The following is a 60,888-nucleotide window of genomic DNA, read 5'->3' on the forward strand; positions in this document are numbered from 1 at the left end:
TCCAAAGCCTTGCCTTAAACTACCTCTTTCTTCACAAGTAGTGTAGAGCTGGAAGGATCAGCAAATTGAACAGAAAATGATCTATAGAGGTTATCTAGCTCATCCTTTGCAGTTCCTTTGTCAAAATTCAGAGAGTAAGTGTATGGATTATAAGGGAGTTGTAGGGGTGATGCAGACTCAAACAACTTCTTCTTCTCTTTCTTGAGCTTCATCCACAACACTTTCCACCTCAGTTTACTTGATATACAATTCACATGCTCAATCTCATTGCAACAACATCTTCCTGATTGGATGATGTTTCTCTTGCATGAATGACAACAATTTCTCAAATCCATGGATTTACTAGAACTAATAGTTCAAGTGTTCTCAACACTGTATGCACATAAGTTCAGTTAGAAGTGAGGGGACTTTGAACATAATTATAAGCACATGGTTTTTGAATTTGAGACAAGGGAATTGGCCACTGTCTAGGACACTACTTTTTTTCCTTTTTAGGTTTCCTAGAATGTTGTTGTTCACCGACCAAGTATTAAAAACTACTCATAGAACCTCAAGTGAGCAAAAAATATAACATCTATAATCAAAACCACCCTACCCCAGAACCTAAGCCACCAAATGTTTCTTCCTAGATTATGTGGATCAGAATATCTTATCATACTTTGTAATGTGTAACTTGGCACATGATGCACATGACATACTGCATCCTATTGCCTTGTGGAGCTGCTTATGGAGCAACTTGCCATGTGAACTTATGTTCTTTTTCTTCTTTTGGAGCATCATTGGTATATTTTTTTATTCTATGGTTAGGGTGCTTAATGATTTGTTTAATAGTGCTTTCTCAGAGAAGTACTCTTACGCAGAGAAATTCACAGAAACTCCCAATTTTTGATAAATTGAAACTTTCTTACCTCCAATTTAACTTGCATTTTAACAGTCTTGGTTATAGTATTTTCTATTGAAACTATAATTTCAAGTCATTGATAATGTGACTATGTAAGCATATTTATAATAGTAAGTTCTGAGAAAAGTGAAGCATTTTTGTTCCTATATTTAGTAGCAGCATTGTCACTAGCACTATTAAGATTGTTGGAAAATAAAACACTGCTTACATTAATGGAGCAAGAGAAAACATAAGCAAGCCATGTATAAAATTTTAGTATTCTAGACATTTTGGGACAAACAAACATCTCAATCTCAAATGAAGATGTATTGTCACAATTCAAATTACCATTTATAATATTATTAGTTAACTAACATTGTAGACAATTTCTTGATTGTTGGAAAAGAGGGTGGAGGTAGACTACTTAAGTTGGGATGGTCAAATTAAAAATGTCCTTTAAAAATCCTTCTATTTTTTTATTATTTTAAATGTTTTGTATTAAATAATGATAAGTTTATAAATTCTTAATTCTATTAATATACTAATATGTAAGTTCCCATTAACTAAAAATAAATAAATAAATTTATTTTTTAGTAACTAATCCATCAAATAAACGCATAGATTATATTTTATAAACATAATATGGTTAAAGTTACGTCCATCCTTTTAAATTTTTATTATACTTTCATGTCCTATTTTACATTTGATTTTTCTTTTAAACAACTTCAATTGATTCGTATTTATGTAGTTTGCAGAGTCTGAAGTATGTTTGTAGGTTATGTATTGTGTAGGTTGGCCTTAACTACTTTTTGTATAGGTTGAGACACTCCTAAAGTGTCTATATAAGGATTGGGACACCCCGAAATGTCTCATTTTATTTTATTTATTCTTTGCTGATAAAAAAAAACTTCCACCATATATAATTATGTACTTATGTTTTATGGTTTTCATCAAATCTTTTCACCTCTCTCGTATTTAGCAACCAAGATTTGAACTCACAAAACTTTCTTTTGATGAAACAAGTTTCATTTCCATTTTTCTAGAAGTGTCCCATTAAATATCATAATTTTCTTTATTTCTTAGTCTTCTATGATTTCTTGATAAATAACTATCTTTCCAACTCACTCATACCATACGCCCGTTTTTTTTCTTTTTACCCATAAAGATAACCCTTTCCCTTTTGTGCTTTGTAACTTTCTCGCAACACGAACCATGAAGAAGGATAAAATGAGAAAGGGTAAGGAGGATAGATCCTAATTAATCAAACAAATTTTATTTGCAAAAAAATAGATATTTCCCTGGGCATGAGCATAAATCTTTCCAGTTTTTTTCTACAATAGGTCTCTATGAAGTTTTCTTTCTTGGATTCTTCACAATTTGGACACTTAAGTAGACAAAAATGTATCTCCATATTAGATCCAAGTTCAACAGATCCTTTATTTGGTTTTGATGGTGTACTTAAACAATTAAAGTAAAACACAATTTTATGTGTGTCAAATCATGTTAGACACAAATTGTGTGACTGGACAAATATTGACACTGTTTGAAATGTACTTCGTTCAACAGATGCAAGTGTTGTACACATGTATCGTCTGGTAAGTCTTTACTTGAACATATAATAAGTATATTTCGTCAAATAAACATAATTATGAAGCATTTCATAATACACATCAAACTCAAAAAAACATTTATTTCTTGTTAGTAGTTCATTCTTCCAAGAGGAGCATGCAACCTTAACAATAGCTATAAAGGACGTGCAATGACTCTTTTGCTTCTCAACCTCTATATATAGAAAATCTATATGAAAAGGGAAGGCTGACAAAAGTCTTGCAACAAGAACAAATTCAAGTTCTCAAGCTAAAAGACTGAACTTATCTTGTATTTGCCGTAAGACGTTACCTCTCTTTCAATGAGCAATTTAGTGATCTTTTATATCATTTTCTTAGTAAACCTTTTTTATTTTAGCTAGAAGTGATTGTATTTCAAATAATACTCAGTGTTTTTTAGCCAAGAGTGGTAGCATAAATAATACTTGAGTTGTTTTGAGGTCCAAACAATACTCACTTGTATCTTTGAAACATTAGTTTGTTTAGTGAAATTCAATTAGTTGATTGAAAATTGAATGTAGTGTGATGTTTATAAATAAACCAATATGAAAACATTTAGAGTAAATATTTTTTCTCTCTAATATTTTCATATTGCATATTATTTAATTGTAACTAATTTAAAAGGAAAAAATTAGAAAAAAATAAGGTTTAAAAAACGTATTTAAATAGTTCATTTATCAAAGTTGAAGTTGCATAAGATGTTTCTTGTCAGACACAAACTCTCAAGAGAACTACTTGATTATATTTTTATTGAATATACACTTCGTTTCGTTTGTTCATGTTTATTAGAAGATGTTAATTTTATGGAGTTAAGTTAGGCTTAAAACACACTTCTTAACAATATGACTTGTAAAAATATAAAAAAAAGGTTTTAAACACAATATAATCCTATCTTCTTATTTTTTTTTTAATGTATTCAACACATTTATCATTTGTTCTATTTTTATGGTTTCCACCCCCAATTCTCATGCCCCTTTTCTTAGAAAAATTCACCTTAAACCTTGAATATAATTCTAATATCATAATACTTTTAATAACAAACACATTATTAAAAACATTTATTTCGAACTATTGAATCATTCAGAATAAGTTATTTTTACTTTTCCATTTATCATAAAAAGTTCTCTATATATCTTCTTTCAAGATATTTCCCTCATCAACACTAAATCTCTCACAACCATAAATAGAAAATGTGTCAATTAATCTCTTTGTCTCAATCTTTTTTTACTTTTGAATTTATTGGTTAGATTTTCATTCACCAGAATTAATGTGACAAAATTTTACCATTTCCTTTTATTTATGCCAACCAATTTTCGTGAATTCTCATCATCCATGTACAAAATAGACTCTCATGAGACAATTATATATTTTTACATAAACCACTTTATCTTTTTTTTTCCATCTATTTCTTCATTGACAAACTTTGAAGACAAATTCTACCTTTTAAAAATTATTTTAACTTTTATAAAAAACTTTTTGGCAAAATCTCATCACTCTCATCATATATAAAATAAACATTCTTTAAAATTGTATTTTTTTTCGATAATCCACTTTACACACCAAACATTATCTATTCATTATTTTTGTTTCATCTATTAGTTCATATAGTAACAAATTTTTAAAAAAGTTCCTACCTTCCCTAAAATTAATTTACCATTTATCAAAAACCTTTTAAAATATATCCTTTTATTCTATTGCCTTAAATTCTCGCAAATCCTGAAAGTTATCCATTTTAAAAAAATTGTAATAAAAGAATAAGTTGGTCTCTTTCTAAGGTAATAAATGTCATATGAGAGAAAAATATAATTATTGTTGTATGAGTGGCAATAAATAAATAAATAATGAGTTGAAATTCTTGAGTTGGTAACATTCAAAGTTACACGGCTTGACCAATTTGTATGCTCTATCAACATTATTTAATACTTTTTTTAAAGTCTTCCAACAACTCTCTTCTTTACGCATAAGAGTAGAATAATCCTATATTATTTTAATAAAAAGGTACAATTACGTTTTTTAATTAATAAAATACATAAAATTTTTAAAAAAATATATATATATATATATATATATCAACCTAACCAAATCTCAATGTATTTAAACTGAAATCATACAAAGATAACACGATATCAATATAATTGGTACTATCACTACAAGAAAATCATAAAATAGAAACTAATTTTAGAAATAAAAAATAATTAGTTGTTATAATGACTAAATTAGATATTATTTTAGAGATTAAATAAATTTTTTGTTTCTAAATTAATTTCTATTATTTTTAAATGGTTTCTAAATTGGTATCTAATTAACAACCAAAGTTTTTGCTAACAAATTTAGAATATAAATAATTGGTAGTTAAAACATTGGTTGCTAATTAGATACCAATTTAAAAACAATTTAACAATAATAGAATCTAATTTAGAAATCAATTTTTTTTTAATTTATAAAATAGTTTCTAATTTAGTTACTATTACAACTAATTATTTTGGTGTCTAAAAAATATTTTTATTTAATGATTTTTTTAGTATATATGTATTTAAACTGAAATCATATAAAGATAACATGATATCAATTATAATTAGTAATCAGTGTATTAGTAATGTAAAACTAACACGATGTGAATCTTGGTGTGATATTCATGTAATCAGATTTCAACTAAAATCATATCCATATAAAATAATAATTTTAAAAAAGTTTAATTATTTCATTAATTATATTTCATTAATAACATTGTGAAAATGGGAAAAATCTATCAATCATATCTCTATCATGAGTCCATTTATTCTAAGCGGCGTCATTTAAAAATGGAAGATTTTGAATAATGAAAAGATGGTTCAAAAAAGGAGGAAAATTGACCCAGAAAAGGAAGAAGAAAGATAATTTATGAGAAGGAATAATATTGAATTTCATGAAGAATAATTACAGCACAAAAATTGAGAAAATTTCTCTAATATGCCCATGATATATAATAAAAAATAAGAAGAAAAAGAAAAATCAATGAATCATATATGTGATGCCCAGAGCCACCACCATAAGAATGTAAGCAATTCCTTGATCAATTGCAGTGCCTGTCAGAATCAAAACAAACCCAGATTAACATATTGTAAGAAAAAACATAAAAAGGAGAAGTTTTATCACTTTATATAAATCTAAGTTGTAACCTATACATTCATAAAGAAACTAATATGTACACATAATATGAAATAATTCGAAATTTATTTTAAACTTAATCTATAAAATCGATAACTTTAAACCTAACTTCCTAACTCAACCCATAAAATCGACGACTTTAAACCTAATTTCCTAACTCAACTTATAAATTCGACTTTAAACTTAATTCAATCCATAAAATTCGACTTTAAACTTAACTTATATAATCCATAAACTTATATAATACATAAAATCGGTTCATCAGATTTGTATCTATTTATACCAGAAAAAAAACTCTAATTTCTAGAACAAACATAAAAATCTATATAATTTTATATAATCTCTAATTTCTAGTACAAACATAAAGACCATATAATTTTATATAATCTCTAAAATGTAAATAAGTTTTTTAGAATTATCATAAATTTAATAAATATTTTTTGAATTAACTGTTATACGTGTTCTATATGAATGTCAGTATCCGATAATACGGACACCTTCAATCTCATAAATACAAATTAAGGAAAAGTGAAAGAGAGAAAAAGTGAAGAAGAAAAAGGGAAGTTTTGAACTAACCATCACTGGTGGGAGAAAGTGCTGGAGAAAGAGGAAAATCCTGAGCATGAGCCAGATGAGAGATTGCCATGAACAACAAAGTGAGAAGAGGAAGGCCCAAAATATTCTTCACAGTTCTCATTTTTTCTGGGAAAATGAAGGAAGAAAATGGTGGAAAAGTTGAGGAAATGAAAGGGTATGTGAGAAAATGTGTTGGTTTTTGGAGAGAGAGAGAAGAGAGGTGTTATTTATAAGGAAGAAAAGCAGAAAGAAAGTGTGTTCACGCGTGGCGTCTACCAGAAACTTCAACGAAACAAATGAAGAGCGAGTTTCAAAACGCGTCAGCTGGTTTCGACTCGGTGAGCGACTCGGATCATTATTAAGATATTTACTATTAAAACACTCCTGCAAACAAAATCTTTTACCCCTTTAAATAAAAAAATTAATGTATACATTAATAGTAAGAAACTCTCCACATATCTTTATCATACTTTGATTTAATTTTTTTATAAAAAAATTTATATTAAACATTATTATGTAACTTCACATTTTAACTAAATATAATTTAATTTAATTTAATATAATATAACATAAAATAAACAATTTCATATAAGACGATTATAAACAGTTGAGATAATATTGGGTTAACTTTAATAATTCAAACGCAAAATAATAATTAATAATTATATATAGGAGTCAATTTCACTTTCTCGATAAAAAGATAATGAAAATATTATATATCGGTAAAAAAATTATTAAATAAAAATTATTTATTCCTATATACTAAATTAAATATTATTTTAAAAATTAAAAAAAATTATTAATATTTAAATTATTTTTTATTATTGATAAATTATTTTTAAATTGATATTTAATTAGTTACCAATTTTAGAATTTAAATATTTAGGTGTGAAATTTTTTATATCTAAATTAAATATTAATTTAAAAATTATGTATAATAATAAAAATTAATTTAAATATTAATATTTTTTATTTTGTAAAATAATATTTAATTTAGTTAATATATGTATAAAGTATAAAAAAAGTCTGAATTTTCTCTTCAATACTTTCCATTCTTAATGTTATATGTATTTGAATATTTTGTATTTAGATAATTTATTGAGCACAATTGATAAAAATTTAATTAAATGTTATATGAAAGTACTTATTGACGCATACTTTCATCTTTTTAATTTAAAAATTTGATAATATTGAATTATATGTCATATCAATTAATAGTTATTACCTAATTGTTTTTTGTCATCTTCATAAGTTTTTTAATGTGTTACATGTGTGTGTAACTGTAGTTTTGCCTTAGAAGTTTGGATTCTCAGAAAGAAGTACCCAAGTCTTCTAGAACATCTTTCTCTCTTTCTTTTTTTATAATATCTTCAATGTTTTGTTCCCAAGAAAAAAATATTCAACGTTTGAATAGTACTTATCACACTAACTCCCTGCAAATTACTTTATTAATTGTAGTTTAAGTGATTTAAAATATGAAACATTTTCAAATTAATGAAATAGTTTATTAAATTAAAATCAATTTATTTAAAATTTATCTTTCAAAATATTAAGAAGTGAACTTTAAACCTAACTTAATCTCACAAAACCGGTTTATAAATTGAGATTTGCATATAAAATATTTTAATTTTAATATTTAATTGATGTGAGATCTCTATCTAACGTTCAAAAATTAAAATAGAAGATAAGTCGTCATTAATTTTGATTAGTATGTGTCTAGGATTTAGGGTTTATATTTTTTTTTAGATAATCGTAGGGACTTAATTAGGAAATTTTTATTCATGTTGTTATATGTTGTAAATTATATTTTTTTAAAAAATTTATTTTATGGCACTTATATTTAAAATAGCTTTTAATTAGTTGATAACGTAAAAGAATGCATCAACCGTGAATGAAAATTAGACTATAATATTTTCATATAATAAAGTAAAAAAATTAACACGTTTTTCTCAGTTCAAGCTAAATAAACTTTAGACAGGTTTTGTAGTTATTTTATTTAATTTTGTTTTAATTCAATAAATCTTATTACGTGTCTTTAATTAGTATTTAAATATACGTGTTTGTTTGTGAATTTATTTATTACAAGCATGTTAAGTTTTAATTGTGTTGTTTACTATGTTTATTCGATACATTTATAATTTTTTAAAACAATAATAATAATAGTAGTAAAAAGAGAAATATTAATTGTATTAATTATTAGTGTAACATTTCTACTCATATCAATTCAATACTATATCATAATATCTAATTAAAATAGTATAAGTATATATACATTATCTCAAAATATATTTATTGAAATTTAATATTTATATATTTTTTTAAAAAATAAAAAAAATAAAACACTTCATCCACTTAAAATGAAGTTTTATTACCTCTAACATCGTATTTTTTTATCATTCTAATTATACCATTTTTATTCTAAAACTATTTTATAGATAGTTGTAATGAGTGTAAAAATTTAATAGTGTTTAAAAGTTATATATAAATTAAGTATTGTTTTAAAAATTATTTATGTTATTGAAAGAATAACATCTACTTAAATTAATTTGATGAACTACTATAATTAAAATAACTATATAATAAATAATGACATATTTGACATAAAAAATTACATTATTAATCCAAAACTTTAACATTAATGGTTGAGATAATTGTACACATGTTTTATATTTAGTAACTCTTGCATAAAACAATTAATTTTTTTCTTTTATAAATTTTAATTTTTTAGTGATTTATTTAAGGTTAATAAATTAAAACAAAAAACAATAAAATTAAATTTATTGTAATAAGACTTTAATATTTTTAATTATTAAAAAACATATTAACACTTTATTAAATTTGATTAATAAGATGTAACTTAAAATTATGGGTTTCATAGTTTTATCTACATTTTTATTATAAGAATTAGCACCTTTTTATATTATTGTTGAGGAAATAATTATTTGGTTGAAATATTTACAAACTAAATAATTACCTTTTGAAAGTAAACCAAATTTAAAATGCACTTAATATAACTATTTACTTGTTTTGAAAACACAATATGAAATTGCAATAGTCAAAGGTGATGTGCTAAAAGGCATGTCAAACTAAAACAGAAAAGTCAAAGCTCACTCAACTTTGACAATAAGAAGTTTCGAAAAAAAATCGTCAATTTAGTATGTAAACTATTATTCTCTTTTTAAATATAGTCTGTAAAATATATATGTAACTAGTTCATATAAAATTAAGAATTATATAGATATTCAGATTAAATTAATGAATTTTCAAATTTTTAATGACTATTTACATAATTATATCATTTTGAAAACCATTTTTAAAAAGAGAGTAATGTTTAAAAGACTATTGAGAACTTATATTTTTTAGGTTAAATAAATTTTTTATTTTTGTATTATAATAGAAAAATGATTTTCATTTCTATCTAAACTTTAGATTATTTGAATGCTTGTAATATGAAAATAATTGAAATAAATTAGATGTGAAATTGATTAAATTTAAAAGTTTTATTTTATGAATCTACTGAAAGTAATTACAGTAAAAATTAGTCTGTAATTAAAAAAAACAAAAAAATTAATTATTTTAATTATTTTCATACTATAGATAGTTAGATGATATAAAATTTGAACTGTTGACAAAAATCAATTTTGTATTACAATAGAGGGACCGAAAAACATATTTGACTTTTTTTTTAATAGTAAAATAGTTTTACATGACTTTCTATTTAATAATATATTTGAATATTTGATTCAGGTTTATTGTTTCTCAAACATGGGTTAGCTTTTTTTTTTACTGTTATGAGATTTTAATCCTAATAAAGGACAAAACCATTAATGAAAAGAGATTTCTGAAGAGTTTTTTTGTTTGGGTGAATTTTTTATACTGAATTGTATTACAAACTTGCTTTTAAATAACGTACAAATTATATAATATAATATTATGAATTATAATTAAAGATAAAATCTCTATAGTAAATTAACTTAAATCAATGTGATTACTCAAAGTTGAGAAATTACTACTAAAATTTTATTGACTGAGGAACTACGTAATGATAAATACAAAATCGATCTACCCACGAAAAATCGATTAAGAAAAATAGGATATTCAATACTACTACAAGTATAATTTTTTTTTTATCACAAACACTAAAATAAACAATTAATCTTGATCAAATCTACCACATAAATAAAATAAAGTAGTAATTTTGAGTAAAATTGTTACATAAATATAATAAACCCCAAAATAAACATGAAAATAAAAAAATAAATCTCTTATTTTTGAATTATTGTAACTCTTTTTAATCCAAATGTCCTAGTTGAAACATATTCCTATTCATCTATTACCTCTTTTTCTCTTCTTCTTCTTCTACTTTCTTCTTTCTTCTTTCTTCTTCTTCTTCTTTCTTCTTCTTCTTCTTTCTTCTTCTTCTTCTTTCTTATTCCTTCTACTGTTTTTTTCCATGGTTACGTATACACTCACATCACTACTATTAAAACAATATAAGAGGGTTACCATTTTAATTGATTTTATCATATCATGAATAGGTATGATTATGAGATGAATCATTTGTATAATTATTATTTTAGGCAAAATACGACACTTTTGATAATGAAATTAAATTTTGCAAATAAGTAAGATGAGATTTGTGTCTTATAAGAATAGTCAATGATTTTATGAGTTTTGACATGTCAATGTCACAAGCCTGGTTTTAAACATTTTATAACAAAAGTTTTATAAATAGGATTACGCAGCTAAATTGTAAAGAACATACAAAATAACAAATAAAATATTTAAGTTGAGAATTCGACAAGAAAAAGTAATATTCTCGATTTTTATAATCATTTCAGAACAAAATCATAAACATTAAACAACTTGAATATGTGAAATAAACACTTTCTCATAGTTAAAATGCATCTAAAGTATTCAAATTGAATAGAAAAATCAAGATGCTTTATTAACTCTATTTTTCATTCATTAAAATTGAATACAAATATGTAAAATATTTCCAATTTCTCTCACACGTGTAACCATTAACTGAGTTTCTTATTTATTTATTTTATTATTATTATTTGATTTTTTGTGTTCTTTTTACATGAAGTTAATATATGTTGAAAATTTTATATCGACTAAAATTAAGAATATTTTATAGTACATTTTATAATACATATTTATAGTATATAAATAAGTGTAAATTTTACTTTACAAACCAATTTCATAAAGTTGAGATAAGTTTAAAGTTCACTTCTTAATATAGTATCAGAGTTATTTAGAGTATATCCTATCAAGAATTTGTTGGACTTATCAAGTCACCTATTATTAAACTGTTATTGGATCATCTAGAATATATAGTCTACACACAAGTTGACAAGTCTCGACATGAGAAGATATTGAAAATTTCACATAGACTAAAGATAAAGACATTATAGTATATAAATAAGTACAAACCTCACCTTATAAGTCAGTTTTATAAGATTGAGTTTAAACTTAAAATTTACTATTTAATATGATATCAAAATCATTTAGGTTTATCCCAAAGTTTCGACTTATTAAATCATTCGTTATCCATAATATATAGTTTCACACACGAGTTTGTAGGTCTCAATACAAGAGGGTGTATTGGATATCTCACATCAACTAGAGATAAATACATTTTATAGTATATAAATAAATACAAACATCACCTTCAATTTTATAAAATTGAGTTAGAGTTGGTTTATTTAATAAAAAAATTAGGCTAATTTTTATTTTTATTTATTTATTTTTGCAATTTGATCACCTCCTTCTAATTTGGTTTTTTTTTTTTAAATATGGTACTTTCCTACTATTTTAATTATATATTTTTATATCATTTATTAATTGAATAAAGTAATGGGGTTATACATTCTAGAATTACACATTATGAAAACGATCCATATAGTAGAGTTTGTATTTGATCTCTTATATATGTAAAAACTCATTGAATCAATAATAATCACAATATCGTAAAAAAATATTACATAGTAACCCAATATAGTAAAAAAAAAACTAGTCATAAAAAAACAACTTTAAATTGTTAGAAATTCTGCATGAAGACTTAAGTATTAAATGAAAGTTATGTTTATAAATCTTCAAATTTGTTTAAATACCAAGATTTTAAAAATAAAAGATTTTAAAAATAAAAGCTTATATCCATTAATAATGTTGATGAAATATGACGTATGTTGAAATTATCAACATGTCTTACTTGAAAAGTCTCAATTTACATAACGAATTTGAGGACAAAAGTTGAGCAAGTCACATCAATATAAAATATGGTTCAAAAATATCAACTCAATAAATAAACCAAAATATTTTCATAAAATATAAAAAACAATCAAATTAAAAAATTAACAATAAATGTATGGGTAGGAGCGGACGAACCGGTAATATCCGGTATCAGAAGCCGCCAACCGACCAGACTAAATATAGTAAGAGTAAACAAAAAGATATGCTACAAATTAATTAATTTTATTTAAATTATGATACACATCAAATATAATATATATAATAAACACGATATAAAAAAAATACATTTTTATTATTACATTAATCTTACTGAATACTAACTTTAAAATCAAAATCAGATAACTTTGCATGATTGAGAACCGAAGTCTAAACATAAAATAAATAAAAAAGAAAAAGGAAAACAGGTAGAAAAAAAAAATCAATTATCAAGTTATTAGTAAGTAAAGTCTAGGCCCATACAACTACAATAAAGAAATCAAAATTACAACTAGACCTACATTTTGATGTAAAAGAAAAAAATAACACAACCTAGTGAATCTGCAGACAAAATACATATTCTATTTCATGTTAAATTTTCATAATCATATTGAAATAGCAGTCAACATGATTTTGAATGAATGTTTACATTAATTTTTCATGTTTTATTGACATTAAGTATAAGGGTTTGAGATAAGTAAATAAACAGTGTTAATTGAGTATAAGGGTGGAGACAAATACATGATATATTGGAAGTCAATATTTGGAAGCTTCACTGATATCACAGAAGAGGCAGATGCCACGCAAGATCTGTTATTGAGTTAGAGGCACTGAAGAGAGCCACGTGGAAGCAGCAAAGACAGATGCCAAAAGAGACACGCTTTCCAACTTTTGTAGATGCAGTGGGATTTGGTCCAACACAGCACACCACACAGCACAGGATGTGGTTACACAAAAACATCCTCAAAACCTCTCTCAGTGCTTCCTATGATGCCAAACCAAACCCTTTCCTTTCTTCTTCCACTATGTCCTATTCCCCCTCAGATTCTTTTCTTTTTCAACTCTAAACTTCACCAAGTAAGCCACATAATATATATAATGTATTGCACCCACTATTAGGAAAAGGTTGAAAGCACAGAGAAGAATCAATGTGTCACCCTGGAGTTTCTTTTCTCAACAGAGAAGCTTTCATGGTGCATAGAAGATGGGTTTTCCCAGCGGTGGCAAGCCAGGCTCATGATGGTGGCAGCTCCGGTGAGAGTGGTTCTGCAAAGCGATGCGTGTGCTCGCCGTCGCAGCATCCGGGGTCATTCCGTTGCCGGTTGCATCACGGCGAATATGTATGGCGTGGTAGAGCTATTAGGTAGTTGGATGTATCCAATAATAAGAGTGAGTTTATAAGCATGCATGTAAATAAATAATCCATCTTTCTTCTTTCATCATGAATGATCAAAGAATTTCAGATCACAGAGGTTGGAGCTGCTTGCATTTGTGTTAAATAATAAAACAAATTGTGCCTTTCTTTGTTTTTTCTGTGCCAGGCATGTTTTTTCATCACATAATTACAGGCTTGGATAAAAAATTAAAAAAATTGGTGCATTCACTCTTAATGTTAAGACACAAATGTTTCGTTTATATTAAACGAGACAAAATCTATAAAGGGTTGCAAATTTGCTGCTTTGAAGGTGACTCTACATCTACTCTATTCCTCCATTTTACATCCATAATCTCTGCATCATATTGTATCATCTTGAATAACAGAGTATTGGATAAATATCAGAGTAGACACCAAATTCAAAATTGACAAAGGTTTAGTTATACTCTAATCTGTCAGATATTGATTAAGGGGAATTGACACAATATCTATCTCAAATATACATACATATATATATAGATAGATAGATAGATGGTCGCACCATGTAATGCGTTTACAGATTACACAATATTTCAGAATGAGTTACAGAAGCATTTCATCTTTTTGATTGTGAATAATATATAATACCAGAAGGCATTACATGCTGCCTTTCATCGTCGGTGAGAATAAAAGAGAGATAAAAAGTACCCAATCTTTGAAGTACGATGGAAGAAAACAAGGATTTATACCCTTGTTCTAGGCTCCCTTGCAAACGGGTCATGTGTGCCACCACCTAAAATACTAGAACACGTTGAGAACAGAATATTTGTTAGAACAGAAACTGCTAGCAGAAATTTGATGCTGGATGACAACCCCCTAACCACTGATGACAACATTCCACCAAGAAATTGAAGTTGAAAATTCAATCTAGCTATTTTAATTGGATATCGTGGTAGGACCCCGTGCCTACGAACAAAGAGGGGCCTTATTTGCCCCACATTTGCTCCATACAATCAATAGGAGTTTGGAGTGTCAACATTTTTCACATAAATATTAAAACAGAAAAGAACACATGTCCAGGAATCTCAACAGCATCAACCGAGACTTATCAATGAAGTCTTATCTCACAGTAAAAATTGCTATAACTATATAAATCGGGCATGTGCACTACCGAATATCGGCTCAGTTAGAAACTAAGAACTATCATACTAAGGTAAGCTACATAATAGATTACGCACTCTATGCGACGAAAGCAAACCACATGGTTAAACCACTATTCCATTTTTTCAAAAGTATTTACCAAGATGTGGAATAAAAGAACTTTCAAAACAAAACTCAACAAAAATCCAGGGTGTGCACTGTGCACATATAAGCGCGGCATTTTAAAAAAAAAGTAAAATAACATTATGAGGGAAGATAGATTTTTATTTCCTGACAAACTCCCAGGTACCATTTTCATTAAATTAAATCATACGAGCGTTAAATACAAAATGCAGGTGGTCTCTATTTAACCGTTATTTACAAGGGTGTGGAACCATATACAAATTATACAGCACGCAGACAGCAAAATGTATTGAATACGAACACCACCACCACCAGAGCAGTACAGACAAAGGATGCTAAAGTTTAATACCGCATCATGTATCACCAGCTTCAATATCTGCGCTCTGATCCAGCGGATCACCCAATGACTGAAGCAAATGGAAAATGGATTAGCAAGTTCTATATATATTAAATTAAAACATGCATAGTTACAAGAATTTACAAATATGAAACAAAACCTAATGAGCCAGAAGGCCTGCATAGCTAAAAATTGAAAAATTGAAAGTACCAAAGGAGAAGCTCATACTATAATTTAGTTCAACCTTAAACTTTTGAAACTGCGTAAAAGCAGCAGTATATAAAGATGATTAGTACAGAGGGTAAATTCTATTAGAAACTCAATCCCCTAGTAGAGTACTCCAGGATTTAAGAAACATGGATGATGGTTAAGACCAAAACGCTCCTAGGCTGACAAATATTGACTCAAACTCTCGTTTAAAAATGATAAATACCAACTTCAGTCTGAAAAGCATAAAACGGGTATCCTTTGAAGTTTCAAGTATTATATTATGCAGGAATGCTTAGAGCCACAGGAAAAAAATAATTTTATGATACTGTTTCAGTAGTACAAACATGCAGCTAGAAAACGAATAGATTAGCCAGTGAAATAAAGGCAGAGAAATATGGTAACACAAGCGTTATATCAGGGGAAAAGAAAAAAAGTCCTATACTGCAACCCAATTGCAATTTATAAACAAAATGAGAATCCAAGGTTCTAATCTAAATGAAAATGAGGCCCTCAGTGATCACAGTTTTGCATACAGGAGAACACTGTAATCTCTGCGTCTAATATAGGTGGTTTGAACTTCTCTTTTAAAAACACTGCCATAAAATAATCGAAGCAGCCCTTCTATTGCAAAAACACATGATAATTTTAAGTTTAATTTGAGATGTTTCTCAAACATTCTGGTTTTTCTTTGCTGGGCATTAAAAAAAATAAGTAATGCATAACAGCTAAGCTACAAAAGATCTCTATGATAAGAATGTAAGATACGTGCTCTCAAGTCTTAAGTTAATAAACGTAGCCGCTATGTACATATATAAAATGACAACATTTGATGCCTTTGCTTGTTTGAATTTTCAGAATCTTAAAGGAGAAAGGCAATCAACAATTTAAAGAAAAATTACACTCCACGTGTCCACCCTTTTCTAAGTTGTGTTCCAGCAAACAAGCAAGAGCCTGTTGCTAGTTGGAATTTCTAATACATAAAAAATGCCTACCAAGTTTATGCAGCTGCAAATATAATATAGAAGAGGGACTGTGCAATATTGCCTCCCTTTCTCCACACTGACTTTGCGTTGGGTTTTAACTCTCTTGAGAAATAAGGGTGGCTAACGTAACCCCATCCCTCCAGGGTAGTAAGAGCAGACAGAGCCTTTGATAGTAAGCGAAACATAACTTAAATACTTGCCAAGTTACATAAAATATAAAAGAGACAAGTACATTGCCTTTGCACCTAAAAATTACTTGCTGAAGTATAAATTGGAATAAGCATGCAATTCAGTAAAATAATGGACAGGACCAACGGAACAATTTCTATCTATAGATGAAAAAGATCATTCCTGGGCCATGAATATGCAGACAAAAATTGTAAATGATAGACTGATAGGAGAAATAAAAAATCCTTACCTTAGGATAGCAGTCTTGACGTACAATTGTCTGCTGGTTTATATTCACATAAACTTCGCATGACACCGTCGCCTACATTAAGCATACAGTATTTTAGATATAATGGGATCAAATAGACAAAAGCATGCACATTACTGTGTCAAGTTCCAGTAAATACAACATCCAAATAGCAAGTTCCACCCATTAAATGCGAAATTTTAAGCTTTACATTTCCAGCAAAACAATAGTGGTAGTAACAGTATTTTACCATCATTTCTCTCGTACCCAATGCTAAAGTAAACAGAAAATGCTACCCACAAACAAATTACATGAGGTTCCGATTGAATTACATTCACAGAAAAAATTTCACCTTCATCCCCTGAAGCATCTTTCAAGTAAATTAAATGCAAAAGCTAACTAATCCACTCATGGGAAATTCTAAATAGTATGAAACAAAAATGCCAAGTAACTAATCCGGTTTACCTCAAAATATTTTAAAATCCCCCTACAACATTCTCCTGCGAGACGAAGAGTTATAAATGTTTTTTATGTTTCCAACTCATTAGACACAATTACTGTTTCATTTCATTGAATGCTTTCTTCATAGAACTCTAAGATTTTGTAGGGAAATACACTATTACATGTTCCATGTATAATTTCTATGCACCGACAGTGTAGTTTAGTTTATACATTGTAAACCAGTCATAAATAATCATTAATATCACTTTTAACTTATGTAATATACAAACTTATAATACTATAAAAAAAATGCATGTTAGTGCGTACTTTATTTAAGATTCCCCAAATCAAAGAGAGTGTTTGTGGAACACGTGTGAATTGTAAAACAACAAAACAGAGATTGAATTAAAAGACCACTGAAATTCATAAGAGAGGCACCTTCAAAGGAATAGTCAAGAAGAAAAGCCCCAATTTCCCTTCAACTCGCGAGTCAGTGTCAAACGGAATCACGCCCTTAGCGACATCTTCGAGCAGGTAGAACACATCGTAGAGAACCTCAAACCCGTCGACAGTGAGCGTGGCGTCCACGTAGGAGGAGGCGCGCGCCCTGATGCGTCCGCCGGCTCCGGGGGCGGAGACTAAGCCTATTTGGCGGCCACGGTAGCCAACGGAGACGGCGAGAGAATCGTAGGATAAGGAGAAGAAGTTTCGGTTGCGAACTTTGACTGTGAGGGAGAAGGAGAGGTCGAGAATGGGCCTCGGGTTGGCTCGGATTCCGATTCGGTTGAGCCGGATCCGGGCGAGGTGGACCTCTGGGTCGGAGGGGAAGAGGAGGAAGGCGGCGCCGGCGATGAGTAGGAAAAGGAAGAGCGCGGAGGAGTAGAGGATGCAGCGGCGGCGACGGCGATGCAAACGAGGGCGGTAGGTGGGGAGGAGAACGACAACGTTTTGGTTTTGGGGGTAATGATAAGCGTAAGAATTAGGGTTAGGGTTTGAGGGAAGGGGCGAGTAAGAGACGAACTCGTCCTTCCCAATCATCTTTGAATATCGACAATGGTATCTAATGGTTCTTTCAGGAGATAAACACATAAAACAAATTATACAAAACAAACACCATTATAAAATTTATTTTAATTTTTGCTTAACTTTGCACACAACATATAAAATTAAATTTAACTCAATGTACTCTTAGGAGTTTATTAATTCTAAAATAATTTTGAATTTATTATGGCCACTTATATTTTTCTTTATTATAAAACTATATAATTTGTGTTTTCAAAAATACAGTTATCTGGTACAGTCAACAAAGTCTCTAAATAAAACAACTCCCAAGTTGTATTTTCAATTTTTAGCTTAGTTTTTTAAAACAAATGTAAATAATAGATTTTTTATATATTTTTGATATATAATAAATAATCTTATTGGTAGACATATTTATTTATACAAGAAGCTAAACTTATGATTTAATGATTTATCATAAGAAAACACGTAATAATTTTCTATTTTTTAAGTTTTCAGGTAAATTATTAAGAAAATTATTAAGAAGTGTATTTTAAGTCTAATTCAAGTTCGAGGTATAAGGTGAGGTTCGCATATATTTATGAAATATTTTAATTTTTAATTGATGTGAAATCGTCAATATATTTCTCTCACGTCGAAACTAACAACTCGTGAAGCTAACAACTCGTGTGTGAGACTATATATTATGAATTGGATGATTTGATAACGGTTCTCAACAAATAATCGCTAAAATAAATTTGAAATAATTCTCGTATCATATTAAGAAATAAATAAATCTAACTCGGTCTCGTAAAATCGACTTATAATATAAGATTTATACATTTATATTATTTAAATGAATGTGGTAATATCTCCGACTTAAATTCATATATTTTACCTTCTAAATCATTTTAACCAAAGTGATATTATTCCTTTTTTATAATTATCAAACTTTTTAGGTTTTGCTTAAAAAAAAAGTATTTTTTAACTTGAATGATTTTGGATTGTAACCCTTTTGTTTCCTGTTATGTGGATAAGTTTAGTGGCCATTAACAATAATTAAAGTTCTTTAATAGATGTGAATCATCTGACAGTGACTGCTTTTTTACGGGGACATGACTGATCTTTTTAGGTACATGACAGTGACAATATTTTTATTAAGAAGTAATCTATCTAAATATCTTAAAGAATTGAAATAATCAAAGTGGTTTAGAATATCTAGGCCTGTGACAGTGACATCAATTCAACTTTTTTCAGGTCACTTTATTTTTTTTTAAAATCAGATTATAATTATCTAAATATCTAAGTAAAAATATAAATTATCTAATTATAAAATATTTAGATTTATTTTTATTTTTATTTTAAAAAATATTACTATATTGAGATCAATGTCTTATTGTTTAGATTAGTTTGGATTACATGTGCTAATATAAAATTTGTATATTAAATATTTTATTTTTTTATCAATAATAAAAAATAAATAAATATGAATTATTTGAAGGTGGTTCAACCTTATAAAAAAAAAAACCTCAAATCCTAAATCTCCTACACCTAAATTCAAACTGCTACATTATACTCCTAAATACAACTCACTTGACTGGACCTAGAGGACTCGCATACAAGATCAAATCCTTGAAAGAAACATCAATAAACCATCACCATACAAACCAGAGGGTCAAGACACCAGTCAGAAAAGGATAAAAAACACATAATGAGATTTGACAGTGACCCACGACCAAGCCTTTAATTGTACTAAGGCAAAAACTTCTGAAACATCGGTCATTCCCCTATTAAAAATTACATTGTTCTTATGCTTTCACAACTCGCTTACTACTGCAATTCAAACTGTTCCTCACACATCAATTGGAGCATTATTGAGCCTGAACTAAGAAAAATTCAGCAAAAGAACGTTGTGCTGTGAGAGGCGAACTGCACCCCGATCCATCCAAAGCAACGACTCCAAACTAACAAAACAAATCTATATTCGAAAAATAATATAGACCCACTATTTTTTTTTCCGTTTTTTTGCCTTCATCCATTGATTTTCTCTCATTCTTGTTTACACCTTAACCCTGCTTCTTACGTAATAAATTATCGTAATCGTAATAATTATTAAACTACTTAGAAGAATTAATACATATTTTATAATTTTCCACACATCTAACCCAACAAAAATCACTATAAATTATTAAGATTTCTGTCAAATTTTAACATATATTTGCGTTTTTAATATTTGAACTCAGGACTACGTAACTAAGGCAGAATAGTTTTTGCTAACTAATATACTTTATCCATATAGACGCACATTTAATGCTACATGTGAGCATTATGACGAATTAATATGACATTCTTTCATCCAAAAATCATTGTGTTTTAAAGCTAATTTTTTAATTAGCCAAAAATATGTTTATATTTTATAAAGATTAAATTATTAAAAAAATATAAAACTTTTAAATATTCAGTAAATCAATAACTAAAACATAATTAACTTTATATCTTATTTTCATATGTGGAAGAAAATACAGGGTGGTTAACAAATATTTCTTTGTTATCGTGATCCTTCTTAATTTGGTTCTTGTTGTTACTTACATGTCCCTGCCTCCGCAATTAATCCATTATTCTTGTTCATTGTTAAATAAACATAATTACATATGTTTCTTCAAATGTATTTTTACTTATTTTTTAAATAAAAAGATAGTTATTAAGAGTTGTATTTTAACCTTAACTTAGTCTTATCAAATCGAACTTATTTATAAATTGAATTTTACATTATTTATATACTATTATATACTATAAAATATTATTATATTTAGTTGACGTGAAATCTCAATATAAATAGGTTTTAAATGATTTTCATAACATATTGAAAAGAAGTTTTAAGTCTATACATTTTTCAATTAAGATCAATACATTCAAACCAATAATCAGTCATTTGATATAATATTTAAGGCACATAAATCAGACCATAAATCGGTGTTATAGGTTTTAGTTACTATTACAAAATCCATTTATATCTTATGATAACCATTAAATGTTTTTCTTAATGGTTTGAGTCCAACAAGACCTATAAATAAGTGATGACTTTTTCAATAAAAGGACACACTAAACTCTACTATATACTCTTACTTTTTAACTATCTTTGTTAAGAATTTATCATTGTCTTTGTATTCCTACTGACTTAAGCATCGAAGAGTTTTTTTGAAAGTGGACCTCCCTTACAGAGATAAACCTTCCTCTCTCATTAGAGATCAACTTAAAGATTGTTATTCAAGAAACATGCACTTCTCACAAAGGTATCATTTTAGTCTAATTTTGGTAATAACAAAGTGAAACTCAAATTTTATAAAAATATTATAAAATAAAATATACTTTCACTTATATATTATAAAATATTTTTATTTTAATACTTCAAGAAATGTAAAATTTATGAAGAATGGAATGTAAGTGTCTTTATCGACATTCAAGAGCCATTGGTTTTGTTTTGTGAGGGTGGGGTGGTTTTTCTGGTACTCCCAATTAGTTGACTTGAACAAGGACATCATTGTCGTCATTTTCAATGTTTTCATATGCAAAATTCTTAAAATCATTAGCCATTCAAAACCCATCTAAGTCATTTACTTGCTGTCCAGAAAAATCATATCATTCATCAAAATCACTCAACCAACCAAATCAATCATCCTATTTCTCCTAAATCTAAATCTAAATCTAAATCTCTACTAATCATTATTTTTTATACCTTCTCCATCACACAAAAAAAATCTTATTTTGTAGCAAAATCCACATTCAAAATACAAAACAAAAAGCTTTTTAATTCCACATCTCCAAAAATTTTCTGAAAAACATAGGCCTCTGCTTCTGCAACTTCATGATCATGTTCATGATCGGCTAAAACACACTCAAGATGAAAAAAAAAATCACACCCCATCAAAAAAAGTATAGTAGTATAATGCAAAGGATCTAAACCCATATAAAGATTAATATTTCCAAACCAAAGCTACTTCAAAAATGAAATCTTTCACTTGATTTGTTCCTTAGAGATCAAATATTGATGCGATTAGTTAAAAAAGTTAGAAAAATATCATGAGAAAACCAGTTTAGAGCTGCAACTCCATCATTCATGATCCACCCATGAATTAAGTTAATCATCTATGAATAATTAATTAATTGATTATCATATTAAGCATAGAGAAATTGAGGAGTGCATGGAAACTGAAGAATTTAAGCAAGTGAAGGATTCATGATATGATATATAAAAGAAGTTACACATGAACACATAATTATAACTCACAATAATATATAGGTTTAATCTGTGTTATGATGAGAAATTGAGCATGATGAAGATCAACAAGTGGAGTCAGAAACAGCATGCTTATTAGCAGGCATGGATTTGGAGCGTTTCATCCAATTGGTTGGTGATGCTGTGGGGCCACGATGCAGACGACACCGGAAGGACCCTTCGTGTGTCGTTGGTGAGCACAGACACGGCCCTTTGGGCAGTGATCCCGCCGCGCCGCCGCCGCGCCGCCGCCGCCTCCGCCGCCGCTGCCACTGTCACTCTTTGGTGATGTGGAAACAGTGAGCTTGTTGCCCTGAGCTTGAGATGCCATGGATGAAGGTGATGGAGCTTCTTCAAGTTGGTTGTGAAAATAGGAGGTTCCTTTGGATACAATAAAACACACCAAGGAAAAGATATATACCCTTTTATATATACTTATAATAATAACAATCATCATGATCATGGGTTTTCATATCTATATAAGATCTATCCTTCTTTATAGATAAGATAAAAACTATAATAACAAGGAATCCAAAGGTTAATTCATCAAAATAAACAATTTTTTTATTTTAAATTTAGTTTCGATTTTTTATTTCTGAGTGACATCGTTAGGGTTAATCATCACATTCAAAGTATTATTTATTTTAAAAGATGATGATCTATGTCAATTTTATCTTTAAAAAATATTTCGGTGAGTTGGAAAAGCAAGAAATATATAAGGTTTCGACTCCATTAATATGTGACTATATTGGTGATACAAGATCAAATCTCAATAACTAAATAATTATTAAATTGAGACATTTTCTTAATTTTTAAATACTTTAAAAGATAATTGACATACATTATTATACAGAGTATTTTTTATGACCAGATTATTTATTTATAAATATACAATAGGGACAAAATGTCAAGAACATATTAAAGTAGAAGAATGAATCCTAATCCAATCCATACGAAATATTTGTGTATAAAAATTATATTTATTTCATAGAAAATGAAATATGAGTAAGTTTTACTCCACACCTTAATATCTTTTGTGAAGAATATTCACTTTATTTATTTATTTAAATGTTTATCTTTTAACAAATTTTATCTGTTTTGAATATATTTCCTTGTTCCGAGCTAGTTGATGTCTAATCTTATACTTTGTAGATATTGACAGAAAATAATTAACTCTTTTAATAGTTTATAAATTTTGTGTAATTTAAAATTGATTAAGATATACTTTAGTGGATTTTTTATTAAATTGAATTATAGATTTTTAATTAAAAAATGAAATAGGGAACTAATTGAGGGATAAAGTAATAATTATTGTGTTGGGGACCCAATTAATATGGAATCAAAAGGAGAGAGAGGGTGAGCACGTGGGAAGTTCGTGCTTTCATATGGCAGATTGCACACGTGGCACTTTTACGCTCACGCACTCAGTAGTGTGTAGAAGTAGCTAAATATAACCCTGAAAATAAATAAAAAATTGTGGTGGCTATGTTGTGAATAAAACGACACCGTATTAGCATATATGGACTATCTTTTTCTATTCTCACTTACTCCAAAGCATAATCTTCTGCCATTTCATTCATTTTCCTTTACATTTTCCAATGTCAGGTTGCCACGTCAGAATCGAATTTTAACGTTTAAGAACATTAATTATAATTTTAAATATAATAATAAATGTTGGATCCAATAATACATATTCGAAATTAAAGTCGTATATTTAATTTCAACATGGCAATTATCTAACTAGAAATATTATTTCAAATTCAACATCCAAATTATCTAAAAATATAGAAATAATTAAATAAATCATTAAATAAAATAATTATTATTATATAAATTAAATTATATATTATTTTATAAACTAATAAATTATTGATATTTTAAGTAAGATTTATTATTTTAAAAACTTATAAACTTGTTAAAATTAAAAATTTAAAAACTAATTTATAATTTAAAAAAATAGAAATATTTTTTTATTAAAAATAAAAAACTACTTTAAATATTAATATTTTTATAATTTGATAATATCTAATTTAATTAATACAATAACTAATTATTTTTTACTTTTAAAAATATTTTTTATTTAAGTATTTTTTTAGTAACTGTTCTAACCCGAATAAAATACCGTAAACATTTTCTATCTTATGCACAAATTAATAATTTTTATCATTATTGTTATTATTAAAAATAAAAGCAAAACTTCATTCTTTACAATTTTTAAATATAATAAATATTATTTATTATAAATTATTACAAAATCAATACAGATATTGTAATACTCTTTATTTTAAACATTTCACAACTTATTATAATACTAAATAGATGTTTGAAATAATAGAATAAGTTTTAAATATTATATAAGATAAGGTTATACACGAACGTTTTTTTCTTCAAAATGTCATTTTTCTTATCTAACCACATTTTTTTTAGTGGAAACTCGGAAGAAACAATTTGTGTATGTGCATTTTTTTTTTATAAAATGAGTTTATTCGAATATGATTTTTTATTTTTTTTTATAAATGAGGTTTAGTCTATCATCTAATTATTTTATAACACACATAAACTTATGATGTTTATACATGCTTCCCTTTTATATTAAAATTTATCTTAGTAGTTTGTATTGTTTAAGAAACATTTAACCCACTATTTAACATTCTTTGCTAGTTATATACGAGTCAAAATAACCTCCTTTGAGTATGATCTGTAAAAAGCAAAATAAGAAGAAGAAGAAAGCAAATATATTCTTTTATGATAAAAAATAACAAATGAAAATACCATAAGTTATTAGAGCTCTATTTTAATTTTTTTTAGAACAATTATTTAGATAAGTTGCACTTTAATTGTGTTGCTTTTAGTATTTTATTTACTTAGTTTTATTTTATTTTGTATAATTAAGAAGTAAAATTTAATCTTAACTCAATCTTACAAAATTCCTTTGTAAAATGATGTTTGCACTTATTTATATATGTGGGAGACTATATATTTATGAGTAGTCAAATAACAATCCGATAACGAGTGACCTGATAAAATCAACAAACTTCGCTAAGATAAACTCTAAATAATGACCTGATAAGATTAACAAACTTCGCTAAGTTAAAGTTTAAATAATTCTGATACCATATTAAAAAATAATTTCAAAACATTAAAAAATCAACTAATAACATTCGTTTATATAATAAAAAATATTTTTATCTCTAATAAATCAAATAAGAAACATTACATGTAGAATACTAAAAATACTTTTTATTTTTTCTCAAATAGACATCTTATTCTATTCAACATCCCTTGTGTTGACAAAGTGAGTTCGTTAATCAATAATAGAAAAAATATATATTATTGGTCCTATGAAATAATATGATTCAATAATTGTCCCTCCCTCCATGAAAGTAACATGATGAATTGATAGAGATTTTATTGTGGCTACTTCTCACTCTACAAGCATTTTTGTCTTCCAAATAATACTTCATTCGACAAGTGTTGTTCCAATTTATATGGGTCTTCCAAAGGTCGACAAAGAAAATAAAAATACAATTGATACTTAGATGATGTGCAAGTTAGTGGGGGCAGAATTCTATCTACTAGGGTAAGTTGAAAGAGATACACACTAAACATGGTAAGATGTTTTTTTTTTTTTTAATTTTTAGTAATTTTAAGTTAACTTATAGATAGTTAGAGGGACTATTACATTATAACAATTTTAATATTCATTTTTTTTTATTCATATATATTATATCGGTTACTGGATGTTTTTGATATTTGGTACTATTGTTTAAAATGTATTAAGATTAAATGATGATTAATAAAATTAAATCATATAAAATATTAGGTAATACATCATTAATCATGATTCATATATTAATCTCAACCCAACAATAACAAAATTCATCAAATTGTATAAATAAACATAACAATCAAAACGTACATTATTATTACGTATTTATTACACTGAATACTAAACAATTACTTAAATCAGACTCAAAAACACCTTTTATACTGAAAACACATTTTATAGATATCCTCTTTAGCCAGAGTTGGAAACTGAAAACACCTTAGATCAATGATAATTTCTAACCAGTGTTCATAAGATCATGAATGATTTCCCTAATATTTCTTGGGGACCTGGGAACAGCAGAAGAGAAACATTGATTCTTGCATTAATCAATCAAAGGTCAACTTTGTGAGTAACCATGTTACTGTGTTATTTTGGTGATGCTTTTCTTTGTGGCCTTTATTGATTGGATGCAATCATCACATGCCTTTCATGATGAACCTAACCATCGACCAAACTTCTTGTCTCGTATAATAATTAATTTCAAATTTACCAGCAGTTAAACCAATCTAATATCATATGTCATGTCACAAATATCTCCTAGTTTTTTTTTTATTATTTTATTTCAATATCTTAGTTTGCTTATTTCTATAATTTAGTTTTGTTTGATTGTTACCAAATGAGTAATTTGAAGTTAGATATAATCTATTTGATTTTGAAAGAAGAAGAACTTTTATTTATTATTAAATATGTAAAATGTATAATTTGGTTTTAAATGGACGTCAAAATCTTCTTACAGAACCATAGAAATAATTAATTCCTTCTCTTTTCGGTTTCTTGTGGTTGACTTGGATTTTCGGTTAGTAGAACAACTAGCTCGGATTGTTGTATAGACTTGTGCTTCTTTTCGACTACTAGATGTGGACCATCACTCAGTTATTGAATATGGTTCAACTCTCGACTTCTAGATTCAAGATCACTCTCAAATGAACTCCGATGATAAAGTCATAATCGGTTAGTTTGATTATCAGATAAAAACTTTACTTACCTGTTAAACAAGTCACATTTTTATAATGGTTGTTGTTAGACTTTAACTTGATTGAGCTTTTATTTTTCACACCTTACAATTATTATATATATTTTAAGAATTTTAGACCTATTTATTGAATATTGATACAATATTATCTTATTCTATTATTTTAACTTTTAATATACTGGCGACCTCTCGACCTTCGATCTCTCAACTTAAACACTATAATTTACAATTTAATTATATTTTGTCATTTAATATCAAATTACTCTTAAAGTTGCGTTTAAAAAATAATTGGATTTTTTTTTCTAGAAATAAACTAATTTTTTACGTAAATAAATTTTGGAATTATTTATGACTTCAGAATAAGAGAGCAAATTCGCCCCCACGTCTTAGTTCTGTATTTTCCTTTTCATTCATTCATCAGCCAAACGCGCCGCAACAGTGAGGTTCGTATAATCCTCTCCACTATTTTCCCCTTCTCTTATTATTTCATTTCAGCGCTATTTTTTTTTTATCAAAATTATAATTAAAATTTAAAACTTAGCAAAATAGAATGATCGTGTATGTATATGTGTAGGAATATCTCTCACTTGCAACTTTATATGATTTTTCTCCCCGTAAGGTGTTTGTGAAAATGCTGCAACGAGAAAAATGGTTGGATAGGGTTTTATATAACTATTATGGCTTGTTGAATACTGTATGAGTACTATACGATCCTGTTTTTCTCTTTAGTGGATGCCATAGGAATGGTGGAACTGTGTTGGAAGAGTGATTTGGAATTGTTTTATTTAGGTGGCATACCTTTGGGGTGGGCTAGGGTTTTGGTCTAGTCATAGGGAAAGAAAGGAATCTGGAAACCATGCTCCCATATACGTGCAAATTGTTTGAGAGGTTCCTATATGCTCCTCAATAACAAAGCAGACCTTGTGTTCTGGAAATTATGAGAATGAATATTGTAGATCTCCATGAATAGGTGCTTGGGAATATTGTTGATTTGTGATACCCTGTTGACCCATGAAAGCGAGGAAATATGGTTAACAGCACAATGGTCTCTGATGTGTGTATGTAAAAAAGGTGTTTGGGGCACTCAAAAGTTTTGTTAAAATTTGCACCTTACAGGTATTAGTTGATATGTGGAAATAGTAAATTAATATTTTGTTGGTGCTTTTAAATATTAGAATTCCTACCGAGTTTTCAAATCCACAACCCCCTCACCCTCAGTAATGGTTTCAGATTGCAAGAAAAAGCTAGGTCTATCCACAGTGGCAGGATTATGGTTGGTTGCCTGTGATGTTAAATAAAATATGTCTCTTGTGGTGAGGCAATACTTTATTTTGGATATAAATTGTACTAAAATGTTATGAAGAACGAGATAAGTTTTTTCCCTTATAACTGGTGGTGGAATAGTCTGCCATAATTTAAGTCTTATAATTCTGAGTTTTTTTGTTTACACATTGTCAACTATTATTACCATTTTTCCTAGTATTATTAAGGGTGGATTGCCAGAATTCCACCATATAAACACACCATTGCAGCCAATAGTGCTGCGCTATAGTTGGCCTCTGTTAACGCCAGACCCACAAGACAACACAAAAGGCCCTGTTGGATGAAAGATCACATCTACCCTGCCCAGTTCAAACTGCAGCCCTTTGTGATGATCGGCAAAATATCCGCCACCTCATTTAACAATATTGCTCTTTCTTACATTAGAGTTTACTATGGTTCATGTGAAAAATTACCGGATAAAAAGTGAAGAATTATAGAATAAGATAGTTTATATTTGGTGTTACAGTTAGTGCTGAACTGGTTTAAATGTGATCTAATCTAAAACCAAAGCTCTAATCCCTTGTCTTTGAAAAAGAAAACAATGATTCACATGTTCAGTTTGTGGATATTTCACAGTCTGAGACATAGAGATTTGTGGCACAAACATTAATTATTCCTGTTTGCTGTATTTTCAGGTTTTTTTCCCCTTCTGGTATAAGTTTTCTTATTTCTTATCATCTGCCTAACATCATTAGCACCCAACAATGACCAGCTCTTTCACTCGCTCACTGACCAGTGTAGCCAACACTGCTCTTCACCACACCAGATCCGAGCAGCTGACTGGTTTAGTTTCCAACTCAGTGACACGGCTCCTCTGCACATCTTCAACCCAACTGCAACAGGAAAACCCTGTCAAGAAACAAGCACAACCACCTCAAGAATCTCTCCATGATGAGAGCAAAGAAAGCCATGAGTCAGAAAGTAATGACGAAGATGGTGGCAGTATTAACAAAGAAACAGGTGAGATCGGTGGACCCAAAGGGCCTGAACCCACTAGGTATGGTGATTGGGAACGCAACGGTCGCTGTTCTGATTTTTAGGTTTTTACTCTGTTTGTATATCTTAAATAATAGCGTGAGTTTGGATCATTTTATACACACCCTTCTCAAACTAAAATCATGTCAAATTGAAGGAAAGACATGGTAGCTTTCACTTTGAGGCATCCTAACATGCAGATAATTTAATTTCATTAATATTGTGTGAATTTTTCTATTTTGAGTTCTGATTTTATGACAAGTGACGATTATGTAATAGTGTTGCCTCTCATGCCCTTAGAGTTTGTGTGCATTGGAATAATTAACTTGTTACTAACTTTAAATTCTTAACAATGGATTGATGATTTCTGCTGGTTTTAGTACAACTTGGGCATTCTTTATTAAACTATCAGTATATTAACAGAATTAAAATAATAGTATTTCACCTTTAAATCTTAAACCTCTTGATCTGATCAATGTTTGGTGAGTTTATTTATAATGATGAATAGTATAAAATTCTATATCCTTTTTAAAAAAAATATTATTTTAAAAAGTAAACTAATGCAAAATAAGGTAAACATATCTCAACATGGGCATCTTTAGGTGAAAAGTTGACAGTAACACTACAAAGTGACAATCTGACTATTGTCAGAAGTTGCAAGTCCTAAGTCTGATTACTCACTTCACAAACAAAAGCCTTTACTCTTCCCAATAACCATCACCCCTTTTCAAGATTCCCTTTCACAACCACTGCATTGCACTCTAAAGTACCATTTCCCGCCACAAATGCCCTTTCTGCATCTTCACTCCCTTCCTGTATCTTTTTCCCGCCAAATATATGTTCCACAAGAAGAGAAAGAGAGAAGGGGAAATCAAAAACCAAACTCCAAAAAAGAAGATGAAGGGCACCTCCAAATTCATCATGGGAACAACCTTGGTTATGGTGGTAAGTCTTGCCATTGTTCTAGGCCTCATTCTAGTGCTTCTAGCTGAACTCTACTGTTCTCTCTTATTCCACCGCCGCCAGCTCAGAAAAAAAACCAAGGCCAACACTATTCCCATCTCCACCACTCAAGCCACCACAACCACATCAAATGCTCCACCTTCACTCACACCACACTCTCCTCCTTCTCCTCCCTTCACCAATGTTTACTCACAAGGAGTTCTCCAAGCCCCTAGAAGCTTCCTTTTCCCATGCAAAGATGAACCAAATGCAACCCAACGAGGCATTGGCCTTGTTTCTGTCTCGTCATCATCATCATCTTCGTTGGCATCATTCTTGGCAAGAGCTCCTCCCCCTCAGTCTCTTCAACAAGACAACACACTTCAAGGTGGTGCCAATGAGAAGCCTTGTGGTGGTGGACTGGAGCACCTTGTGTACATTTCCAACCCCATTTATGAGAACGAATTAGAGCTCAAAGCAAGTCAAGTAAACACCCCATTTGAGACACCAGACACTTCACCCTCTGGTTTAGAAAGAAGTGTCTCTTCTGGGGAAGATGATGATCGTAATGATGGTGCTGCTGCTGAAGGATCATCTTGTGGTTTCTCTCATTCACCACCTTCATTTACACCTCCTCTCATACCTATGAAGAAGCTCCCTGCAGAAGGTTCTTCTGTTTCTCTTAGAGATGCCACCTCCTTAGGTACTTCAGGCAGTGATACTCAAAGCATCCATGGCCCCTCTTCTTCTTCTTCCTCGGATACCCCTTCTACTTCTCCTTCGTGGTGATTATCATGTGGTCTGGTCCCAACCAGAACTATAGTGTACTCAATCTTTTCAAGTATGAGAAACTGCTGACAGAACTCAATTGTGTATCACTTAGAAATTGATCACACTATGGAGTCATTGGGATCGTGTAACATTTTTTTTAGAATCATATGTCTATTGATTGAGTTAGTTTTCACATGATCCTATTGAGAAAATATTTACATGGAATGATAAATCTTGTGAAGAGTTGAGTGCTAAACTTAATAATGTTATTTTTGCTTTTAAATCTAGTTAGGACAAATAAACTCTAGATTTTTAATATATATTATGTTTTTGTTTTAAGCATCTATAACTTTTTTAAAATTAAGTACTAAATTACAAAATTTTAGTTTAAGTGTTTATTAAATTTTAGATTTTTATTCATTATTTTTTCTAATGCTATATTCTGCCTTTATCTGATTGTAGAAATGTTTTTATAGTGTATGTATGCACTTTCTTTATTTCTGTTTGGTTTTTAGAGAAAGGTGTTGCTGTTCCTGGTAACACAGGTTCTTGATTTTCCCATTTTATTTACATATGTTTTTGGGATTGCGAGGTTGTGCACGTGAACTTTGAAGAAAAATTACTATGGGAAAAGAATGTGCTTTTTCTATTCATTTCAGTTTGTGGGGACCTGGTCCATGGAGCTATCATTCCAATATTAGGGTTCATTGAAGACCATATCATTCCAATATTAGGGTTCATTGAAGACCATAAACAAACAAAGAATGTAATTAATTTAATTATTGTAATTAATTGATTTTTATTCTTGATATTCTAACTTTTACATAAGATCCAGTTTTAAATTTAAGACAATTTATATGTCACACGTTTTAATGACTTTTTTTGTACAAAAGCTAAATTTTAAAATTGGGAATCTTGCTAAATTTTCTGCATCATGTTCTGCCAGAACTCGAGATTCTGAAATTTTCTTTAGTCAAGTGGTATACTAATTTTGTATTATCTGTAGATAGAAAAAGAAATTTATTTTCTCTAAGCAAGTTCATGAATAAGGTAACACGAGTAATATTATGAACAAATATAAGAATAACACATTAAAACGTTGAAAGAATAATATTTAGTATTATTCTGTTTTTAAAATAATTTTTTTTGTGTTGCCTCATTTCTTTATATACCTAATTATTTTTTTTATAATTAATATAAATTTTACCAATAGAACTTTAATTTGTTGGTATAAATTAAAAATATGAATGTAGAAATAATTATAAATAATAGTGCCTAATTGTATAAATCCAAAATAGGGTATAATAAGTAAATTGACTGGAAAATTAGTTGAAACATTGAAAAGCTCGTAGCCGAAAGTTTTTAAGTCTGTTTATTAAATCATAAAAAAATGATAAATTATATCCTCAAATAGTTAAAAATGTAACATAATAAATATTCATTATTTTTTCTCAAATAAACATAACCGCTGCAACAAAAAGTAATAGTGAAATTTTTTGACACAAAATAGGGTATTGTTCTATGGTCGAGTAAACTTTGACACAAAACCACATATCTCAACTTTTAGTCCACTCCAGAAAATAAGAATACCAATTTCTGATGTTACCAACACTTTTACAATCATAATAAGTGAAAAAAAAGTCAAACGAACTTCGTGCATAACCGTCATTAGAAAAAATTATGACAACACAGAAATTGTCAACATCACAGGAACCACCATGGCTGATTAGTAATAGTATAGTTCTGTCGTAGTTAACACTTGAAAATTCAAGCACCACAGTAGGTGCAGTATTCAACATTACCAATGGTGCGTGAGATTGATGCACGATGTTCATAATCACTGCAATCATGGTAGGGGAGTACTGATTCATCGTGATTCTATCAGTTATGTTCCTCTCAAGGCTGCAATCCTTGCAGCTAAATCATCACAGTCAGGTAACTTGGGATGTACATGCCGAGCTTCGTTCGATCTCTCAGGCTGAAAGGAAACAGCACGAGCAAATACCTTTTTAACTTCCACAACTTCTGTTTCATCGCGGGGAAGTGAAACTGATCTTGGTGGACGGGCAACCATCTCTGGTGTCTCATCAGGTCCCTCCCTGCTTCCATCCTTATCTATTTGATGTGCATGGCGACTTCGAGACTTTCTTCTGGCTTTTTCAGGCACATTGATGGATGGCTTTTTGCTGTAATGGATCAGTAATCTATCTATTATCCTTTCCTCTTCATCATTTTTATGCCGTTCATCATCAAACAGAATTTGCAGGCCACGTTTTTGTTCCTCTCGTCTCCTGTTCCTTTGTTTTCTCACAACTTCAGTGTCTTCGCTACTGGCATCATCGTAAATGGATGATCTTGATTTTGAGTGCTTCCGTCTCGTAGATTTTTGTTTTAGTACAACAACTTCAGTAGCATCTTCCTGAACAAAGGGTTCTTTTTCATGACCCTGTTTACTCGGTCTTGCAGCATGTCTAATGGCCTGCAAATCCCGTTCAGAATCATCTAAACCTGATTGGATCCTATGCATTGTAGGAGTAGCTTCAAGCTTTTCACGTACAGAAGGGTAAGCAGGGATGCCATCACTGTCAATATTTGAAGATACTGAATCGGTTCCATGCGTGCGGTTCTTCAGTTTTGAATTAGGTTTTACATAAGGAGGTGGGATGGCATTATTGTGGAAGGCCTTTACCCTGGGAGTTTCTTCCTTTTGAGGTTTTGTCTCTGAGTTATCAACAGGTAGACCACCACCATTAACAGCAAATGGCTCATTTGTATTGTTCTTGGAACGAGATCCTGCATGACCAGAAGGTTTTCTAGCAGTGACAGTGTCGTGGTTTTCTTTTACACGTCTAGCACTCCCCCAACCATGCTGATTGGAACCACGTTCAAATTGTTCCTCTCTTGTATAAGCAGGTGGGATGTCATTATAGAAGGAGGGCTTTACCTGAGGAGTTTCATCCTTTTGGCATTTTCTCTCTGAATTATCAACATCAAGTATGCCACCGTGATTAATATATGGCTCATTCACATTGTTCTTTGAAATAAATCGAGCATGAACAGGAGATTTCCCAGCAGTGGAAGTGTCCTGGCTTTCTTTTACATGCCTAGCATTCCCCCAACTATCGTGCAGATTCGAACCACCTTCGATTTGTTTCTCTTTTGTATCCTTGGAAGAACATCCAATTGGTTTTAGCATACTACCCTCTTTCCAATACCCTCCTCTATCACTCATTTTAGAAGTAAGCTCTTCTTTTCCAGGTAATGAACTGCCATGGCTATCCCTTTTCAAATTGACTTCATCATAACTGCTTAGTGGCTTTAATCCATTTCCAGAATTTGGAAGTTTAGATTTAGAACGAAGATTATTTTTATCTCCTTTTGAGAGAGCCTCCTTTCCATTCTGAATGTTGTCCTGCATTAGCACACGTAAATTTGTGGACCGTAACTACAATTAAAATTCACATATATTCCCAAAATGATTTCCAACTGCAAAATAAATATGTGGTGGAAAGTAATTTTATAAGACAATGGCAAAATCAATACATTCGAGAACAAAGGACTGGACAGCACCTGTACAGAACCGGAGGATTTTGACATTCTCAGTTCAAAAGCTTTGGAATCCCATTTTATTGAGAACTCTGAAGCAATATCATGCATCAACTGAACCTTCTCCTCCAATGTAGCAGACTTTGAATTCAAATTTATAGCAAACTGATAATTGGAAATTTAATGCATCAGTTCATGAGTAAGTAATAAACATGCAACATTCTCGAGCAATAAAAAAAGCTGTGAAGAGCAGTGACCTCTTGATTGACATAACATTCTAGGGAACTTTCATATCTATCCTGAAATATTTGACGAAGTTCACGTAACTCTGGCAGATCAGAAAATCGAGCTGCAGCAAACATAAGAGATGATATAGTCTCCCTGAGGTCCTCCGGGCATCCACTGCAAAAGACATCAGGAAATGAATGAAATGGTGGCATGAACATAAGAATATTTAGACTCTACAACTGTCCATGCATAACAATGTAAACAAAAATTCAACAACAGGAACAGAAACTTTTGGAGAATATTTTTAGTATTCCCACTCTTTATTAAAAGATTACGGAGAAGAAAATATTTTGGCCAATAATCTGATAACCAGCTCACAATAATAATGAAAAAACATAAGAATCTATAATAAATTTTGTGTTTCCCCTGAAATGAATATTTCTTGGCCACATCTGTTGGATGTTATCATACACCAAGTTTAGATACATAAATTTAATTATATTAGTGTTGAAATTCTAAGTATAGGATCCATAAAAAGGTTAGTTGTATAACCTTGAGAGTTGAAATTGCTAGTATACTTGGCTATGTTAGTGCACTGCCTCACATAGTAGGACTATATACCACACAATTAAATCCTAAATAGATAAAACTTATGGTGTTGTACTGATGAAACATTAATCCTGTTTTATTTCACAAATTATTGCATTTCTACAACTGTTTTTATTTTGCATGAAAGGAGGAAAGACAAATTATGACAATATCAAGAGAAAGAAGACAACCAACTAGGATATTGTCATTAACCAGGGCCTGAACTCCACTTTCTATCTTGAACCAAAATAAATAACCTCCAAACAAAACCATAGAACTTTCATTCGGTTTTAAATTATAATATTGGAGAGTGAAGGGAAAAAATAAGGAAAAAACTTATTTTGTAAGAAATATTATGTATAATCAGACAGGTTGAGATAATCCTAAGATTTATTTTAATATTTTCTGAGTAATAAACAGTGATATTGAATGAGAAATCATAGGACATCAAACTTAAAAATGAAAATCCTATTAGACACTCAATTTTCACGGGACAGCATCGAGAAGTAAAGGTAAAGACAACAATTTAAGAAATATCACACGGTCTTCTGATTATCTCTTTCAAATAATCACCAAATAGAAGTCAGTATAGACACATCAAGCCAAGTATACTGTTTAGCATGGTTCAAATGAAAAAAAGAAGTCACAACAATATCTAACACAAATCATTAAAATAGATCCTCACCTCACTTTCTGCAGCACTGAGAGGTGCTTCAACACAAAGTCACAAGATAGTTCAACAAAATCATAACAAGACGATAGAGTCAACTCAACAAAGAGTCCTTCAGCCTGAATAAACACCCCACAAGTAGGATAGAACACAAAGCAAAGATATTATGTTGCAGTGACAATAAACATGGGTACACCAAAACACTATGTAAATTCTGAAATCCCTTTAAATTACACAATAAGAAGATAGTATATAGGGATTCATCATTCTCATTCCTTAAAAAAAATAAGAACACAGTTGAAAAACAGTTCTCCTAAGTCATCTCAATCATGTTATATTCTAACAATGTCTCAATGTGGTGCCAAAATATTATCAGAATCCATTAAGCACCTTAGAAGGCTAGATTCCAACAACTCCCCTCCCCTCTCCTAGTACAAACTTCATTTTAGAAATCTATGTATATTTTTTTTTATATATATACTGATAATTTATTAACTTAATTATCAACTCCTATATATTATATTTGATTCTTCATTATTGATTATCGAAATTAAGGATCTATCTAATTATCTCAATACACCATTTCTCTCAAAATATATCGAGTATTTCTGCATATAATGCATCTTATAATTTTTATAATTTTTATTTTCCTTCCAAATATTATTGCTAAAGTTTATCTAATTACTCAATATATCTCGCGGCTTTCTGCATATCATGTATCTCAATATTTTCCTCCCAAATATTATTTGCCTAAATTTTAGTCAGTCCTATGATATCCCCTGTTGATACCAAAACTTTCTACACTCATAAATTTAGATTCCATACATTCGAATTTGAGACACATTAAATTAGTAATTGATCATAGATTTATTCCTAATTTTTTAATTAATTCCAATAAAATAAAATAAAGCTTCTTAAGCATTGATGGACTCGAACTCAAATATTTGACAATGGTGATATTTCTCTATATAAACAAACAAATATATTGTACATAATTTAAATGTAAATTTGCTAGTATGTGTCAAAGGATTTTATTCTTTTAATTTTGGTGTTTGTTTTCTGGATCCACCCCTGGCCTTTTATTATACTGACACTATAATCTGCAATCCGTTTAGACACAGAGGTTCGGAAACAGTACGCAATGAACAGAATTATCGATTACAGTATTACGATGCAAGGAACCTAATAAAAAAACGAACATAAAAAGTAACTACCCTTCCATAAGCATTGACATCCAAACCATTCGCCAGCAGATCAGCGATGTCCTTCGCCAGAAACTTCTCCGTCGCCTTCCTCTTCCGCCTTATCACATCGATCCGATTCTTCGTCAATTTGATCAAGGATTTGCTAAACCAAACGAATAAAACAACACAACACAAAACAAAACAAAACACGAATATCACAGACACATTCTCAAACTGAATCAGTTAATAACTATCAACAAGTAAATAAAGAGAGAAAATCGCAGCGTTGAACCATTTCGGGGAGAATCCTCGACCGAGCAGGCCATCCAACATGTCTGAAGATCGGACTCGGTGGCTGAACTCCGCGAACGATTCAACTCTGGAACTCGGAATGCGAGATTCGCCACTGACGAAACCACGTTCGCGTTTTCGCCGGCGAGAGCAATAGCACAGAGCTGCAGTGGAAAGAGATTGAAGAAGTGAGAAGGACAAAGAAAAAGTGCAAGAGAAGATGGACAAAAAGGCGAATTTTAAGGCTGGTTAATTACGATAATGACCTTTGCTATTCTTTTTAACAAGCATTAAAAACTCACTCTTCAATTAATCACTTTTACTTTCTTTTACTAATATTTTTCTTATTAATTATGAAAATTGGGGAGATGGAATATTAGAGTCATTTAAAGTCTATTTTAGTGAATGTTTGTTGAATTTATCAAGTCATCAGCTATCGGGTCGTTATCGGACCATCCATAATATGTTATCCCAGCGCGAGGGAGTGTGTTGGAGATTACCCATCGACTAGTAATAAATATATTGTTAAATTTTATTTTATGATTGTGGTTTGAAATTTTCACATAATATTTTGAATAAAATAATTTACAAAAATTTTTATTGTGATCTTTTATGATTTTCTTAGTGTTGCATCAATTATAAAAATACATACTCATTTTCTTGTAGTGATAAAATTAAAATAAAAACTCATTTAAAAATTGTTTGTTTTTAGTTGAGAATTTGTGTTTTTATTTGAAGAAAAAAAATATATTAAATTTTATTTGGATTATTTCTTAGCAAACCTTTCTCTTAATCAAACTTCTTTACTACCTAAGTCAAATCTGATTACGAAATTCAAACTATTGTTTTAATTAAAACAAATTATTCAAATTAAAAACTTAATTATAATAATATATTATAAATAGATTTATTAACTATTTTAAAGGTCGTGATAAGAATGATTTCCCATCAACTCTTTTCTTAATGGATGATGTTAACGTTGCCACAGCGGATAACAAAAACAAATGTGATGCGTAAGAAAGTCTCTGACCGTTGATTTGTTGACTTGGTGAGTGTAGAAGTGTGACGAACGGATGGGATTGGGAATCGTGAGAATCTTTACGCTGAGCTGGATCGCATTATGACTAACGGGGTTTCTTACTGGGTTGGACCAAACGCAATAGATGTGGTAGGTTTAACCACCGTTATAACGTTGACCGTTTTAACATCAACTGATAAATATTACAAGGTAAAGAAATCAACTGAGTTTTATTTTGTTTCATTTATGAATTATAAATTGGGTAAACTCAATTGCATCATTAATTAAACATTTTTTTTTTGCATTTATCGTTATGCGATTAAACAGTCATGTTTAATTAATAAAAAAACTAACTTCTTCAGTGAATTAAAGAAACACAATAAATAATAACAAAATCCCAAAAGATAACAAGTATTCAATAATAAATAATTATCTCTGATTTGGAGAATCACCAAAGCATATCCATATATCCAATTTTTATTGAACATTTAAATCAAAATCCTTGTAAAGGTGATTAATTATAGTAACAGTAGAAAATTACTATAGACATGAATAAGATAAATTAAGAATAGAAAGAAAATAAACTAAAGTAATTAAAGAAATCTGTTTTTTATTAAATAACAAACAAAAGAATCGGACAATTCATAGAAATTCACTCGACTCATTGAGATATGAGTTACCATTAATATTCACATTATGTAATTTTCGTACTATTTAGTTACCATTGCATAATTTATTAAATACACTAAACTTGTATAGTTTTTTTTTAAATATTTGTTGTTTCTACTAGAAAGATGAAATCTATATAACTATTGAAGTTTTCGTTTTCTTTTTTCGATCAGACAGGTTGCTAAAGCTTCATTGGATCCTTCTCGTGCGTGGTGTCTTGACCAACTCGGTCAGGTAACCCGAACAGTCAACGTGTGTTTCAGTCATCTTGGTTAGAATAAATCAAGCCACATCATCATGTCGATTGACCATACAAGTACATTACTAAAATAAATTTTTATTATTTTTAACAAACAATTGTGTGAATTTAATTGTTTTATTTAGATATATTGAACTTGTAAGTGCGCAACATGCAGTCAACTTTAGAAAGTAAGATAAAAAAAGGCACCAAGTGGTAAAAGTAAAAAAAAAAAAGTTAAAATAATGAAATATCTGAACAGGCCACATGCCATGCATTATGATTAAAATATTAATAGAATGCACAGTGTCACAGTTTCTTTCATAACTTTAAGTGTGTGTTTAAAAACTTGATATATGTAGAATGTATCAAGCAACCAATATTAGGTACTTAAACGATGCTCCTGAAAAACTATCCAAAAATATGTAACAAACTTATCCATTTAGAAAACATTCCCTTGGACCAGGTTTGGCAGTTAGAGATCAATCTAAAACATCATAGCCTAACCAATACTATTAAAATATATACTATTTTATATAATATAAAAATTAAAACATTACAAATTATTTGTATTAAAATAAAAAATATTTATTTTTTTTATAGCAAGTAACTACTGTATTGACATTTATTCGTATGTTTTTCTACTTTAATGGTTAAAATTTGTCATTTTATTTTTAAAATGTGAAAGCAGGAAACGAAAAGAGGTGCACCTTGTAGGTTAATTCTCCATGCACCATTACCATTAGATCAATTGCGATCTGCACCCATAATATTTTTTAAACTAGATTTTTGCATTTGAAATGAGAAAAAAAAATTTAGATCTTAGCGTCCGGAAGACATTCATGTGTCCAAATAAGATTATGAATGATCATTTCTGAAAGACACATCTCAGTTTCAGAGTTGCATTTTTGGAACTGTCTTATTTGTGTTGCGAATATAGATATCCGAAAAATTAAAGATAAAATAAACATTTCCTATGCGGGTGATGGGTGCAAATTACAAATGATCTAATTCTAAAAATAATTTGAAAGTCATGGATTCAAGAAAGAAAAACTTTTGAATTGTAGAATTTGAAATACAAAGTTGAATTATAAATTTTCCAAAATTAATTTTGTAATTCATATTCTAAAATTGGAAAGTCATGAATTTAGAATTTTGTAATTCAAAATACAAATTTATATGAAATGTAGAATTGGAAAGTTATGTTGACTGCACATTACTTGAGTTATTTTTTGTGAAAATTCATATAAGTTTTTTTTATCCTTGTAATTTCCTATCTCTGCTAGTTCATATTTTAAACATTTTATCTATTAGTTCATGCCATCAAAGATGGTCTCTTAGGAGTCACTTTTTTATTTTGTTAAAGGTAAAATAGACTTTTGACCTAAAGTATGGAGGTGAAAAAAAAATGATAGAGGTGCAGGAAGAATCTCCCAGTGTATTGTGAGTTGCTTTTATACAAACAGATGGCAATTGCTTCCTGCACCCAATCAATTTTGACTCGCACCCAACGAAAATTTTAAAACCCCATTCTGTCCTTTTCACACATTTGCTTACAGATTTCAATATTCGGAAGTCATTTTTATACATTATGGATTTCAAAATCTGGAAAATCATTTTCTTATTTCATTTAAGCTTCCGGATGGTTATATCTGGAAGTGAGTTATGAGTTCCGAATTTTCATATCCAGAATGATGTGTCATAAATGATGCCGAAGATTGATATTCATAACTCATTTATGTTTATTTACAGATCTTGACTTTCGGAAGGTCATTTATGCTGTTCAAATAAACTTCTAGATGGTGAAATCTGAAAGTGACATATTAATTTTGAATTTATATATCCAAAACTTTGTAATTTGACCTACAGATATAAATATCCGAATGATAAAAATTTAAAATCATTAAGAATAAAAATGGACATTTCTGAATTGATATGGTGAGGGGAGAATCAGCCCAAACAGAGTGGCGCCAGACTTTCGTTGACAACGTGAAGCCCACTCCGCCCTATGCGACCTCCAACTGACTCTAACTGCTTCAGCATGCTCACGCGCGCGTGTCCAACGCGACGGACAACAGCGCGTGGCCGGATATTCTAATTTTCTGGTGGGGCAAAGTCAAAAGTCGCAAAGCCGCTCAACACTGGTATACTTTTTTTTCGGAAACATTAATTGGACCCTCTCACGCGCTCCTCCTCCTCTTCACAATTGCTGCGTGACGACACGCGCTTCAACTCCGTTTTACTACACAGAACGAGCGCTTTTCCTTTTGAAGTTTCAACTCTTCTTTCACTTTCTCTCCTCTCAGCACTGTTTGTTTCCCGATATTATTTTGAAAGGGAAACGAAAGAGAGAGCAATGATATTAAGCGTTGAAGTCGTTTATCTTCGTTTATAGATTAACGAGTCTCTGCTTCAATTACTCGTATCGTGAGTGTGCATACTCGTGCCAGAACGAGATATCGATTGCGAAATTTCAAGTGAACGAGTGTGACTGGGAGAGCGATGCCGCGATCCAATTCCGCCGTGCACCACCACCGGCAGAGCTCCGACAACTTCATCCTCGACGCTCACAGAAGCTGGTTACAGTCTTCGACTTTCGCGCAGGTGAGGTTTTATGCTTTCTCGATGATTTGCTTCCTTTTATGAAAATGAATCACGGCGAGAGCTAATTCGTCGGTGTGTGTTCGGAACAAATCGTTTTGTGCAGGAGTTCGGGACTCGATCTTCGAGCTTGAGGAAAATCGGCGATGATCATGTTTCGAGCAGTGGCTTGCTTGATCTGCATTCCTTAGATACCGAGCTTTTACCCGAGGTTTGGCGTTTGTGTTTTGATTGGCTTATTTCGTGTACTGAAAGAGCTTATAAGTATGTGTTTGTTTGAAGAAACTTCTCCAAAGTATTTCTAGAGGGAAATAAAGCTAAAAGGAATTTGTACACAAGCTAACATGTAGAGGTTTTCTTCTATAGTTGTGCATAAGACGAATCTTATTTTTCTCTTTTAAAAGTCTCTGTGGACGAGTTCTTCCAAACAAGCCTATAATCAAATAGACTTTTTAGATGAAAACTTGTGCAGACTAAGTAGAAAGCCTAATGTGTTTTAATTTCATTCGGTTTGAAATGAGCTGAGTTGCCTGAGCGAACAGCATGATGTTAGTGTTTATTTGTTGCTTAATATTTCATTTAGCATGCCGATTTGTGTGAACATGCAAGTGACTGGAATTTTAATTTGATTCTTAATAGATGTATGGTGATCACAACGAATACTTCACTAATCACACTGATCGGGGACAAAGTTATGATGGCTATGAGTCAATCCTCTCTGGTAACAAACATGTACAAAGGTCTCGGGGATTGCCTGAGAACAATTTTCTGAAAAGTGTCCCAGCAGAAAAAGAGAGAGCAAACAATGTTGCCAAGATTAAAGTTGCGGTATGCTTCTTGCCGCGTGTTTCCTTTTTAGTGCTAAATGTGACTTTTTCTTTTATCCGTAAGATAAGGACTTTAGTTCATTTAACAATTGCATTTTGGCTAAAAATGTCGAGGTCTGTTGCAGGTTCGGAAGAGACCCCTTAATAAGAAGGAAACAGCAAAGAGAGAGGAAGACATTATTTCTATAGATTCAAACTTTCTCACAGTGCATGAAAGAAAACTCAAGGTTGTCATATTTCATGATGTGAACTATAGATTGAATCTGTTCTGAAACATATTATCAAGTTACTCTACGCTGCCTTTGCAGCAGTTGGCATGCGATAGATTGACATAGAAAGTACTATTCACAAGCAATTCAGGAGTCTACCAAACTACTGAACATCATGATATAATACTCTCTGATGCTTTTATCTCTGATACTTCGACATCAAAATTCTACATATGTAATGTCTCATGCTTTTACATTCTACTAAAGACTTTTTAGAACATAAATTGCATTTCAATGTTAAGTATGCCTAATAGAATTTGATAAGTACAAACTTCTTCAAAATATTCTGCCAATGATCCTGCCAAATCATTATGAATATTTTGCTCAGTTTTTTGTTGCATCCAAATCCAAAATGGAGGTATGGGAAGAATATATTAAGAAATCAAAATAGATTGACTTAGACGTGGAGAATCTTTCACATCAATGCTTTAAACATCAATATAAAAAATTTCAAAATTGCTCTTTCTCATTCTTTGGTATGTATATAAACAATTCAAATAGCATTGGACCTTACAATTACTGTAAAAGAGACAATTACTTACATCAATAATTTTCTAATTGCTGTTGATAGATTCATATTATAATTTTGCAATCAAAACACTCACTCCTAATGTAACTTGGATGTTTGGGTATTTTACCTTTTTCTGTGTCTCCACTTCACCTGTGTCTGTAGGTGGACTTAACAGAATATGTTGAGAAACATGAATTTGTCTTTGATGCTGTGCTGAATGAAGATGTTTCAAATGATGAAGTGAGTATTTGACTTGTTGTTGTGGCTCTTGTGACCATGTTGACTGATTATTCAATGGTTTCACTATATTAGTTATTATTTTTGTTTTTGATATAGGTATATGCTGAGACTGTGGAGCCTATTGTTCCACTGATTTTCCAACGAACAAAAGCAACTTGCTTTGCATATGGTCAAACTGGTAAGGTTCTGTTTATTGCTAATAGAGGAATGTGTGTCATTGTGCACAAACAATCTAATTATAAAAATTATGAATACCTTTCAACATTTTGTAATTTAACAGAACAGTTACTATCTATTCAGTAGTAAATCTTGGATACTTCACTTGTATAGGATATGAATTAAACAAATCTATGAGTTGACTGACATAATGTTATCTTGATGATCTTAAAAACCAAATTTTTTATTATGTATTCAATATTCATAGGTAAGTCGTTTCTGAACTCTGTAAACTCCATATACCTATTTCTTAGTTGTACCACACCTATTTCCTTAGTTTACTTAACTGCTCCCCATATCCCAGTTGAATTAGAATATGCTCCTGGATCTCTCATTTTTGGAGATGAATTTGAATAGGTGTTGGTGTTCTGCTATATATGGGAATAAGTTTAGCTTGTCAGATTATGCATAAAACAGTTTGGTAAACACCAAGCATTTCATTTGTCTTGATTTTCTCCTATATCTGAACTTTTTAGCTGATATGAAATTACTTTATGATATAGGCAGTGGGAAAACATATACTATGCAACCATTGCCTCTCAAAGCTTCCCAAGATATTTTAAGATTAATGCACCACACCTACTGGAACCAAGGTTTCCAATTGTTTGTTAGCTTCTTTGAAATATACGGGGGAAAACTTTTTGATCTCCTCAATGATAGAAAGTAAGTCATCATAATGTGCGGTGGAATAAGTATCTAACTTGGGGGTTATTTGGTTGATTAGCTTGTGATTTTGCAGAAAACTTTGCATGAGGGAGGATGGGAAACAACAGGTTTGCATTGTTGGCTTGCAAGAGTATAGAGTATCTAAAGTAGAGACAATCAAGGAATTAATCGAGAAAGGAAATGCCTCAAGAAGTACTGGCATAACTGGAGCAAATGAGGAATCCTCTCGATCACATGCTATACTTCAGCTTTGCATTAAGAGATCAGCTGGTGGGACTGAATCAAAGCCTGCTCGACTTGTGGGCAAACTATCTTTTATAGATCTGGCTGGAAGTGAACGAGGTGCAGATACTACAGACAATGACAAGCAGACTAGGTGGGATTTTGGTTTTATCTTCAATCATATTTTGTTAGCTGAATGCTGTTTCATTTGAGTAACTGGAAGACTTACCAAATAGTGCATGTGTCTATGTCCAGAGGTAACTACGTTAGATTATCTATTTGGTTTAACTGACTTTTTTTTTATCTTTTATTCCAGAATTGAAGGGGCCGAAATAAATAAAAGCTTACTTGCTCTGAAAGAATGCATTAGAGCTCTAGACAACGACCAAGGGCATATCCCTTTCAGAGGAAGTAAATTGACGGAAGTTTTGCGTGATTCTTTTGTTGGTAATTCGCGCACTGTAATGATATCATGCATTTCACCTAGCTCAGGTTCATGCGAGCATACTCTTAACACATTAAGATATGCTGACAGGTATGTAGTTTGAAATTTTATAATAAAGAAGGATTGATCTGATATGATAAAATATTCTAATTGACGGTTAAATTTCAGAGTGAAGAGCCTGTCAAAAGGGAACCACTCTAGAAGGGATCCTCTTTCTTCCTCAAACCTTAGAGAGTCCACTCTGTTGCCTGGGTCCTCAATTTTAGCTCATGATGATACCTTGGAGGAAGAAATAACGTATGTCTCCAGTGACAAGAATCGATTTGGTTGGCCCAAATATCCAGAAAGAGAACCCTCTCCACCAAATAATGTGGACCATGTTCCAAGTGGTAAAATGGGGGGAAATTTGGCGCCATCTGTGTATTCTGACCCACCAAACGGTCAAAGAGGTAGTCAAAATGACAGAACTGCAAATGAACATGATTACCTAGGACCCATATATGAACAAGACAGAACAAGAAAAACAAACAAGCGAGGGGATGACGACCAGTTATCTGCTGTGGACAAGAAGATAGAATCTCGTGTTAATATTGATGCATCGCATTTTCAGACTAATCGTTCTGATCCGGATGATAATTTAAATGCCCTCCTGAAGGTACAGTCTTTTGCCACACTGCATAAAGTGTTTTAGACTATTAAAGTAGTGAATGGTGCCTATTTTGTTTGGTAAACAGGAAGAGGAAGATCTAGTAACAACTCATCGTAGACAGGTGGAGGAAACCATAGACATTGTCAGGGAGGTTTGTACAAATCCCACACCTTTCTTTAATGATTTGCTAAACTTGGTTATCTTTTTCATATTGTGAATGAATGCAGGAGATGAATTTACTTGTTGAGGCGGACCAACCAGGAAATCAATTGGATGATTATATTTCCAAATTGAATACCATTTTATCACAAAAGGCTACAGGAATCTTTCAATTGCAGACACGGTTGGCTCAGTTTCAGAGACGTTTAAAAGAGTATAATGTTTTCGTATCTTCTGGTAATTGATGTTGGTGCTAATGAGGAGATGATTGTTGTGTTGTGGATGAGGAATACTTCGTGATCTTAGATTTCGCTTCTATGATTTCATTGCCATGGTTTGTTTCTCATTTGTTAAAATGTTGCTGTTGACAAGATTATTGTTGATTTTGGGGTGTCCAAATAGGAATCAGATTCGTTTTTGTTCTTCACTTAATTGTTTTGACGGGTCACTGTTGTGACCTGAACTTTGTATACAAATACAAATGTATGTCCACATTCTATTTTTACCTGTGGAGAGTACAATGTAAAGTCAAACTACCCTGTTGGGAATTGCTTGTAGTTTTGTCCTACATTATTGGTTCGGAGTGGTATCCTTTTCTTCCCGTTAACAGGTGTTGTGGAGTGGTTCGGGATTAAGAATGAAGAGTCACTGGAATCCCGTTGAAATGCCCTGATCGTTGTTTCCTTTTGCTTCAGTACATGTCAAGGTGTGCTTATCAGAAATTCATTCTTTATATGAATTATTACCAGAAGTACAAAATCCCCTGTAGTCATAATCCGTGGGTTGTTTCTTTGTTGCTTTCTCCACAAAATATTTCCAAGCACACACAGATCAATCAATTAGTTTGGTAATCCTGTAACTGTGATAATTTCCTACGTAACTTGCAAAATTCCAATTGAATTCCTTATTGGTGATCCCACACTTGTCCCCCTCTTGATCACTACCATTTTCGTACCTCTCTTTCAAATCACAACGTAGACACAGGGGGTTTGACATGTCAATTTGCTAAAATAATTCATGCATTTTATCATGATAGGTTCATTGCCCAATAGGGATACTCACTGTCCATGTCCATCATGCTTTCATCTGTTGCACCTAAAGCTTGGTGATGTGTCATTCTTTGTGACTATCATTATACCTAAACATTTAAGCGGCGTTATCAATTCTGGTCCAGCTTTGATCATTGGAGTCTTGGCCACGTGTTGATCCAAACGAACTCTTTCATTTTCTGTCCATGAATTTTATTTTGTCATGCCCTATGTTATCAACACCATGACATATTTCTTGATAAAATTTAATGTTTTACTAAGTTTGATGTAAAGTTTTATAATAGTGTCGTGTCGTCAAATAATTCAGCCCTACATGTTATTAAGGTCAGCGTATAGTTTCCTTACAATAAAACTACGTTTGAAGAATAAAGAGAATGAATGGTTAGTATTTTTTTTCCCATTGAGAATGTTATCTTTGTCTGCTGCCCTTATCTTGATGAGGACCTTGCTGTAGTTTAGGTGGACAGCAGGCATGACATGCTGATTCTAAACCCTACAACGTATTGGACTCTTGCTAATTGCCAAATGTCTACCGTGCTTTTCAAGCTTGGACAGAAAAGTTAACATTTTTCAGATTCTGCTGAATGTATTGCCAAACAGTGCCAATGCCGCAAAGAAAATAAAAAGGTGTTTGCTTCTTCATCCTTATCAATTTTATGAAAGACTTTTTTTTCCTTTTATCCAAGACTTGGACAATGGAATTTTCATTTCAGGAAAAGTGGACCTGAGATGGTATTTTTTTTGCGTTAGAACCTATTTATCAATATATTACGTATAATTTCTAAGATGTAGGACAGATGAACACAAATCTATATATTATATAATTATAAATTATATAAATTGACAATAAAGATTTATGTGCACTAAATATCTTTCAGTTTTTTTTAGTAGAAAGATGTTTTTCATGGCTGGGTCAAAAAGTTTTTTTTCCTTATTTTTATAATTATAATAAAAATTTATACAATAAGTTTGAGTTTTTAAGAAAATTAATGACTTCTCTTTTTTTAAATTTGTGTTAGACTCATGCTAGAATTGTAAAAAAAAAAATCCAACAAATATTTTTTGAATTAGACACTTCACCGATACATGTTATACGAGTGTCATATGAGTATCGGTGTCCAATACATGTGTCCGACACGGACACGCCATTTAAGAAGAGTGTCCGAGCTTCATAGGTTATAACTCTTAATATAAAATTTTACCAAAGTATTAGATTTAATTACAATCAAATTTCATTAAATGTAGGTTTAAATAAATTCATCAAAATATATTTTTTTTATATATAATATTAAATTAATTATCAATGTTACAATGTAATTAAATATTTCTTTTGCGAAGACTACATGCTTCCCAACTTAACCATAAGTAGTGGTAATAAAAGAAAACAACCAATGAAAAAAATAACCAAAAATTGATTAAAACTACAACTTTTTGGATTTTTTAGATATATTTTTCCCCAACTAGTGGGTTTGCAGATAGAAAATTAACAGTCAAATAAAACCAAATTAAATTACTTATTATATTGAAACATAATGTTATATGTTTAGGTTTAATTAGCAACTAATAAGTTTACACACGAGTGTATCTTGTACCGTTTGACATTTTGGATAACTGGACCTAATTCCTAAACTAGCATCCCAATTTGTTACCACATCCTTGGCCTTGGGCCAGAATCATTCATCAGTTAGTTAGAATAAGACTAGGGTTGCTTAATGAAAAAATATTACACCATCCTTAGGACATTGGTTAAAGAATTAAAAGAAAAAATATTGATATGCTGATAAATGAAGTTCCCTAATTTTTTAATATGCTCTTATATGATTTTTAATACAAACTTTTTTTCTTTTGCAATTTAACCGCTTCCTAACAATACCCTTAACTTATGTATGATAAAAAAAAAATAATAATTGGAAAAGTGTCCAGCCTATTTTTTTTTAAACATCCAGTTCGTTTTAAAGTTTTTCCATGCATTAACTCAATTTGAAATGTTCCACTTTATCGTATTTCTTCTTAAAAAGGTGAGTTAAAATTGTTTCAGGTGATTGTGTGAGTTTGTTGATATCTTCTTTATATGATCGTTGACTTTTGTTGATAAAAGTTGAATGATGATTTATTTGTAAAAGACTTTATGACACTATTGAAATAAGATGAATATTTTCTAAGGTGGTATTTATCGGTTTTTGGATTTACAAAAATATCTTAATAAAAACTGATATTAATTATCAGATATTAAGTCAATTCTAGTGGCACATAATTCAGTTATTTTTCTGTATATCCGAGTTATGTGAATTCTGAAGGTGATTAATTTTCACTTTTGATAGTGTGTATTAACTTCTTAATATTTTTTGGTTAGTAGTACTTGAGAACTCGATTTCAGAGTTGGATTTTTATTTTAAATTTTAACTCTGTCTTTGCACAGTTCTTAGAAATGGATTGTATATTTTAAGATTAGTCACATATCAAATTTTGCGACCAACTATATAGTTTGTTGATCCAAACTTATCTAACTTGTTGGGAGTTTGAGAAAATTAAAATAAACCTAAAACAATAATTATTGTTATTAAATAATAATTAAAATAGTAATAAAGACACGTGGTATCAAAACCATATAACTATTAATAAAATGATTTTTATGTCTAATAATAATTTATATATTTTCAGATGATACATTAGTTTGATAGCTGACGTTTACTCAAATTTATTAAGATAATATCATTAGAATTAAACATCATATTTAACTAGCATAACCCATTATTAGGGATAAAGAATGTTAAAGAATGTTAATTTGAACATTCATTTAGTTGAACTGGTTACAACCGATAAATCTTGAAGAACCCCAACAATGCACATATCAATCTTGCAACATCAAAATTCCGTGAGCAAAATCTACAAATTGGACAATTTTAAATTCATATATTTGAAGTCGGTAGACATTGTTAACTGCTCATGAAATCCAAAACCAAGCACACAAAAAAAGTTCTGAGAATCATTTGACTGTGGAGATATGGAGAATCTATTGTCACCATTGACAGCCACCACTTGAAACTTGATTGGCTACAAGGCCTCCACGTGTCTCTCATCTTTCACCTGATGTCTTGTCTTCATTCCCAATGACACCTTCAAAACCAGACAATCATGGAGGAAGTCAAGGATGAACTTGTGAATTTGTTATTTCTCACAACTTTTTCATGTCTTTTAGTTACTTGGAAAATGGGTAACATCACCCTCACACAAATACACAGAATGAAGCTTCACTTTCTGAGTTTTCTTTTTGGCTAGCCATGATTCAGCTTCATTTTGGATTCAAAAAGCTATTTTGAATCATATGATTCATTCTCTCCTATGAAAAGAACAACATGGAAAATAAATTAGAAATTTTCTTTTGATGTATACACATGCATCCCATTTCCACCTCACCAAGTCAATGACAAAAGCAAGTTAAATCCAACTATGCTCATATGTTTATAGGTAGATAGATAAAACAAATGCATAGTTACTTCAATTAATTTAGCAAGAAAATTTTGTTGTAAACTTGCCCTCTAATTCAAACCATCTCTAAGAACATACTTGAAGTGATAGTGATAGTACTAGATTCTTCTTAATTGTACTATAATTATGATTAAGTCGGTTTAACATAGCTAATTAATTAGGTCATGGCTCTTTGCTTTTCTAATGATTAGACACTTGAGATTTGGTAAATGGTTCAAAATCTTCTTGATGTTACCTCAATGTGCCTATCATCCATTTTTTTTTCTAGAAAAACTTTCTTAAATTTGTTTTTATTACTATAAAAATTAAGAAAATTATTAAATAAAAATTAATTTTATAAAAAAAAATAATTAATTTTATCATTGATAAATAATTTGTAAATTGGTATCTAATTAATTACCAAAATTTTAATTACCAATTTTAAAATTTAAATAATTAATAGTTAAAATATGGTAGCTAATTAAATATTAATTTAAAAATTAATTTAAATATTAATAATTTTTTTGTCTTTAAAATAATATCTAATTTAAATAATATAATAACTAATTTTTTTAATTTTTAAAATTAATTTTTATTTAATAGTTTTCTATTATTTTGTGTGTTAGCTACTAAGATTTTTGAGGAAAAAATGAAAATTTATTATCTTTGATTGAGAGTTAAAATAGGTGAAGTATACCTACCAAGCAATTTAAGTCATCATTACCCTCGATTTTTCCATTACTATGCAAATCTTGAATCTAGTAATACAAGTCAAAAACACTATTAACTAAGAGGTATAAGAAAAAATATTTTATTTGCTTTTAATGATCTCAAGTAATGTTATTGGTTGCCTCAATAATCCATGTGATGGAAATCTTGTTGTTTTGGAGTTGTTTATCAAACATAGACCCTAAGAAAACGTTCATCTCAATTTACTAATAATAATAATAATATATGAACCGACCAATCACTTACTTAACCTGCTTCATTACACTCAAATCATTTTTTCATCACTGATTAACAACTTATTAACTAATCAGAGATTGAAATCTGATTTTTGTGCTATAGTTCTCTTGGTTTTCTTAAGAGATAAGACAAATTCAAGACCCAACTTCATATGTAAGCTTACCTAAACATTGATTATGGCCACAATTATTTTAATCAGTAAAATGAATGTCACAAACAATCAAGTTTAAATTTTTATTCGATTAAAGAATATTGATATACATTATAAAGGGGATGTTCAAAGTTAAAATTGGAATTTTAATAATTTTTTGAAATAAGTTTTCGGTGAAATTTTCGGAAAACATTTTATTCTTATATTAATATGCATGAGATAATATGAAAATTTATAATTAGAAAGAGTTGTGTTTTAGTATGAATAATTTGACACATCGCTTAGGACTTGAGATTAATGATAATTTAATACATATTTAATTCTTAAGGTTCTGATGTGTTTCTGGGATAATCATGACGAAACTTTGAACTCTAAAACAGATAATATCTTGGATATGATGATTGACCATAATGATGTCACCTCAATGAACTTGAGGTCGAAATATTGACATTATTCTAAAGATAAACTCTCGTTCCATTAATCCTGGTTTGGAGAGTTTATTCCGGTATGTTCAATATATAATCTCACATCCCTTATAAGTTGAAATCAATAGTAATTTAAATATATTTTACCTTATTAACCCTTCAATATGTCTTTTAAAGACAAATTCATGACGAAACTCTAAAATCCAAAACGAATAATACCTTGAGTGTGGCAACCCAATAATATTATCTCAACAAACTTAAAATCGAAACAAATTATTTATTAATTATATATTTTTTTACTTTGAATTGAAAAAATGTCTCAAGTGTGTTAAGGAAAAAAAAAATACTTAAGAGATTAATATCAATTAATATCTTAATTTACTATCGTTTAATATTCACATATTACATATCACTACAAGAAAATCACGAAATGGAAACCAATTTGTAAAAACCAAAATAATTAGTTGCAATAGTAACTAAATTAGAGACTATTTTAGAAACTAAAAAGAAATTTGGTTTCTAAATTAGTTTCTATTATTGTTAAATAGTCTCTAAATTAGTATCTAATTAGCAACCAAGGTTTTTGCTACCAAATTTAGAAACTAAATAATTGGTAGTTAAAACTTTAGTTGCTAATTAGATACCAATTTAGAAACTATTTAACAATAATAGAAAATAATAGAAATTAATTTAGAAACCAATTTTTTTTTTAGTTCCTAAAATGGTCTCTATTTTAGTTACTATTGTAACTAATTATTTTGGTCTCTAAAAATTGATTTCTATTTCATGATTTTTTTTTAGTGTATATGCTCTTTACATGACAATGTTTGCACTTAGGCAAAATGAAATTTTCTTTTAAGCATTAGATATGTTGAACTATGTTTAAATAGTTTGGAAACATTTTTAAAATTGGTAGTTAAAAACTTGTTAACTAATTAGATACCATTTAAAAACTAGTTTATAGATTTAGAAACTACTTTAGATATCAATAATTTTTTAGTCTCTAAAATAGTATTTAATTTAATTAGTATAGTGATTAATAATTTTTTATTTCTAAAATTGATTTATATTTAATAAATTTATAGTAGTGTGGAAAATAAAATAATGAATTAAATCATATATATATATATATACATATATATATATATATATATATATATATATATATATATATATATAAAGTTATAGATAAGTAGGGCCAGAAGTACATACTGAATTGGGAAGTACCCTTAAGCAAAGGGCAACATAAATACTGGAAATAAAAGAAGATTGATAAAATATTTAAATGCATGCACGTCAAACTCAAGATAAAGTCATTCACCAATAATGTTACTTATTTCATTGACCAAAGATTTAAATGCTCTGTACCTATTCACATTTAACAAAATCCTCTTTAATTCTTGTATTAAGTTTTAAGAAAAGACAATTTAGAAATAATAAAACCAATTACTACTAATTTTTTTCAATTAATGTAATTTAGTTTTTTAAACCTATATTTGAGAGTGGAAGAAGTACAAAATAACCCTTTTCTATATATGTCTTATTTTACATTAAATACAAATAAAGTATATAAGAAAATTATTAAATAAGTTTTATTATTAATAAAATTTATAAATTGGTATCTAATTAAATATAAAGGTTTTACTTATTAATTTTAGAATCTAAAGTAATTGATAACTAAAATATTGATAGTTAATTAGATACCAATTTAAAAACTATTTAAATTTTATTAATAATAAAAATTAAGTTAGATATCAATAATTTTTTAATCTTTAAAATAATATCTAATTTAATCAATATAATAACTTATTTTTAATTTTTAAAATTGATTTCTATCTAATGATTTTATTATATATCGATAGTCTTGTTGATCACCTATATTTAATTAGAAATTTGTAAGACTATTTTTCCTTGATATTAAGTTTTAAGAAAGGTTATTTAAACAAATATTTTGCATGTAGAATTAGTATAATTAAATGTTACCAACTAACTTTCTTTAAGTGTAGATTTTTTTTTGAGTATTAATCAATATTCTTGAATTAAAATATACTAATTAAAAAGTAAAGAACATTGATAATGTAAATTAGTCTGAGTCTTAACTTTTATTTATTTTTATATGTATAATATACTCGAAAGGAACATATAAGTTCTCACATAACAAGGTAATAATTATTTTTTGAAAACATAACAAAAGTTTTGTGCATCTACAAATTTATAGGAGACAGTGTGCGTAGGAACAGAAGAAAGAGTGTTGATATAATAAAAAGCCTCTCATTCTTCCCTCTTTTCAAAAATATCCCAACATTCCACTGTATATCAACTCAACATCTTCCACTTTTATGTGCTACATGCAAATTTTCTAATATTTTATCGGTTTTGTCCACATAAGTGTATCGATGAGTTGAGAGAGGAATAAATATATAAATTGTCTTTGGTCTCGTTTGAGGAATGTAAGACTATATTGACATACGAGAATACATCAAATTAATTAAAAAATTCCTAACTTGATAATTAACAATTTATTATTAAAAAATAAATTTTAAGTGTAATTTAATTTTGGATATTTTTTTTTTAAATAGACTTCCAAATGACTTTCATATTAAATTAAAAAGTGGTTATACAGTGCACTGATACATTTAGCTGAAATGATATTGGTTAGACAAAATTTATTGGTAGTATAGATTTAGAAATATGAAAATGTTATATTACTGGATGTATATAAAATTTTTATGTTTTTATTATGGTCTATTTGCAGTTTGGTATTGACCAACTGTAAAAATAAAAGAGGTTTAAATGCATAATTCCTGAAATATTTTTTATTCAATTTATTTATTATTAAAAAAAGTTAAAAAATAAACTTTAAGACTAACTCAACCTTACAAAACTGACTTATAAAATAAAGTTTACATTCCCTTATATATTATAAAATATTTTTATTTTTAGTTAATATTAAATCTCAAACCATGATTATAAAATGGAAAATTAGGGTTCATCAAAATGATTTATATTATAGAAATCCTTTCATTACTATATACATTATGAGAAAAGTGAAGTATTTTTAATAATTATCATTTCAACATTTTACTAATTACTAATATCCATTCTCCACTTTTGTTGGTTTGAAAATCACTTTGGTATATAACCACGAATCATCTTCCGACACAAATAAAACTTCAAAAGTTTAAATTAACCTAATTATCCAATGAGGTGCATTTTTGTGTAGGTTCACCCCAAGATTATTATTATGAAATCACGAATTTTCATTGGATATGAGAAATAAAAAAGTTGAAGTAAACATAGGTAGCTCCATATTAGTCAATAATGAAGCATACATATCTACTTAGACCTAAAAAGATGTTTCTTCTTTTATAACCTAAAAACATTATTTAATGTAAGAATGACTGGTGGTGATGTAGCCAAGTAGTGTTTTGAAGTTTTGTTGGAGGTTATGGTTCTACAACAACATTTAATATTACGTGAAGTGGGTAAGATAGATTAATATATTCAAAAGAATGAACTCTCAACAATCAAATTTGCAACATCATTTCTTGTTTGGGCAAGTAATGGATCACACTTTGCCTAAATGAGAGGACCAATCATGCACATTATTAACAATAAAATAAGAGAGATCATCACTACCATTATAGATATGTGGGGTAAGTAGATTCCTCTTTTATAATCTCACTTACCTATCATGCAAATACTACCATCTCATTCATATTCTTCCTATCAATCAAATTTCAAAAACCAAATTAGGAATAAGGAAGCCATTCAACTTGCCAACTTTGCATTTTCATATATATATATATATATATACTAGCCCGAGAGGTTGAAATGTCGAAAAGTTGATATACCCAAAACACTAAAAATATATTTAGTAATTATAAGGTGTAAAAAGTAAAAGTCCAATCAAGTTAAGACCCAACAACGAGCACTATAAATAGGTGATCTGTTTAACAAGTAAGTATGATGTTTTTTATTTGAGAATTAAGCAAACTGATTCTGATTTTATCATTGGACCTAAAAATCAAGAGTTGACCTAGATCTAATAGCTAAATGAAAATCCACATCTAGTTGGTGAGAGCAAACTCAAATTTATGTAACAAAGAGTCCAAACAAACTGAATCAATAATCGAAAGTTCAAGTTATCAGCAAGTAATCGAGTAGCCCAAAAAAAAGAAAAAGAAGGTAATTATTTCTAAAATTTGTAAAAACAATAAATAAATATGTATATTTATATGAAAAAAAAATAGTATGAGAATAATGGATGTATAAAAATGTGTTCCCCAATGGTGAAGCAGCACTTGAAAAGTGGGAAAGGGTTATAATAATGTAGAAATGAGCCAATGAGGAAGAGACAACCAATATGGACTTTATGGTCCATTCATCAACAAGTGAATAAGTAAAGAGTATTAATGAATCCCTAAAAAAATGAGTGTACTAATTAATATATTTTGTTTAAAGTTTCTGCATGAATTCTTTAAACATGTTTATATATAAATTATTCTGTATTAAATCTAAAAAATTAATATCCACTTCTATATAAAAATAAAAATAAATACTCAGATTAATTATTTTAAATACCAATAATTTTTTTTCTGTAATAATACTTAATTTAATTAATAATAATAATTAATTATTGTTTGTGTTTAAAACTAATTTTAATTTTCTTATAATGATATTATACATTAAATATTCACAAAAGTTATATTAAAATTATTGAATTTTTTTAATAACTTATTTACATAAAAATTTCAATTATGCACAATTCCAACCCTAATTCTTTGTATTGTATTGAGCGAAATTCAAAATATGAAAACCCTTTCTCTCTCTTCTATCCTATCCTATCCTACCCCACTCGCTGTTGCCGCGCGTGTTCAGGTCTCTACAGTCATCACTGTACCTTTTTCGGCACACTAGTCACTCTCACTTCATATAAATCTTAACTCATCATTTTTAACATGTTTTTTTTTTTCAAATCATTTTTCTTATTTAAATTTGGTTAAACTAATACATTATTTAATATTTTTTCATAATTTTTTTAATTTATATTTAATTAATAAAAAAATCTCGTTATTAATTGTATTTGTTAAGAAGTGGGCCCCTAACTCAACCTCATAAAACCGGCTCAATGAGTTGAGGTTTGCACCCACTTATATATTATAAAAGGACTTTAAGTCTAACTCAACCTCATAAAACCGACTCAATGAGGTGAGATTTGCACCCACTTATATACTATGAAAGACTCTAATCTATAGTCGAGAGATCTCCAACCGTATTAGATGAGATGTTATTATAATGTCATTATTTTCAATAAAAGACAAATCACACATCAAAATGATATAAAATATATAAAATATATAAAATTTAGATAATTAAATATCATGCTATGTAACACATTTTTTTCTGGTTTACTAATATGAAAATTACACTTATTATTTTCACTATAACTTTGCAATCTGAAACCTTCTCTAGCTTCAATGTTAATGTACTATTATATTTAACATTTTTGTCACTAGAGATTCTGTGTAATTTATATTTGTAGGTAACATTTTGACAATTAGACTAGTTATTGCTTCGATCAAGACATTAATTTAAGGTTTTTTTATTTAAATAAGTGATTAAATTCTACTTAAACTGATGTTAGTAAAATAATAGTAATAATATATATAAGTAAATATAAAATAATATTAAAAAAATATAATATCAAATTTTAACTATCAATTTAGCTATTCAAAATCTTGATCATAACTAATTAAATATTAATTTAAAAAATTTATATTAATAATAAAAATAATTTTATATAATAATATTTTTTTAGTATCTAAAGTAATATTTAATTTATTTAATACAGTAATTAATTTTTTTTAAGAGTAATTTAATGATTTTCTTGTAAATAAAAGATATATAATATACATTAATCAATAAAAAATGGTAAATATTAGTTAATATTTTTAATTGGATAAACTAAATTAATAAAAATTTAATTACAAAACAACGTTTTGGTCTTTTAAAAACCTTTAACTAGCCTTTCAACTCTTTTTACTAAATATAATCATTATTAACTTTTAAAACAAAACTTTATGAATAGATGGTATATATGATCATAATTTTTACGTCAAAGCAACACTGTTAATTTTTCTAACTCTACCATTTCAACGTAACCTTGCCCTAATTTGCTAATTGTAGGAAGTGTGCATGCTTCAAATTTTTTTTTAAAAGTTTTAATCTTAAATTTATTAAGATAATATTATTAAAATTAATAACTGTATTTGAAATATTGTCTATTTTAAAATTCAGAATTTATCACAATTTTATTTTTAAAAAATATTTTTATAAATTAAAAAGTAAAAATATATTTAATAATGTGAGATATATTACATATATAAGTGTTTGATAATTATTGGTTGTTTAATTATGGTGATTTTGAATTTACTTTTTGTTGTCGAGATATTGTCCCACTTTTTGAGTGGATTTGCTTCAGACTTTGGTTATTCTTCTCTATCATCAACAATTATATTTTCCCACATTCTTAATTATGGATAAATAATTTTAAAAAATATTTAAAAAAACAAGAGGTAGCTTTATTGGTGTACTTTTCAACTCGTTTTTCTCCCTATTTTTTCATTGCACGATTCAAATAATTGGATCCTACAAATCAGTGTTTTCTGTGCACCACTAGTTAAGAAATCAATTAATAAAATTTTTTATGTTTCCCTTAATAATGTTAATGTTATTAATGTATAAACTAAAGTATTCAAGAAATGTTAATAATAGAGAGAAAAATTATGAAAGAAATAGTTCCAAAGTTTCTTGTAACTGTCTTATTAATAATTGTATTCAATAATTTAAAAAGTATATTAAACATGTTTATTTTTATTTAACACTTTGTTATAGAATGTTCGAAATATTTGCAGAAAATTTGATACAACTTTATATTCAAGAAAAAAAACGTCATAATCTGCAAAAAAACAAATTATATTATTTGCTATTTTGATTCTTGTTATGGTGAAAAGAAAATATCCCAAATGAGTGAAAGGGTGAGAAACGTGATAAAAGTATTTTAATTCTTTTTTCCTTCACTTTATACCTTGATATGTATATATTTCTTTTAATCTATCCGTTCATACACCTTATTTTGGACATTGTCAAAATTATTAATTTGAAAGATAAGAAAATGTTATTAAGTATTTGATAATAAAATATTAAAGAAAATAATTATATAAATAACTTATAAGTATTAATCATAAAAATAAAATAATTAAAACAATTATTTCTCAAATTACAAAGACTAGAAATAAAACTTCTCAAGTAGAAAATCACAACAAACCTATCTTAAATTTTAAAGAATAAAAAAAAATTAAACCTATTAAAAATCTACTAATCAAATAAATAAAGAGATGATTAAAACGAAAACACACAAATCATCATAAAAAAAATATAATAATTAATTGATCTCATCATTATATTATGTAATACTTATAACCTTCTCATTACATAAATTTATCTATCGATTCAACTATTGAAATTACATGATTATATTATTTTGAGAGAAAAAATATTTTAAAAAAATATTAATAATGAAGATGATCAAGGACTCAACTATAAATATTATGAAATAATAACTAGTTACAACATTAATTTCATAACTTTCACAAGTCACTTAAATAATAAATACACTAAAAAAAATCATCAAATAAAAACAATTTTTTGAAATAAAATAATTAGTTATTATAGTAACTAAATTAGATATCATTTTAAAAACTAAAAAAAATATTTTTAAATTAGTTTCTATTATTATTAAATAATTTTTAAATTAATATTTAATGTTTTAACTACCAATTATTTAGATTCTAAATTTAATAACAAAAATCTTAATTAATAATTAAATATTAATTCAAAAATCATTTAACCATAATAAAAACTAATTTAAAAAATAAAAATTTATTTAGTCTCTAAAATTTATTTTATTTACAATTTTGTTTACTCGAAACAAGGATAAGTGACAAAGCCAGCACAAAAGAGTTGCCTCACTC

General features: G+C 29.1%; 5 protein-coding genes and 2 pseudogenes across 12 annotated transcripts; 4 read left to right on the plus strand and 3 right to left on the minus strand.

Annotated features, from left to right (window-relative positions):
* The first annotated feature begins 5,349 nt into the window (after positions 1 to 5,349).
* On the plus strand, positions 5,350 to 13,845 carry LOC150028151 (uncharacterized; annotated as a pseudogene).
* Positions 13,846 to 15,219: 1,374 nt separating this feature from the next.
* Positions 15,220 to 18,630, minus strand: LOC137838067 (Late embryogenesis abundant (LEA) hydroxyproline-rich glycoprotein family). Its single transcript, XM_068647288.1, has 3 exons — positions 17,907 to 18,630; positions 17,031 to 17,102; positions 15,220 to 15,489 (listed from the first exon to the last, which is right to left on the minus strand). Exons 1-3 carry the CDS (start codon positions 18,555 to 18,557, stop codon positions 15,436 to 15,438), a joined length of 777 nt encoding a protein of 258 aa, XP_068503389.1. The 5' UTR covers positions 18,558 to 18,630; the 3' UTR covers positions 15,220 to 15,435.
* A 4,054-nt stretch (positions 18,631 to 22,684) lies between these two features.
* On the minus strand, positions 22,685 to 23,182 carry LOC150028152 (uncharacterized; annotated as a pseudogene).
* Positions 23,183 to 27,913: 4,731 nt separating this feature from the next.
* LOC137838068 (succinate dehydrogenase assembly factor) lies at positions 27,914 to 30,142 on the plus strand. Its single transcript, XM_068647289.2, has 2 exons — positions 27,914 to 27,988; positions 29,504 to 30,142. Exon 2 carries the CDS (start codon positions 29,573 to 29,575, stop codon positions 29,906 to 29,908), a length of 336 nt encoding a protein of 111 aa, XP_068503390.2. The 5' UTR covers positions 27,914 to 27,988; positions 29,504 to 29,572; the 3' UTR covers positions 29,909 to 30,142.
* LOC150028153 (uncharacterized) lies at positions 30,054 to 31,898 on the plus strand. The gene has a single exon (XM_090301694.1). The coding sequence runs from the start codon at positions 30,681 to 30,683 to the stop codon at positions 31,572 to 31,574; it is 894 nt and encodes a 297-aa protein (XP_090157820.1). The 5' UTR covers positions 30,054 to 30,680; the 3' UTR covers positions 31,575 to 31,898.
* Positions 31,899 to 33,108: 1,210 nt separating this feature from the next.
* On the minus strand, positions 33,109 to 38,272 carry LOC137838069 (uncharacterized). Of its 2 annotated transcripts, none has more exons than XM_068647291.2 (6): positions 38,065 to 38,272; positions 37,803 to 37,935; positions 36,604 to 36,707; positions 35,360 to 35,504; positions 35,127 to 35,267; positions 33,109 to 34,968 (listed from the first exon to the last, which is right to left on the minus strand). In XM_068647291.2, exons 1-6 carry the CDS (start codon positions 38,103 to 38,105, stop codon positions 33,442 to 33,444), a joined length of 2,091 nt encoding a protein of 696 aa, XP_068503392.2. In that variant the 5' UTR covers positions 38,106 to 38,272; the 3' UTR covers positions 33,109 to 33,441. The 2 variants fall into 2 exon arrangements, with proteins under 2 accessions (XP_068503392.2, XP_068503393.1); XM_068647292.2 differs by having other exon boundaries at positions 33,109 to 34,956; positions 38,065 to 38,269.
* Positions 38,273 to 41,949: 3,677 nt separating this feature from the next.
* Positions 41,950 to 47,350, plus strand: LOC137838071 (kinesin-like protein KIN-13B). Of its 7 annotated transcripts, none has more exons than XM_090301402.1 (13): positions 42,258 to 42,592; positions 42,696 to 42,800; positions 43,229 to 43,417; positions 43,542 to 43,643; positions 44,359 to 44,436; positions 44,533 to 44,614; positions 45,010 to 45,073; positions 45,156 to 45,315; positions 45,392 to 45,694; positions 45,857 to 46,075; positions 46,154 to 46,640; positions 46,720 to 46,785; positions 46,862 to 47,350. In XM_090301402.1, the coding sequence occupies exons 8-13, from the start codon at positions 45,176 to 45,178 to the stop codon at positions 47,036 to 47,038; spliced, it is 1,392 nt and encodes a 463-aa protein (XP_090157528.1). In that variant the 5' UTR covers positions 42,258 to 42,592; positions 42,696 to 42,800; positions 43,229 to 43,417; positions 43,542 to 43,643; positions 44,359 to 44,436; positions 44,533 to 44,614; positions 45,010 to 45,073; positions 45,156 to 45,175; the 3' UTR covers positions 47,039 to 47,350. The 7 variants fall into 7 exon arrangements, with proteins under 7 accessions (XP_068503394.2, XP_090157530.1, XP_090157528.1 ...); XM_090301403.1 differs by having other exon boundaries at positions 42,396 to 42,592; positions 43,542 to 43,860; XM_068647293.2 differs by lacking the exon at positions 45,010 to 45,073 and having other exon boundaries at positions 41,950 to 42,592.
* The last annotated feature ends 13,538 nt before the right edge of the window (positions 47,351 to 60,888 follow it).

This window comes from Phaseolus vulgaris, chromosome 4 (genome assembly GCF_051622355.1).
Source record: "Phaseolus vulgaris cultivar YP4 chromosome 4, ASM5162235v1, whole genome shotgun sequence".
Classification (NCBI taxonomy): Eukaryota; Viridiplantae; Streptophyta; class Magnoliopsida; order Fabales; family Fabaceae; genus Phaseolus; species Phaseolus vulgaris.

What these genes read in the sequence shown, in the direction of transcription:
- LOC137838067 (XM_068647288.1), bottom strand. Translation starts at nt 18,557, where the DNA reads ATGTGTTTATCTCCTGAAAGAACCATTAGATACCATTGTCGATATTCA. An exon ending in TCTTGACTATTCCTTTGAAG is followed by an intron (nt 17,103 to 17,906) that starts GTGCCTCTCTTA and finishes TGCTTAATGTAG; the next exon opens with GCGACGGTGTCATGCGAAGT. An exon ending in GTCAAGACTGCTATCCTAAG is followed by an intron (nt 15,490 to 17,030) that starts GTAAGGATTTTT and finishes CATTTGCTTCAG; the next exon opens with TCATTGGGTGATCCGCTGGA.
- LOC137838068 (XM_068647289.2), top strand. Translation starts at nt 29,573, where the DNA reads ATGACCAGCTCTTTCACTCGCTCACTGACCAGTGTAGCCAACACTGCT.
- LOC150028153 (XM_090301694.1), top strand. Translation starts at nt 30,681, where the DNA reads ATGTTCCACAAGAAGAGAAAGAGAGAAGGGGAAATCAAAAACCAAACT.
- LOC137838069 (XM_068647291.2), bottom strand. Translation starts at nt 38,105, where the DNA reads ATGTTGGATGGCCTGCTCGGTCGAGGATTCTCCCCGAAATG. An exon ending in CGAGGATTCTCCCCGAAATG is followed by an intron (nt 37,936 to 38,064) that starts GTTCAACGCTGC and finishes CGTTTGGTTTAG; the next exon opens with CAAATCCTTGATCAAATTGA. An exon ending in AATCCTCCGGTTCTGTACAG is followed by an intron (nt 34,969 to 35,126) that starts GTGCTGTCCAGT and finishes GTGCTAATGCAG; the next exon opens with GACAACATTCAGAATGGAAA.
- LOC137838071 (XM_068647293.2), top strand. Translation starts at nt 42,491, where the DNA reads ATGCCGCGATCCAATTCCGCCGTGCACCACCACCGGCAGAGCTCCGAC. An exon ending in ATACCGAGCTTTTACCCGAG is followed by an intron (nt 42,801 to 43,228) that starts GTTTGGCGTTTG and finishes GATTCTTAATAG; the next exon opens with ATGTATGGTGATCACAACGA. An exon ending in ACATTAAGATATGCTGACAG is followed by an intron (nt 46,076 to 46,153) that starts GTATGTAGTTTG and finishes GTTAAATTTCAG; the next exon opens with AGTGAAGAGCCTGTCAAAAG.